The 72089-nt window shown below is 43.4% G+C and overlaps 1 protein-coding gene across 1 annotated transcript; it reads left to right on the top strand.

The window, feature by feature from the left end:
• Positions 1–23542: 23542 nt before the first annotated feature.
• IL13RA2 (interleukin 13 receptor subunit alpha 2) lies at positions 23543–40208 on the top strand. Its single transcript, XM_075260855.1, has 10 exons — positions 23543–23571; positions 26853–27014; positions 27345–27496; positions 32597–32750; positions 33229–33343; positions 35728–35912; positions 36610–36755; positions 37149–37293; positions 38804–38912; positions 39724–40208. Exons 2-10 carry the CDS (start codon positions 26891–26893, stop codon positions 39794–39796), a joined length of 1203 nt encoding a protein of 400 aa, XP_075116956.1. The 5' UTR covers positions 23543–23571; positions 26853–26890; the 3' UTR covers positions 39797–40208.
• The last annotated feature ends 31881 nt before the right edge of the window (positions 40209–72089 follow it).

The following is a 72089-nucleotide window of genomic DNA, read 5'->3' as shown; positions in this document are numbered from 1 at the left end:
GACAATTGGTAATTTGTCCACAACATGTTGTTTCTCAAAAACTTTTTGGAACTAAATCTGCAACAAATTATTCCACTGATGGAGTCTTTATATTAGTCCATGACCTTCGCACCTTCAGTTCATGCAAGTGCACTATTAACCATAAGTAAGATGCCTTGTTCTGCCCATGGCGGCTTCTCTGGTTATAAATGCCAAACCACAGCACTAGTTATAATAAGTTATAAGTTAGTTATAATAAGATGTAACTTTAGCATATAGTTCATTAACAGAATGATCTTTGTTATCTTCAGCAGCACAGATACATTTCAGCTACAGAGAGTAAAAATTCACACAGGGCCGGCGTCAGCGCACGGCATAGTCGGGCAAGTGCCAGGGCCCACAGAGCCTCTGGGGGCCCCCCTACACTTGCCCGCCCAGGCACTTGCCTGTCCCGATTTCAGCTCATCGGCGTCCGACGGACACCGATGAGCTGAATACATAGGCGATTAAAGCAGGAGCTGTGAGCTCAGCTCCTGCTTTAACGCTGCGGCCCGGCATCGCGCCTACAACTATGTGAATGGAGTGAGAGAGCGGAGAGAGGAGCGGCGGGGGAGCAATGGAAGGTGAGTGTAAGTGTTTGTTTTGTATTAAACAATAAGGTGGGACATAATGAAGGGGGCCCATGAAACTGGGGGGAAAATGAAGGGGAGGAGGGGGAGCAGCATGACACTGGGGCAGATTAGAGAGGGGGGTTGACACTGGGGCAGAGACGGGGGGACATGAAACTGTGGGCAGATAAAGGGGGGAGAACAGCATGAAACTGGGGAAAGAGATGGAGGGGGCCCAATGAAACTGGGGGACAAATGAAGGGGAGAGGGGGGGACGGTATGACACTGGGGCAGATGAAGGGGGGAGAACGGCATGACACTGGGGAAGATGAAGGGGGAGAAGAGCATGACACTGGGGCAGATGGGGGGTGGAACAGCATGACACTGGGGCAGATGGGGGGTGGAACAGCATGACACTGGGGCAGAGACGGGGGACTTGAAACTGGGCAGATGAAGGGGGAGAACGGCATGAAACTGGGGACAGAGATGGAGGGGGGGCATGAAACTGGGGGCAGAGGAAGGGTGTATATGAAACTGGGGGAGAGATGGAGGGGGGCATATAATTTATGGGGGAATGTAGGAGGATTATACTGTGTGGGAGCACATGAAAAAAGAAGTAAAGGAGAAGCTGTTACATTGCTGTGCAGGTGTTTTGCTATTACTGTTAAAGGGATTGCCCAGGATTAGATAACTTGGCAGCTTTCATCTTCTTAGGAAATGATCTCACATCCATTGGTCACTTGGCTCAGTCCCATTAAAATTAATGGATGCAAGATGCAGTTTGACCAGTGGACATGATGTCACTTCCCGAGAAACCGTAATCAGCCATAATCCTGCTCAACCCCTTTAATACTAGGGTTTCGAGCCAAGTTGTGCGGACCTTATGGAGACAATGTCCTTCTTCTAACTAGGCTAAAGTTACATCAGTGGTAAATGATCCGGGACTGAAAGTCAAATCAAAACTGGCTTAGTTTTCCATAGCAATCAATCACAGCACAACTTTCATTTTACAAGAACCAAATATGAACCGTGCTTACATAGAGGGACATAAGATGGCGACATCTTAGCAAGAAAAAGTCTTTTACGTGTTGGTATTTCCAATGATGGGGTCTGTTCCGAATAACTTCAATAAATGTGCTCCACCTAGAAACTGCAATTTGCTTTTGGTGAAATAATTCGACACCTCTGGGTGTTTATGTTATGGGAAATGTCAGATACTTAGGAAGAGATAGTGAACAGGATCTGAGTCGTGTGTGAGCATAGTCCTAGAAATTCAATAAGGCTGACTAATATGGAAGTGTGGGTGCCACAAACCGCGGTATGGTGTATCATATGAACATGTCTGCCTTACACAATACTTCTTCTTCAGGGGTTGAAGCCAAGCTCGGAAAACCACATGCCTTGAGGACATGAGTGACCCACCCAAAGTAAACGTGTTCTATAGAATGAGCTGATGCAAAGTCTACGGTTCCTTCTTTTTTGCTGGCCACTCCTGCCTGGACATTACACAGATAGATCTTCCTTTATCAACAAAATGGTGGACCTCTAAATTTCCATTGGGATGTTTGACGATACCTGAATGAAACTCTATCAAAACGTTAAATCAGCTTCATCGGAAACAATTCACCAATTGTATGCTGGCCTTCACAATCGCTCTACCCAACACCCCGTGACTTCTCAGAGGCTACTTCTAAAACTCAAGTGTATGTGCAACATGAAACAATGTATTACTGAAACAGGAGTCCATATCCCAGGCTATGCGGGCATGTGCCTGGACTACTGCTTAGACATCTCCAGTGCCCTAGCACCCCGAGAAAATTGACTCCCACCCTGACAAAGGCAGTACCATTACTTGCCCAAAGTAGCCCTAAATACACCCCCGACGCCTTTCGTATTTACTAAGAAAAGACTTATATTTGCTCAGATTGACTAATAAAGCTGCAATGTACAAATCAGGAGATGCACAGCCATCATACATTGGCTCTAACATGTGCATGAGTCCCTAAAATCCTTAGCACATGGAGAATAACTTCATACATACAGCTTTTGTTGTGCTGTTCGATTGCAAGGACCTCTGTATGAAGCCATAGACATATAATATGAGGTATAGAATATTAAGGCTATCATAGTCCTCTAAGACGGCTCTATCACAGCTCCATACTCTACAAAAGTCACCTTTGATAGGATTATGTGCCTGTAGAGCTCGTTGATGCCCATTATTGGTTTTAATGCAATATTGCAAAATGGAGGAAGGACAGCGACAACTTTTCTCAGTTCATTTCGATAGGGAGGTATTTGTCATTTCTAAGGTCCATAACCCTATGGACCTATTGAATAAGTCTAAGCAACTTCACCAGCAATGATGAATTTCACACGAATTTCACACAGAGGAGAGTAAAAAACCTGGAAAGGAAATTTATTTTTATGCCTGACTAGAATTGCTCTTTAGCTCGGCTTGTAATACAATATATCAGACTATTGCTTCACTTCAAGCTGAGTTTCTGTGAAATAATTTGGAAATCTTTGATGCACATCATCCTTTCAACACTTACAAAAACCCTAACTAATATATATATATATATATATATATATATATATATATATATATATATATATTTTTTTTTTTTTGTGGGGAATGGCTCAGGTAGATGCTCGGTAGCGGTGCGGGAAATCTTGTGCATAAACTGCCTTTGCAGAGGCAGAAAAAAAAAAAAAAAAACCTCGAATGAGAAATAACTAAACATAAGAAACTTTTCCCCTAACTATTCAGGAGCCTGGCTACCAGACTCCCGCCTTGGCAACAACAACGGGTGTCACAGTACCTGCTTTGTAGGTTCGGTCTGGACAGGTCAGCTCTGTCAGTGTGGTGCCACACTCCTAGTCTTCACGCACAGACTAATATCAGGCCTTGATTAGTCAGCTGACCTCCCTGGTGTGGGTCTTTACCAAACACCCTTTAGTTGCCTGGCTGGAACATACCCGTCTTCCCAGACCACACCCTTCACTCTCTTAAAATTTTTATATATATATATATATATATATATATATATATATATATATATTCCAGCATAGTTGGAATTTTCTTTCTAGATCCAACCATTCCCGAACAACAAGTGCAGTTAATTTTGATGTCTGATATATTATTTAGGCGTGATTCTGAGCTCTGACACTGACTGCCTCTGATTGGAGCTCTGAGTCACACCTCCTGCCAGACACTGCCTCCTGACAGTACAGAGCCTAAATGACATATCAGACACTTAACCTAATGGCACTTGTTGCTCGGAAATGGTGGGGTCTAGAGAAAAAATTCCAACTATGCTGGAATCAGAGGGGTTGCAAGTATAGCATTTCCAGTGACGCCTCCATCTTCAGCTGCAACCCCGCCTCTTCTGTCTTCTTCTGTTAGTCCAACTTCCGATGCCTGCGCAGTACGCTCCATTATTGAACTACAAGAGCAAGAGCGGTCGCCCAAAAATGGCCGCTGCTCTTGTAGTTTGATACAGGAGCGTACTATGCAGGCATCGGAAGTTGGACCGAGACGGAAGACAGAAGAGGTGGGGTTGCAGCTGAAGATGGAGAAGTCGCTGGAAAGAGCTCTCGGGCAGCAGTGGGGACGCAGTTTGAGCGCTGGGGCCCGCCCTCATTGCTGCGGAGAACTCATTTGCATACCGGTTAAAACCGTTATTTCTAAGGAACGGCGCCGTGGAGACCACGTCTAAAGGTAAGAGATGAATATCCTTTCTTATGGCTATTCCGACGTGGTAATTAGAAAAAAAATGTTGGTTTAGTGGTAGAATCCCTTTAAGTCAAATTTTTAGTTACATGCTTCCAAAGTTCCACTTACTAATCCTGGCATCATCAGATTCATTGTAATTTTTCTTGAAAGATTTTTTTCCCACTTAGAATTTCCATTTCTGCAGTATTGACTTTATTGTGTGCACGTAGTTTGGTTTTTAATCAATTTTCAGATTATGTTCCTGGAAAATGTTAAACTGTTTTTGTGTTACTGAAAACAACTCTTGTGAACAACTGGAAGAAAAAAAAGCCAGATCCAGAGCATGAAGTGTTTCGATGCCAGGAGATTAAAAATCCAAGAAATTTGCAAAAATGCAAATTAAAAAAATAAAAATAAATAAAAAATAAAAAAAATGATTTTATATATATACTAGCTGGTACCCGCGACTTTGTCTGCGGTGATTGTAGCAGTGGGTATATACAGGCGCGGGTAAGGTTTTCGTAGTGTGTATAAGGGATGGGATATGAAATGTAACTTTGTATCTTGTTGTTGCTGTAATTCAGAGAATACGTGAGACTTTTGTGTTGAAGTTAATTTGTATTTGAGCTGCTATATATACGGTGTCGTGAGAAACTTTACATAGTGACTTTGGGACAGAAGTATTTTAAGTTAACCCTTTCCCGCCGATGGCATTTTTTGATTTGACTCCCCTCCTTCCAAACCCCATAACTTTTTTATTTCTCCGCTCCCAGAGTCATATGAGGTCTTAATTTTTCCTGGGACAAATTTTTCTTTCTGATGCCGCCATTATTTATTCTATATCATGTACTGGGAAGCAGGGTAAAAATTCAGAATGGGGTGGATTTGAAGAAAAAATGCATTTCTGCGATTTTCTTACGGGCTTTGGTTTTACGGCGTTCATTGTGCAACCAAAATGACATGTCCCCTGTATTCTGTGTTTCGTTACGATTCCGGGGATACCAAATTTATATGGTTTCATTTACAGTAACTGTTAAAAAAAATGTTTTTTGAAAAGTCGCCATATTCCGACAGCCGTAACTTTTTTATACGTGCGTGTACGGGGATGTATAGGGCGTCTTTTTTTTGCGGGACCGGGTGTATTTTGTAGTTCTACCATTTTCGGGAAATGTTATTGCTTTGATCACTTTTTATTCAAATTTTTATCAGAATCAAAACAGTGAAAAAATGGCGGTTTGGCACTTTTGACCATTTTTCCCGCTACGGCGTTTACCGAACAGGAAAAATATTTGTATAGCTTTGTAGAGCGGGCGATTTCGGACGTGGGGATACCTAACATGTATGTGTTTCACGGTATTTAACTACTTTTATATGTGTTCTAGGGAAAGGGGAGTGATCTGAATTTTTAATCCTTTTTAATTTTTTTTTTTATCTTTTTTTACTTTTTTTAAACTTTTTTTTGCATGTATTAGACCGCCTAGGGGTATTGACATGGGTGGGCGGTGTCGCGGATTGTCAGAGCGGTGGGGGTTGGCAAACATGGCTGCTCCGGAGCGTTAAAGAGAGCCTCCTGGAGTATCGGTAAGGTGAGGGGCAAAGTGGTAAAGTATATGTATATGTGATTGTGTGGGGTTGCTGACCTCTGCTGTAGAGGGTAATAGGAATTTTGGGGCTTGCTATGGTCCAAAGTGTGTGAGATTGCAGAGATGGTGGTGTGAGTTTGGGTTTTGTGGGGTCCTGGCACAAACATATGTGCGCTATTGTGATGAAAAGTAGCCTATTGCGCAATCGGGTGTATTACCTATGCTTGTGGAAAATTTCAGCCAAATCGGTGGAGCGGGTTTTGCGTGATTGAGGAACAAACATCCGAACATCCAAAACTCACAAACCCACAAACTTTCACATTTATAATATTAATAGGATATATATATATATATATATATATATATATATATATATATATATATATATATATATATATATTTTTTTTTTTTTGTCACTACAACATTCACAATAACCTATGGAATTACTCGTAATATCTTTATACTGCATTTTTTTTTTTTTTTTATAGTAAAGATACTCCATGAAAGTGCCCAAAAAATCTTAGTTTGGAACCATCCTAATACCTGGCTCCTTCATTAACCCTTTAAGGACGCAGGGTATTTTGTACGCCACCGCTTGGGGACTTTTTGGTATTTTACTTCCCTGCTTTCTAAAATTCATAACTTTTTTTTTTAAAAAAAAATTTCTGTCAACATAGCTTTGGGAGGACTTATATTTTGCGTGTTGATTTGTACTTTCATTTTCCACCATTTTGGGATTTACATTATGTTTTGATTACATTTGATTAATGTTTTGTGCTTTGTGAACCTCCCCTCCCCCCCAATTCTATTATTATTTGCATTTTGTTTTTACAGCGTTCACTCTACATTTAAATAGACATGGCAGCTTTGTCCGGCGGGTCATTATGATTATATATGGAGTACCATACTGTGATGATAAGAAAACCCCAGTTACGTATTACATATACACATACTTTTACATTTCTGGTCAATTACCTTCAGTGGTTTTGTGTGTATACAAGAGGAGATTGCCCTTTCTGGCTACAGTCAGTTTTATTACCCACGGACAAACAGATGTCATAGGATGGAGAGAGGGGACAATGACCCTAAACTAAATCCAGACACAGCGTTCCTGCAGCCAGGAAAATATCCTTCTTTCTCAGGATCCTGCAGTGGGGAGAAGAGGAGAAGACCTTGACTCTTTGTCATATCTGTGGAGTCATTTAAGACCTGGTTCACATCTGCGTTCGGTATTCTGTTCGAGGAGTCCACATGGGGACCCCCCTAAATGTTAAACCGAACACATTAAAAAGTGGTGAGCAATGAAAGCACATGGACCACGTAGACTATAATGGAGCCCGTGTGTTTTTTGTGTGGTGTCCGCTTGAGTTGTGCGGAGAGAAAACTACTTTTCTCTCCGCATGATTCGTGCGGATGCCACATAGTTTATGGGGTCCATGTGCTTTCATTGCTCACCACTTTTTATTACGTTAAAGTATTCTTTTTGGGGGTCCGCAAGTGGACTCCCCGAATGGAATACCGAACGCAGATGTGAACCAGGCCTTAGAGAGCTGGGTCTGTCCATTCTCACTACAGAAGATCTCCAAGCTCCTGAAACTAAAGACTTTTACATATTCTGTTTTATTCCTTTTTATTTTTATAACTGTTTGTATTGTGTGTAATTTCTTATCTCTATCTGTAGCACTGAACAATCTTGGTATTAAAGTGTTAACATTACGGTTACTTTCCGTACGCTGTGTGAACCCATCACCTTTCTGAAGTATATATGTGAGTGAGGTCTCCATTGTCCAGTAAATCACTGGTGGTGGCAGCATGTGTAGACTGTGTTGGGGTGCAACTTACGCCCAATTTGCAATCCAAGTGAAGGGTGAGTGCAAGATTGAGTAACCGGAATTTTGGATGACCTCTGACAGCCGCACCCATGACACGTGTTAGGAAGGCCTGTACGTGACATAACTTAATATTGGTATCATGTTTTACCCCTTTTACTATAAAACGGCATTTTTCAATAAATGAAGGATTTTCACCATATTCTGACACCTTAAATTTTTTTTTTATTGTTTTGGTGACTATGGAAGGGCTCATTATTTGCAGGGCAAGTTGAATTTTTTATTGGTACCAAGGGTCGGTAGGTTAGACCTTTGTGTTTGCTTTTTAAGGTCACATAGCTGAAGAAGGTCATACCTACTGATACAAGGACAAGTCAGAACAACAAGCGATATGTGATGCAAGCGAGTCAGATATCACTATGCAGAATATAAGCCGCAGCTGTAGGGACAGAGAACATGATGTCACTTGGACTTCAGATGAATGAAAATATTTTCTTTGGAGGGATAAGTCATCCATCACCATCTGCGGAAACAGTCATGGTGGGTGCCAAGAGAACACTTCCTGCTCAATTACATAGAACTAACCAAAAGTTCTACTCAAAAAACCCCCCAATAATAGTGTGGGATCATGTGACACGAGTCTTTTAACCCCTTCCTGCATAGGATTGTACATGTACAACATACGGCATGGGCTGAAGAGCAGGGTCCATGCCATCAATAGTGGATACCATCTTGCTTCTAAAAAAAATTGCAATAAAATGACTATTACAGGACTATCACAGTATTTGGAAGCAAAGTATTTGGGGACGCAGCAGAATCCTTGTTAAGGTACCAGGATGGAGTGAATGATGGAAATGAAATAAATTGTAAGCTAAAAAATTAACTTTTATTGACTCCAACACTAAAAGCTAACTCATAAAAAGATACTCCAATATTTGGGTGCTTAATGTCATTGTGGGGGCATAGGGGATGGAGACGTACAATTTGTGTGTATCTAGGTAGTGGTTGTGTGATGATTGGTGAAGTGAACACCTATAATACATGAAAACCTATCCAGGTCCCACTTAGGACATCATTCACACTGCAATGCATACCACACCAGGATTTTGGCCTGCACACCAACACAGAAAGCTATCAGGAGTCAGTAAGAGGCCGACCTATATCCCTGACTAGCCACTAACTTAAGGGCCTACATTACACCCCCATAACTAATGTCTCACACATACACAGCGGAGGACGTGCCCAGGATCGGTGGTCTGGCCATGGGTGTGTCTTGACGTCATTGGTGGGAGGCACGCGTTGATTGGGTGCACCCTCTAGTGAGGGGCAGAGCCGGGGATATATTAACTCCTGTGTTTTGTGGCGCCACTCATGGCTGCAGGGCATGTTACACTCAAATACTGGCAGGAGTATATACCACCTGTATACCTTGGTACAGTCCAAATAGCCTCTGATGAACTGGTTCAGGTGAAACGCGTCAGTCTGAACGGGAGACTTAATTATGTGTGTGTGCGCGTCACTGTTGTGGCAATATGTGTGTATGTGATGGTCACAGACATTAGTTACTTGTACGGTCTTTGGAATGAGTGCAGCTGGGGTGCTTGGTTGCTACAGAGAATTTGTTACAGATGCATTTGGCTATGTCTCTTGTTTCAGGACTCTAGCAATACTCCATAGTATATGAGCATCCTGTACAGTTCATAGGAATAGATGGGGGGGGGGGGGGGACATTTCCACCCTGCTGTCTTTTATGTTGTATGTAAAGCACTGAGATGTTGTTACTATAAATGAGGACAATATGTATATATTTTTTTTGGCTAGGGAACAATTCAAATTTTTGTTCTAGAGGTCATTTAATATTGATGAACAAAGCTGCTTCCTGCTTCTGTACTGCACACTGGCCACATTGGGTTGGATTTTAGCCAAGTGTCCTGAGTCCCCCTGTTCATCTGTATAAATGCCCTCAGGTATAGATGAGAAGACATATAGTAGACATGTATCCTGGTATAGTAGTATTGTAACTGAACTGAACTGATATGGATGAAATTTGGCACATAGTTTGTAACCTCGATTAGCACATAGACTACTTTTTATCCCGGTAAATGACATGGCTTCATGAGTGTTATGAATTTATATACATATACTATATTACACTGCTCTTGCCAGCTAATTGCACTTTGCTGATAAAGCCAGGTCTGTTACCTCTATATGTAAACACACAGATAACACTGAGTCCATCATGTACAAGCATTTGCATATTATCTGATCTGCTCCAGTGCTGGGACACTGACATTGGAAAACTCCTTTAATCCAAATTGGCAGTTTGCCAATTTTAAACATGTCGGGAAAAACAAAATCTAATTTGTCACAAAATTATAAAAAAACGAGAGCTATGAAGGTAGACTGAAGTCCACAGGCTCCTCCTCAAGCGGAGCTCAGGGGGATCATTGATGCCAACAACACAGTCATTATATGGTGTCCCAGCGAGCTGCTGAAATGTCAGAACAATCACAGGCATGGCGAGAGGAATGAGTTCAGCAACAGGCCAGCTTGATAGCTGCTGAAATGCCGAATCATCAATGTGAACAACATGCTCATTATATGGTATCCCAGAGAGCTGCTGAGATGCCGGAGCAATCACAGGCACGGTGCGTGGAACAAGTTCAGCAGCAGGACAGCTTGAGAGCGGCTGAAACGCCGGAGCATCAACGGCAACAATTTGCTGAATATTGGCAGATCATCGACGCCAACAACACGCAGATGAAGTCGCCGGCAGAGGCTAGTTGTTTTTATAATTTAAAAGTGTTTTATTGTGCAAAAATAGTAAAAACTCAAGCAACGGTTTAGATTTGGATTGTCCTGTAGAATAAAGTTAAAACGTTATCATATTCCATGGAAAACGAAACCCAAAAAACAATAGTGAGAATGGTATTTCAACATGTAATTTTTACCCCAAAGTGGTACCCATGAGTAAAAGAAATCTCATTCCTTCATATGGCTACATTGACAGAAGACTTTTATAGGTTAGAAAGCAGTGATGTAAAAACCAAAAATAATCGCTGTGTCATTAAATCCCAAAATAGCCGGTTTCCTGTTTCTGCAGTGGTGAAAAGACATAAACGGCACGCAAAATATTTCGAGATATTTCTTCATATCCCTACAATAAAACCACATTAAGGTTACATTTTAACTTTTCAGGATCTTGTTTGCTTTGTTTTTGGCTTTTCTTGATGAAGGGGTAGCGGCCAATACCAAGTCATTGTGTTTAGTGTTCTGGAAATTATTGTCTAATTTATTATTCGCCAGCCATAAACAAATCCTCACAACCGATTCCTGATTCCTCCAAAATTCTTGGACTGTTTCTCATTATCTACTTACACAGAACAGATGAAAATAACTAAAAATGTTACACCCATTGCTCATATAATACCAGTGTATCGCCATTCACGTCAATCTCCGTCGATGGTATGGCTCAAAATGTCATTCTCCCATCATAGACATACAGAAGGGCCAATTTCATAGACAACGGGGGATTTTTGTGTGTCACTTTTTTGGAATAAAAAGTTATTTTGCTCTTCTATTTGTGACTAAGGTGGGGGCCCCACAGGATGGAAAAGCCACGATTTGCCCACGGTGGAAGTGCCGCAGGAAAAATCGTGGAGTTTTACAGTATGGGCAAAGTGGATGGGAATCTAGAGAATCTCATGTCCACTTTGCGGTAAAAGACGCCGTGTGAACATGTTGCGATTTCCAAAGTAGGCTCGTTTTTGGAAATCGCAGCATGTCAACACCAATGGTTTCCACCTAGGTATAATTGTAACAGAGTCCATGGAGGAAAACTCCATTCTTTATCTATGGATTGCGTCTGCTCAACTCAGTCTTGGTTTTATTTAACTTGCCAGTTTTCCATCTATGTTACACTTAAAAATAGCTTTTATTGCATCACTAAGGTGGGATCTTAGTCATTTTTAGCTGGAATACTCTGACTATAGAGAATTCTATGTACGGAATAGACCGCCTGCTTAGTTGTAACCTTGTATAGCTTAACTATTGGGTGGTTTGTGGTACTAACCCTATAGTCAACGTATTCCAGGCAAGGTTGTAATTAAAAACTAACATTCCCTGTTCCCCACTGACATGTTTAAGTCTTACTTCATAGAAATCCTTGTTATTTTGAGGTTGATAGTATTCTCATAAGCCAACAACCACAGCCCATTTTTGAAGGCATACTTAAGTTAGGTTCACATCTGCGTCGGAGTTTCCATAGGACTTCTCTCCACCAAGTATCAGTATAAAAACAGCAGAAACCTGACGGACATCCGGCAGACCCTATTACAGTCTATGAGGTCTGCAAGTGAATGTTATTTTAGCAAACGGGCCCTCAGTTGTTTAGGTCCCCCGGGCAGACCCAATGTACAGAGATCCCAGCAAAGTAGGAACCTAGCCTTATATTGTTTCTTTACTGCTCTGTTTTCCCAACCCAAGATGGAAGTCTCTGATAAGGCGTCCCATTATACATAAGGCTAGGTGCATTTTCAAGGCATTTTTTTTTTAAACTTTGCTATTGACCTTTGCTACCCCCCTCCTCAAAACACTATTGTATTATCCCTATGCAAAAATATGTGTATAAACCATGTGTATCTTATGGGTATCGAATGTGGCAGAGAACGGAATAGCCCTCCGATTTGACTTAGCTTGTACCATGAACTCTTCTACTTCTTTTTACCTACCCCCTGTTTACCATTGTGCCAGAATGCTGCCGGTGTCAGCCCTAAACTCGCCCTGTCTACTCCCCTCACCTCTTCCCACCTGACTACAATCTTCTGCTTGCTGAGTTTATGGCATGCCCTGGCATTGTGCTCATTTTCCCCAGCAGGGAACCAGGTTACCCCATGCTAGTATTAGAAAATAGGTGTACTGGAGGACAAAGACCAGACCAGCAAACCTACAGCAAAATGAAAAATATGAGCCTGGCCAAAACCAGGAGAGCGCAAGAGTATTGAAATCAGTAACTGTGGAGATTAAAGTATCCAAGCCAAGGGTTGAGTCCAGGAGTTCACAGACAAAGCCAAATCAGTAAGAAGTCGGATAACCAGGAAAGAAAGCCAAACTCAGAAAACAGGGAATCAGCAGATAACCAAATATAGGACACAAACCTAATTTTAATAGCAGGCACAACAGTAGCTTGACCCCACCTCAGCTCAGGATCGGAGAATGAGGCAACACTCTGGTTGGCTTTGCATCTCAAAACCAGCCAAAGTTTGACTTGTAGGCATAACCACTTTAAAGCAACAGCTGTGAGCAGCGCTACACTAAAATAAGATGGTTTCTCATATAGAAATTCCTAACACCTATATTGGGGTGAATTCTGAGCAATCCCTTAGGCTTCACTCTTGACTTCGCATAAAGCCAAATCTGTAGCAACCCAATGAATGCCGGTAAGGTGTGTGACACTGCATAATACTAATACTATTCTGGAGATTCAAATAAACGTTATGCTACTATGCCTGAAGACCAAACTCTTCAACCCTTGTTGGGTGAGTATATTGCAACAGGTTCTCGATGGATGAATGCAGTGCTATGCTATATTACCTAGAAATTACAATGATTGTATTAGTGATTTCCAGTTGGGAAAATTCAATATAAAAAATGTTGAGTAAATAAGTAATTTAGGAGGCTAAGGATCAATAACGGAATGAAATTTCCAGGAATCTTATACTTAAGCCTCATTGCCTAAGGAGTTAAGAAAATCAAATTGTGCATCTGACAAGTGTTTTCTGGTGTAATGGTTTACATGTGCCTCGGTGCTGTACACAGAGACTGATGTTGGCGGCATGCTGATAAAATTCACGTAAGTTTCTCAAGAAAAAGAGAGAACAATGGTCGGTTTTTATCACTGATAAGCATTGTTTCAGCAGTCAAGTAGAGGAACGGTAAATCATTCTCTAGTCATGAGGAACCAGCACTGGATACAGAGTATCAAGAATCTTTTTCCGTTCTCATTTACAAATGCCTTTCGGCTGAAGCAAATTTCCAAGAACACAGATTATAACAGTTTAGATTCCTCGATATGCTTGTACAGTCAACTCCGCTCATGTATAAACTGGGGAAGTTCTAGAACTTTCCATTGCTTTTTATTGTCTTACCTTTCCTTTTTTGTCTTTTATTTTCTAAATTGCAAAAGATACTGCGACAACTCGGGGGTTATTTTATCTCATGGGATCTCTTCATCAAGATGGTTGGCACATCAGAAGCAGACAAAAAATTCTTACTCTGACACAATGAATTTGTTCAGCCAGCTTTATTCTTCTGTTTCATAGCAAAACCGGGTACAACACAGTGCAAAATAAATCCTGATCCGTCTGACTACTGACAACACATTCAGTGTCCCTCACTAGGAGACCCAGTATCTCCACAAATGCAGCGGTTCTCACCAACTCATGTGGCTCTGGCCCCCACAGGCCCCTGGCACAGCCCAGACAGGGAGGATTATGGGAAGGGTTGACATTGTCCTTGTAGCACCTTCGCCTGGCTGCTAACTAACCTCATCAACAACCCACTTGTGTGCAAACCAAATGAAACATACAACTTTCCAAAAAAATTGTCTCTTCCATCCTGCTTTCCAAGGGTGAAATACATGCAGGACTTTGTGTCCGGTTGAAAAAAACGATTTCCTCGCGGACAGGCAGAAGACACACATGGGCGGTTACGTCTTCAAAACCCATTCAAGTGAATGGGTTTGAAAACTGACTGCCAGGTTTCTGTCTCCTGTCCAGTTTCACGGGGCAGAAGACAGAAACCGGCCGGACTGGCTAAACCGGAGACCAGGTCCAGATGTGAACCCGCCCTTATCCAGTTTATTAAACATATGGGCTAAATAGCAGGATGCATCAGTACAGATCACTTCCTAATATATCCTGTTTAAATTCATAACATGTATCTGATTTATTTTCAGGTCATTGACCTTAGCGGTTAGGTTTTGTTTGCAAGCTCACCATCACTTCCGGTGAGCAGTTCAGCCAGCAAACAAAACATCACAACATCATGTGACCTCAAATGTGGGAGTGATTTATTATCTGTGCTTTCATTGGAGAAGAGAGAGTGAGAGAAGGCAGAACAATCCTGGGACATGTAGTTTGTCCACAGATTCACTGCATGGAAATATCAGTGATACAAGGAGCAGCAAGTAAAATAAAGCCAATCAAAGGGTGTACAATGGAACAATGAGGATAAAGGACTGCTGTGGAAGTATTTGCAGATAATCTTTAGAAGCAGGATAACCCCCTTTAAATAAATACAATGAGACAGATAAACTACTAAATATGCACCAGAAATCTACATCATTGTACATGCTTTACACCTAATTTTCTATGTGTTTAAGGCACTTTATAACCATTTGTGTGCCTCATACAACATGTAGGCGAGGTTTAATGAAAAGATTGTGGTTTCATATGCTCAACTGTGAGCCAGATATTGCACCGAAATATCGGTCACTGCACCAAATTTTTGAGTCACAATTTTGTTGGAAATTAAGTCAACCAATACGTGGTGCAAAGCATAGACTAGACCGTGCCAAAGTCTGCCAGATTATCAAATAGCTTTAGATGGTTTGGACTGTCAGATTTAGCTATGTGATTTCATCACTGCAGGGCGATGTACAGAGCCACAACCCCCGATCATTACTCAAACCAGGCTTATAGGGGAAGTCCTCATGTCTACACCGCTGAGATCCCCAATGTGTAACTGGCATTACTGTTTACTTCTCAGGTCAAGCGTTTCTTATTACCAAATAGCAAATATTCTAATTCTAAGAAAGTTTTGGGTATTTCCCTCACCTGATCTACCACACTGTCCTCTTTCTAGCCTAGACTACTCAACAATGCTGCCCACTTTCACTATGTTCCCCATGACACTCTCTCAGACTGCTCGCTAGGCCCCCCTTTCCCTGAGACTTTCAGTGCATACACTTCTCATTATGGCTCTCTCTTTTTTCACAAACTGTGCCATATGGTACCCTCCTCCCCACACCCTACCTTCTCAAAGATTGCTCTCAATGATTCCGTTCTAACATACTCCTTCCCATGGTATTCTGTTTCGCAAACTACTCCCTGGCTCTCTCCTAACTCACAGACTGCTGTCCATATCCCCTTCTCCCTTGCAGACTACTCCTCATGTCCTTCTCTTCTCTCACAGACCATTCCCCATGCCCCCTTCCCTCTTGCAGACTGCTCCTCATGCCTTCCTCTCCTCTCACAGACCATTCCCCATGCCATCTTCCCTCTTGCAGATTGATCCTCATGCCCTCCTCTCCTCTTACAGACCATTCCCCATGCCCCCTTCTCCCTCGCAGACTACTCCTCATGCCCTCCTCTCCTTGTACAGACCATTCCCCATGCCCCCTTCTCTCTTGCAGACTGCTCATGTCCTCCACTTGTCTCACAGACCATTCCCCATGCCCCCTTCTCTCTTGCAGACTACTCCTCATGCCTTCCTCTCCTTGTACAGACCATTCCCCATGCCCCCTTCTCTCTTGCAGACTGCTCCTCATGTCTTTCTCTCCTCTTACAGACCATTCCCCATGCCCCCATCTCTCTTGCAGACTGCCCCTCATGCCCTCCTCTCCTCGCACAGACCATTGCCCATGCCCCCTTCTCTCTTGCAGACTGCTCCTCATGCCCTCCTCTTCTATCACAGACCGTTCCCCATGCCCCTTGCAGATTGCTCCTCATGCCCTCCTCTTCTCTCACAGACTATTCCCCATGCCCCATTCTCCCTTGCAGACTACTCCTCATGTCCTTCTCTTCTCTCACAGACCATTCCCCATGCCCCCTTCTCCCTTGCAGACTGCTCCTCATGCCTTCCTCTCCTTGTACAGACCATTCCCCATGCCCCCTTCCCTATTGCAGACTGCTCCTCATGCCTTCCTCTCCTCTCACAGACCATTCCCCATGCCATCTTCCCTCTTGCAGATTGATCCTCATGCCTTCCTCTCCTCTTACAGACCATTCCCCATGCCCCCTTCTCCCTCGCAGACTACTCCTCATGCCCTCCTCTCCTTGTACAGACCATTCCCCATGCCCCCTTCTCTCTTGCAGACTGCTCATGTCCTCCACTTGTCTCACAGACCATTCCCCATGCCCCCTTCTCTCTTGCAGACTACTCCTCATGCCTTCCTCTCCTTGTACAGACCATTCCCCATGCCCCCTTCTCTTTTGCAGACAGCTCCTCATGTCTTTCTCTCCTCTTACAGACCATTCCCCATGCCCCCATCTCTCTTGCAGACTGCTCCTCATGCCCTCCTCTCCTCTTACAGACCATTCCCCATGCCCCCATCTCTCTTGCAGACTGCTCCTCATGCCCTCCTCTCCTCGCACAGACCATTCCCCATGCCCCCTTCTCTCTTGCAGACTGCTCCTCATGCCCTCCTCTTCTATCACAGACCGTTCCCCATGCCCCTTGCAGATTGCTCCTCATGCCCTCCTCTTCTCTCACAGACCATTCCCCATGCCCCCTTCTCCCTTGCAGATTGCTCCTAATGTCCTCTTCTTCTCTCACAGACCATTCCCATGCCCCCTTCTCTCTTGCAGACTACTCCTCATGCCTTCCTCTCCTCTTACAGACCATTCCCCATGCCCCCTTCCCTCTTGCAGACTGCTCCTCATGTCCTCCTCTTGTCTCACAGACCATTCCCCATGCCCCCTTCTCTCTTGCATATTGCTCCGCATGCCCTCCTCCTCTGTCTGAGACTGTTCCCTATGCCCTCCTGTATCACTGATGGCTTTCCATTCCCTCTTCTCCCTCACAGACTTCTCTCTTCTTTTCTTCACAGCAGTATCTTACAATAATAGCAGTTCTTCCTCAGTACTTCTTTTTCCTCCATAGATACCTATAACGTGAATGCAGCTCTTCTAGTTGCACTATTGCAATGTTTTTTCACAGTCTGTTGTCCCTACTGTACTCTGGCTCCCAAAAATAAAATGTTCGGACATGACATGGCATGTCCTGATTCTACTACAGACTAGAGGTCAAAATTTTCACAAGACTTTAGAGCAGTGGAGAAATATTGTGTTTTCCAAAGTTAAGAAATCCACATGGTCTGCCCTGCTCCCTCCGTAAGTCAGAACAGGGTTCATCAAAATGGCCCGATAGTATAATACTGGATTTCCCCAGCAATGACATGTCTGCCTGGTTGCAGTTTTCCCTGACAATATCAGATGTTTGCCAGGGGTGCTGAAGGCGCCTCAAAAACTAAAAGGTGTGGTCCCTGTTGAGACAATCCTTCAACCACTTTAGGACTGGGCCATTTTCCTTGGTTTAGGACAAGACTCATTCTTGGATTTTTTGGGTACATGCGATATTGAGGGCTTAACCTTTTTTTTTTTTCTTCAGATGATTCAAATCATTTTGGGTGACACTATTTGGTGTTAATATAGTACAAAGTTTTAAAAACTAGTTTATTTTTTTGTGATGAATTTAATTTTTCTTAATTTTTTTTTTTACCTAGCACCCTCCATATGTTCATGATAAACCTTTAACATTATTAATAAACCTTTTTTTTTTTCGTTCCCCCGATTTCCCCTGTAACTGGGGTTGACCCATTAACTATAGTTACAGGAGGAATGGAGGAATGCAACCTCCTCAGCTACACTGAATAGTTGATTGGGGTCCGGGGTAGTTGGAATTTAATAGGGGGAGAAGAGTAAACTACGGTCAGTTACCATTAAGTTGTTGCTGATTTCCATCGAGAAAAGGATCAAGCATGCTAAAATCCAACAAACAAGCCAAACTGTTCTTTTCTATGATACCTGTCACGAGCTGAAAACTGGGTCCCTATCCATCACTGCAAACACAGGAGATGGTCAGCCAATAATGCCGAAACCAGCAGGTTAGGTAAATTAGGTGACGAGCTTTTGTCCAGTGAGTAGTACCACTCCCCACCCAAGACCTGTAGAAGGCAAGATACATGTATTCCTTCAGGCCGTCCTAGACTGACTGCCACATGATTATTACATCTTGCTGACTAAATAGTAGTCTAAAAGCTAAGCTACCAGTTGTATTGAGGCCATTAGTCTTAGGCCCGGTTCACATCTGCGTTCGGGTCATTCTGTTCCCCTCTCTGCATGAAAAATCCACAGAAACATGCAGAAATGGATTGGAAACAACCCCATTATAGTCTATGGGGACTGTGGGTTTCCTAAGGTAACCGCTTTTCTATGTGGATTAGGTTTCCATTTAGGGGTCCCCAAGCAGATTAACTGAGCGGAAACCTATGCGCAGATGTGGACCGGAGATTTCTTGTTGCCTGATCTTGCAGTATCCCCCCAAAAGGTCAATGCTAATGACTTTCGCCATTTCATGAATGTAGCATATTTTTTACATTGTTTTAGAAGGTCTTAACATGTCTTGGTATTGTTTGCGCCACTAACAACTGGCTATTTGCTCTTTCCAGCTTTACCTGGATATGTAAGTGTTAATTTGCCATTTCTATATTGCCCTCAAGCAGGGGTAGATTATGCTTGGTGTTTCCTTTAAGGTGAGAGTTCAGTGGTCGATAGAATTCCCCAATCTTTAGCTGTGGGGTAACTTCGTGTGACTTCAACATGAACAGGGGTGTAACTACCGGGGTAGCAGCGGTAGAGGCTGCCACAGGGCCCGAGACATTAGGGGGCCCAGTTGAAGCCGCTACCGCTGCGTTTTTTAATTTTTTTTTAAATAGGCTGTTACCTGCTGAAGTAAATCCAGCAATTAATGGGCCCTATTTAATTTCCGATCCTGGATTTCTGATCACGTCCACCTGTGCGTCTCCTTCTATGGAGGCGGCTGTGAGCAGGAGCCAGGATCAGTAAGTGAGACCCTGGGCCTCACAAACACTATTATTACACTCGGGGGGGGTCTTTTCATACCCCCAAGAATAATGATTGGAGACCCAGATGAAGTGCAGGAGCATAAAAAAATGCTGTTACTTACCTCTCCTGGCTCCAGGCAGGCTTCAGGCCTACTTGTGTGACATCCCTGACGTCACATGGCCGGGGCTTGTGTCCTTATGCGTCACGACACAAACCCTGGCTCAAGTGACATTGTGTACGTCATTGAAGATGGCTAACAACATAAGGGACTGCACCAGAGCCAGGGAGAGGTAAGTAACAGTGTTTTTTATGCATGTATCCTCCCCTGGGTCTCCGATTTTTATACTGTGGGGTCTCAAAAGATCCCAGAATATAATAATTATTCATGGGTGTCCACAATGGGGCATAATACTGTGTGCAGGGGCCACTATGGGAGATAATACTATGTGCAGGGGCCACTATGGGGACATAATACTGTGTGAAGGGGCCACTAGGGGAAATAAAACTGTGTACAGGGGCCACTATGGGGGATAATACTGTGTGAAGGGGCCACTAGGGGAAATAAAACTGTGTACAGGGGCCACTATGGGGACATAATACTGTGTGAAGGGGCCACTAGGGGAAATAATACTGTGTACAGGGGCCACTATGGGGGATAATACTGTGTGAAGGGTCCACTAGGGGAAATAATACTGTGTGCAGGGGCCACTATGGGGTATAATACTGTGTGCAGGGGTCACTATGGGGCATAATAGTGTGTACAGGAATGCGGGGGAGGGGGGGAGCTGGTTGGGGTCTTTAGCAGGGTCGAGGGGCCCCACCATTCCTAGCTACGCCACTGAACATGAAATTTAGCTTTTCACAGAGCACCTTCAGCTCTGCAGGTTAGTTAGCGGCAGATAGGACTAACAGGTAGCGCCATGTGATTGACCACAGGATTGCAGAACTAAGAATCCATAACATTATGAAACTTTGGTATCTACAGTGGAGATGTGCCCTACATTGGAAGGGAGGACTAGATCTCCCCAGATTTTCATGGTAGAAAGGAACAGAAGACTGATAAAGGGGTAAAGAGCAACAGCCACTAATGTTTGTGCATATGAAGTGCCACACATGTGGAATCTGTTGCTGTAAGTGAATTGTGCCTCCATATTGTCTTATACACTGAGCTCCAAGCTGCGTCTGTTTCAACTGCCATATTGACTCCTGTGCCTTTATTCATCCTAACATCAAGTGCGCCCTGAAAAGCCATCACACGAGAGACAAGTAGCAATGAGTGCTCCGAGGAACAAGATACCATCACCTCAGTGCAGCCTACTTATCACTGTGCCAGCCTAAGGCTTGGGAGAGGATTTAGCACCCAACGTGATAGCGAGGCTGCCATCTTGGGGCTGTTCTTACTTGTGCCATCTACACACTGTGCTTGGGGCGATGCAATCTTATTAGTACATTGTTGCTAGCCAACTAAGAAACACCTAATTCCCCCCAGATTTTACCAAAACTGTCAAAATTGTTGAAAGGGTTAACTCTTCTGTAGTTACTGGTAAAAACAACAATGGGAATTTTGGAGGATTAAGTCACCGAGAAAGAACTCCTTGACCTTGTGTACTGTAAAACTATACAAAATCTAAGACCAGGTGGTTTCATTGGATACATCTGTAATTTGTGCACGAACAATGGACTAATCTCTAAAGTCAATGAACCGGAGGGAACTATCTGTACTTTCATAGACTAATGGCTCCAAAGCTTGGAGGACAACATGGAAATGTTTCCACTTAATGTGTCAGAGACAAAGCTTAGGGCCATAGCGTGTCAACCCGTTCCATGAATGTCTGAGCTGGGATTATTATAACATGAGTAATGTGAATTGGCTGGGTACGTTCCAATATTTAGGCCTGCCACAGGTACGAAAGACATCTATGTAAAGATGTTAACCATGAAGTAATATAGCTTACTGATGCATTTCCCACAAAGTTTATTACCATGTACACCCCAGTCCCTTTGTGCCCCCTTTGTTACTGTTTTCAAATGAATGGAGCCATGGCCCGAGCCAAGGGGAGTCCATGTCACAGAACTAGGGGGGCATCAAAGTAATGCATGAGACGCATTTAGATCTTTGCCATTACAGCAGCCCACGTGGCCAACGATCACATGATTATACAAGTAATGACCTGTTTTATCATGCCATCATTGTTGGCCGCATGGAGGCAGGGTTTGGTCCTACTCCTGATGCGTGCAGTTGGCCCTGCTTTTGTTCTGAAGATTCAGTCATTGCATGATACTGCTCAGTTGATTCCACCATGGGGTGTCTTATTTCCATCACCCTATGCTAGTTATTGGCATCTCTGAACTCTTGTATGTTCTTACAACTTCAGCTTGACTTTAGTCTTCAGGGCTCAACAATCAGTTTAGCTCTTTTTACTGGACTCTACCAGTTGTTTAAGGCCACATTCATATCTTCACGAAGACTGTCAAAGAGTCCACCAAAAATTGGTGAGCCACTGAGCCATCGCGCTGGCCAATCATTATGAATAGGACATCCTTTGCACCTATTCAGGAGATGTCAGGCCAGCCGATTTGGCTGGTTTCCTATTAGAAAAGGGGTTATGGGTTGTGTGTGTGTAAACTTCATGAGCTTTACCCTGAGTGGTCATCACGTGTCTTGCTTATCTATAATGAATATTGGTACAGTTCAGTTGAGTGTTTGGAGTTTTTTTTCTTCTGACGCACCACCTGGTTTGTGTAGGGCAGGATGCCCTGATCAGTGGGCCAGTAGTTGGCTGGGATACTCGGGCTGTGAGAAAATATATTATGTGGGGAACACAAGTACATCAGGACTCAGAAGAGCTTTTTTAAGGGTGGATTGACGCTACCATATTTGATGTCCATTACTCTCGTCCATCAAAGGATGATAAAAATGGTCAATAAAAAACAGATGGAGATGGAGCCTCCTCCTTTGGGTGTCCGTCTACATTCCTCACTATGGAAACAGCATGATGGAACAAAGCATTGGTCACGTTTTTTACTTTCCTGACGGAAGAGAGTCCTCCTTGTATAATGAGGCGCAAGCATCCTCACAAATGTGCACCCCTCTCAGTGGGTTGTGCGTTGGTGGACATGTGCACCACTTGGTAAGTACCATACATTTCTCCTATCATTTATGCCAGATTTCCTTCTGCACCGTCTTTTCGGACACTTGGCAAAGGCACAGTTAGGGTCAGTTCACACGTGAACTGCCCGCGCGGGTTTTGACACGGAGAGAGACGCGGTGAGCCACGTCTCTCTCTTGTCAAAACCCGCCTGCCGCGACCATCGCTGTCGCGGCTTAACCCTCTGCTGTCGGCTCAAATGAATGAGCCGACATAGGAGGGAGCTGCCGGGGGCGGAAGCCGCGCGGCTGAGCCTGCGCGGCTTCCGCCTGAAGAAAGGACATGTCCTTTCTTTTCTCCGCTAGCGGCAGCCCGCCACTAGCGGAAAAAAAAAGCCCGGTGGTCTACATAGACCACCATTGTAAAGGGGCGGATTTTGAAGTGAAATCCGCTGTCAAAATCCGCCCCTTTGTTCACGTGTGAACTAGCCCTTAAAGTCACAATGTTTTTGTGCCAGTTAGCGTACAAGGCAATACGTTTTTATTTCCCCACGTAACACGCTATATACAAAATAGATATAGGCATAGATCAAGAAAGAGAAGATACACAAGAAAAAGCATCACTGTTGCAATCTCCTTTATTCCTACATTTTTGGTGAGATGGGTCATATTTGATCATAACCGTGACATCACTGCAGTAGGAAACGGAATATTAGTAGTGCATGACACATATTGTATGATCAACGCTTCTTTATACCGTTCCACCTTGCATGAATGAATGAATATAGAAAGTGAGAGTCCTCGGTGACTCAGGCGAGTGCTGCCCCCATCTGACCACACCTCCTTAGTCCAATATTTATTCTGCTCTCTACGATGTTGCAGCGAGATCTTCCAGCTGATGCGGCTTCAGAATAAACTATTAGGTAAGTGCTCAATGCAGAGAAGTGATTCTTTATATCTGGATTCTGTTTGCAGAAACTTTATTTTTTTCGTATGCAGAAAAATTCTTTCCTGCACAAAGACCTACTGAAACATTGTCGAGGGAATTTTTTTTTCTTTACTTTAAAATGCAAATTGTTAAACTGCTGGCATTGTATGTGTATTCATATATAGTGGAGATTGCCGTGTATGATATGGTTTTATGATAATGTAATGTATGACAAGTGATTTTCCATATATCAGTGTATTGCGGCTGTGTGCACCTTCACCTAGCGGGCACAGGCATCAGGATAACTCTACATGATAGACGCGTCATATTCGGGAATCATTTATGGAAATTTCTGAAACTTTAGCAAGCGTTTCAGGGTTTTTATATGGCCATGAGACTGCAACAATATTACTTGTATTGGTTACAAATGTCATACAGTTACAATGTAAGTAATATAGGACACTAACATTTATAGGGCACCCTATATGAGCTTGGGATTTCCTTCTCATTGACCCCTTTAATCCTTTTCTATTCTATAGAACCCAATTTATAATAAGTTTTTATCAGCCAGATGTTTTTTGTGGGGGCTCGGCAGCTAACCCCCTATTACAATACATGATCAGTCACTGGGTGAGATATTTTAGGTCTTATCCATTTTTCCTTCTCTCCTTAGAGAGAGTGTTCATAGAAAGCATGAAGCTCATATGCGTGCCAGGAGAGAGAAAACAACTGTTCAGACGAAAATTGGCACCATTTCAGCCCCCTTATTACAATGTACAATATAATATCAGGATGAGTGTTTTTTTTTTTTTTTTACATGACTGCAATTGCTTGAATGCATTGCTTGATGTCTATTGATTTTTGGACCAAATCCTAAAATTGGTGTCACTTTGTGGCCAAATTCCCAGCTACAGGACTGTGCTGTGTCATCTAAGCATGTATGTCCATTCAGCAAACCCTATGCACAGTATTTTTTAGGCATGCTTGTAACAGGTGCGAGCTTGTACACAAGAGTGACTACCAAGTTACTGATTTCAATATGGGCAAACAGTGAAACAATATGGCAGCAATACTCAGCAAACCAACTAAGTATTCAGTCTTCAGACGACTGGCCTGTATAAGGGGAGTCTCCCTCTCCATCACATAGAGCACTGCGGTTCTTCTCTGATGGTAGTCCCATGATGTGGCCACTGTCTGGGTGTTAGGATGGTTGCCTTTACCAGTAAAGGCCTCCATGACCTTCTGCTGTGGCTTTCTATGACTCCAACACCCATGCTGCTGCATCCAATCCTATTCCCCAGGTAAACCTCTGCCTCCTTTGTCCCTTTTTTTGGCAACTTGCACTAAGTCCAAATTCCACCTTGCTCCATGGCCGTCCAGCACGTCCTTGTCATTTGGGTGCCAACTTGGCACTTCTTGATTGGTCACATGGGATTCCTGTCAATATGTCCCTTATGGTAAGATTGCCTTGCTCTAGTTTACCAGGATGTGAGCTTTATGCCCTACATTCTTACAGGTTATGGGCATATAAACCGCACAATCCTTCGGCAGAGGTTATCGATATACATTGGGAAGTAAATACTGGGATCTCTTTTTGTAAGTTTTATAGCCTTATTAATGTGTATTATGTAGCTTTATAGATGCTGTTCTTATTAGACAGTGCTGAAATGGGTTTGGAGCGCTGCCTGACAAATAACTGGCACAGCAGGCGGCGGACACTGCCGAGTCACCGAGGACCTGACATAGGGTGGACTTACTCAGCAGATTATTGATAGAGTTATTACTAATGTGTTACTATCCTTTAGTCCCTTAAGGGTTTTTTTTTTTTTTCCGGAACTTTTAAATTGATGACTTATCCTTAGTGGATTAATTGGCAGCAATGGATCCTGAGTGTTGCTCCCACTTCTCAGGCCAAGGGCTGTCATGTTTGCTGGTCTCATGACCTAATCGCAGCTCAGTTCTATTCAGTGAATAGAATAATCTGCAATATGAAGCATTGCCAGTGTACAACACTATGCACTCAACAGGCTGCAGCACTCACGCTTATGCCCCTTCAAGTGGCTGATCGGTACGGGGCATCCAGGTGTTGGGGCCACTGCCAATCTTTAATTTATAACCTACCTTAGAACAGGTAGCCTTTAAAACTGCATCCATATTTTATTGTATTCCCATACAGTTATAATACACGCATTATGGACACTTATTAACCCATATCAGTGATTTTTAAAGCTTAGGTAGATAACTATTTCTATATGTTGAATAATATTATAGAAATTGCCTATATTTAAGGCAGCTTAATCTACATTCGGGGTTTTCATCCTCAAACCCGCTTAAAAAAAATTCAGCATACAAGACTCTTCTCTCTGCATTCAGGTGGAAACCTGGCAGACCCCCATTATAGTCTATGGAGTCAACTGCTTTTTAAGAGGGTTAGCTTTCCATTTTTCGGGTCACCAAGTGGACCCGAAGAGCACAAACCCGACTGCTAGTGTGAACCAAGCGCTAGTCTACACATCTGAATTGTCCAGTACTTACGTCTATGTAGTTCCTAGTAATGCGCTTGGTTTGGTTTTCTTAAGAAATTTCTTGTCACATACTTGTCATTTTTCCTTCTATGGTATGTGCGATCTATAATCTCTACTGCCAGATACTAAGAAACTGATAGACAACCGCGCATAGATCAGATCTCTGGCTTTTTATTATATAGGACGGGGTAATATCTTTCATATGCTACAAAAATTCCTTATGGAGTAACCTATTCCTAAAACAGCCCCCTATTGTGGTTTACATTCTATCATTGAGTTTAATGATTCTGAAATAAAAACAGATTTCAGTAAATGGAACGGATTAGGTTTCGCAACTCTGATCCTCAAGTATCCCTGACATGGGATCAGGATTTCCCTTGTATTACACACGTGATAGAACTATCGAAAGTGAATCTGGAATTTCCATAGGAGTTCACTTCATGGGATATCCTCAGGTCAAGACCTTTGAGGGTACTTGAGGTTACGATGGAGAAAACAAATTTATTGTTATCAGAAAAAGGACACGTAGACCTTGTAGTACGGCACAAAAGTAATCGAAATTCAGGGGTCAATTGGATTGAATCCAAGACTTTATATCTTATGTAACATGTCTCAGGGTAATCCCATAATCAGATAAGATCATAGGGATATACTGTGTACCGTAGAAACATAAGACAAGAAATCGCTCCAAGACGACATGTGTCATTTATTAACAATCACTTTGATGCATTTCAACTTTTTTTTCTTTCAGTTCTTTCCATTTTCATGTATTTGTTGTAACTTTTAAAAATGTGGAGCCTAAACCATCCGTCACTGTGTAAAGCGATGAGACAAGCAAGTCTTCAGTGGTTATCGAAGTTTGTGATCTACTCGACCCTTTATGTTCAGTGCTCATCGACGATACAAAGAACGGGTAAATATTATATTGTTATATGTGAATATTACATATTACTCAACATTGTATTCAGAGCCATAGGGTTCTGAACACCCAGGGGTATATTATTCCTTGAGTCGAAAACTTTGCCCCAGGCGGCACTTCTCCCTGGTGGACACCAATGTGGACCACATACAATAATGTCTCCATTTTGGAAACTGCAGAGCAGCATTCCATTTTTCACTTCGCTACTCTGTATTTACCCTTCAAAAATTTTGGAAAAAATAATGACCACTAACAATGACCATGTATAATGTAATATAGTATTAGGACAGACGTAATGATTGATAAGTATTTTCTTCCTTCTAGTTGACCCACCTTCTAATATACAAATTAAAGATCTTGGAACTTTGGGAATCTTAGAAATAACATGGCGGCCTCCGGCTTCTTTAAATAACACAAGCGACTGTTCACCATGGTATGAACTAACCCATCAAGTCATCAATGCAGAAAGGTGGAAGGTAAGGTGACAATTATGGATCAGCAAAATGCAGTATGGTGTTCCCTTAAGGAGAGAGCCCCTGCAGGCCATGTTTTGGTGTGTGGAATCTTACAGACCGTATGTGCTTTACTAAGGATTCTGGGAAAAAAAAAAAAAAAAAAAAAATGCAACTGAAAGAAAAAAAATACAAAAAAAACAACTTGCTTTAGCACTACTTTTTAGAAGGCAAGCCCCTATGGATCAATGCCAGTTTTTCAATAAAGCTAGTAATATTGTCTGGGATTAAGGCAAGCTAGAATATGTCCTGGGGGGAAACGACAAAAAAAACAAAACAAACTAAATTTCCTGCAATATGCAAATAAGTTGAGAAACTTACTCTAGTGCATCCTCTTTGAAGGTAGTTCCCTGTAGCTCAATGCCTGGTTTTTAAAGAGGACCTTTCATGGTTTGGAGCACAGGTAATTCTATATACTGCTGGAAAGCCGACAGTGCGCTATACATCACAGCCGACAAGTGGTTACACGCTATAATTCAATGCTATACAAATATCACTAGCATTACCAATGTGCATAAAAAAGCCTCTGATGAACTGACTTCAGTCAGGGAAATGGACCATTAGGCTGCAATACTATTTGGATGTATTTCATCTGAGTTGTGTGTGTGTGTGTGTGGGGAATAGGTTAAATCAATGGGTAAAATTTAACCCTTTAGATACTTTGGCTGTGTGGAACTGGTAATTACCAGATGTATGCTTGTGGTCTTCCCGAGCTAGTCAAATACTAGCAAACAATAGTACTAGCAAACATTAGAACTAGGGAGGGCTTATTGTTCTTAATCTCCGATTGACAATATAGGAGATGTTAGTGCCCCCTAGGTTCTGGTACTAGTCCTGCTGTCTCATACACGGAGGGTGGGAATTGAATTGAAGGGAATTGACTAAAAGACTGAGCTGCACCTCTCGGTTGAAAATACAGTATCCAATACAGCCATTAGAATACTACCCTACTCTACTGCTGTTTTAATATCCCCTTTATATGGATGGTAGTTTATTATGCCGTTCTGAACTTTTAAAATAAATCAATAAAAGTTGAGTTTTAGTGCACTTTATTATATTTTGTTAGTTGCCTATAGCTCAATGCCTGGTTTTTAAAGAGGACCTTTCATGGATTTGGGCACAGGCAGTTCTATATACAGCTGGAAAGCCGACAGTGCGCTGAATTCAGCACACTGTCGGCTTTCCCGATCTGTGCCCCGGGTAAAGAGCTTTTGGTCCTGGTACTGTAGCGCTTTACAGTCAGAAGGGTGTTCCTGACAGTCTGTCAGGTACGTCCTTCTCCACAGTAGCGCCTATAGCACTGTACAGTGTGAGCGGGGAGAAACGCCCCCTCCCTCTGCTCACAGTGCTCGTCCATAGACGAGTATTATCAGGAGGGGATGAGGCGTTCCTCCCCGCTCACACTGTACAGCGCGATAGGTGCTGCTGTGGAGAAGGACGTACCTGACAGACTGTCAGGAACACCCTTCTGACTGTAAAGCGCTACGGTACCGATAGCGCTTTACCTGGGGCACAGATTGGGAAAGCCGACAATGCTCTGAATTCAGCGCACTGTCGGCTTTCCAGCTGTATATAGAACTGCCTGTGCCCAAATCCATGAAAGGTCCTCTTTAAAAACCAGGCATTGAGCTATAGGGTCTTACTATGCAGAGTAGAGTCACAGCTTCGCATTAATGCATAAAATAATAGATAGCTTATTATCTTACTTTTATCCGACGGAATGAGACCCAAAGAAGTATCCTGGAGATGCACGGAGAACCTTCCGGTAGGTAAGGAGAGAATGGCAATAAATGGATGTCTAGCACTCCGTAACATTACGGAGTGCTGGACATCCATTTATTGCCATTGAGCTATAGGGAACTACCTTCAAAGAGGATGCACTAGAGTAAGTTTCTCAACTTATTTGCATATGGTGGAATTCAATAAATGTGGTCATCGCTAAACACATCTGGCTCTCCTTAGGGCCAAGTTGTTCTGTTTTTATGCTGTGTTCCAACCACACATTTTTATTTCATCATTGGTATAGCTGTATTATGGCATACTAGCTTTTACCCGCGACTTCGTCTGCGGTGATTTGAGAATTGGGCGGACACAGACGTGTGAAACTGTAAAAGTGCTTTAAAAAGTTTGGTGGGCTAGCAAATGTGATGTGATATATTGTGTATGTAGTGATACAATGTGATGTATTGTGTATGTAGTGATACAGACAATGTGATGTGTTGTATTGTGCATGTAGTGATACAGACAATGTGATGTGATGTGTTGTATTGTGTATGTAGTGATACAGACAATGTGATCTGTTGGGACAATGTGATCTGTTGTATTGTGTATGTAGTGATACAAATATAGACAATGTGATGTGTTATATAGTGGAAAGCTATATGTAAATGTGAGTGAGTAGAGTGAGGGCTACTCCTGAGGTGACAGTAAGGAGTGTGCAGGCAGGTTGAGGCAGGAAATGCCAGGCAGTGTGTGTGTCTTAGCTGGGGCTAGGAGTCCTGCTTTTGTGAGTCTCCTGCTAGGAAGCCATGTTGTTTAGTGGCACCAAAAGTAGCCTGTGACTCAATCCTAAGGGAAAACTATGTTTGTGGAAAATTGCACGCAAATCCGTCCAGGCGTTTTAGCGTGATTGAGGAACAAACATCCAAACTCACAAACATCCAAACATCCAAACTTTCACATTTATAATATTAGTAGGATTTTATTTGCAGGATGAGCTTTAGTTTTTCTTGGCAGGCATTTGTGTTATACACACACACTGTCATTTATTGTTTACGTTTTTATTCTCCTCTTATTCCATCTATTACAGTGGTAATGTTTCTTATGACATAACAGCAGATATTTTCAGCTAGAAGAAAACATAGAAGATTCTTAGCCTATGACATCAAGTAACTTTCCACTATACTTCCAAAAGGAATTTATAACGTAAAAAATAAAAAATAAAAATGGAAATTTGTAAACCAATATTGTTATAGAATTTAAATCAGGAGACATTGTAGTAAGACGACAGTAAGGACCAAAAGAATTATTTAAGATTACATTACTATGTGTTTTTAATAGGTCAAGATGTCTTAAGTATCCAAATTTCTGTAATTGTATAGTAAGAAAGCAGCTAGCCCATGTTACAGAAAGCATGGACTCCTAGCAGTCATTTGCTTATTGACTGCTGAAGTGGCCATCTTTAAAGTTGAAATGGATTTGTGTGAATCGGTGTATGTAAGAGGAGAGGGGAGGAATGGCAGATATGATGTAACAGGCTTGTAGTGACCTGTGATTACAGCAGCCTTGGCGCTCATTCAATAAACAGTGTACTAACAGAGGAGTGGTTGCATGTGCCAATTGCATTAGTGAGGTGGCAAGTTTGTAGAGTGAGTATGCCAGGGATCATCAACCTCTGGCACCCGTGCCAAGGTCAGCACTTGAGGCATATTTACTCAGCACAGGGATCCCTCTAATGTTTAAAATGATGCCGCTCCAGGCACTCTCCCTTTCTGATGGAGCATGTCGACACAGTCAGAGGGGAGGAGGCATTAAGGGGTATATCAGGAGGCATGGCGCCCTACTGTCTGGGCTGGGAAACAGTCAGGTCAGGGCAGCAATTGCCTGCAAAACCTTGAAGCAAGGACAAAAGTAAAGTATAATATGGCAGCTGAATACGCTATCGAAAGGATTTGTTCATTTCAACAAGGTTGAACAGGTTTGTATAACTTTATGCAACAAAAAAAGACTGGGCTATGTGAGGGGCAATCTCTAGGTTACTGGAGATCACTGAGTACTATGTTCAGCCAAAAGTCACATCCACTATAGAAGAGTCATCTTTGTAAAAAAAAAAAAAGTCCCTCTTTAAAGAGGTTTTCCCCATCTCCGTGTCTCAGCAGTCTGCCTGCAGTGAACAGACACTTATACAGGTCAGATAATATGCAAATGTTTGTACGTAATGAACTCAGTGTTATCTGTGTGTTTACATAGAGAGATAACAGACTATCAGCAAACTGCAATTAGCTGAACGATTGTCCTGCCAGCAAGAGCAGTAACTAAGTAATGTCACTTGTCCTATAGGTCCGTAGTTATAGCAACGCTGTGTAAACAATGGGAGGAATAAGGTCACATAGCAGGCAAACAAAGCAGAATTTTAAAGCAATATATTTAGAAAAAAACTTAAATTTACATAAGCTACCAATATAGATAGGATGCTTGAGATGAGACAACCCCTTCAACCAGTGAATTGCTTCATCCTCACAATTATTGCACAGCACAGACTACTACAACTTTGACTTAACCCTCCCCCCAAAATGACGCACAATACAAAAAAGGTTGCCGACGCCTGGACTATGCTATACTATTAGAGATGAGCGAACAGTAAAATGTTCGAGATTCGATATTCGTTTCGAGTAGCCCCTCAATGTTCGACTACTCGAATCGAATATCGAACCCTATTATAGTCTATGAGGGGAAAATGCTGGTTTCAAGGGTAGGCAACGTTCGATCAAATTATACTTACCAAGTCCACGAATGAGGGTCGGGCTGGATCCTCCGAGAAGTCTTCTCCTTGCAGTGTCCCCGCGGCGTCTTCCGGCTCTGAATTCACTCTGCCAGGCATCGGGCCCGGGCACTACAAGCGGACATGCGCAGTCGGCTCTGCCCAGGCCCGATGCCTGGCAGAGTGAATTCAGAGCCGGAAGACGCCGCGGGGAAGCTGCACGGAGAAGACTTCTAAAGGTAGGAGAAGAATCAACGTTGATTGGCCGACTGTATAGCATTCGGCCAATCAATGCTGGTTCTGCATCAAACTTTTACATTCGAATAGTGAGTGGTACTCAATCGAGTATGAGTATTTCGAATACCGTAGTATTCGATTGAATACTACTCGCTCATCTCTATATACTATGTATAGATATGTGCTAGGCAGAACTAGGCTGTGGGGAAAGTCTTCTCAGATTCACGGAGCACTGTAGAGATTTTATTATTCACTGGAGAGACTTCAACTAATAGAAAAGTTCTCCTATTGGTGTTTGTAGGAAGTTTTAATACCATTTTCTTTTATTTATTCTCCTTTTTACAAAGTCAGTCAGGACGAAGCAACAAACATACAGAGACGGCTTTGATCTGGGGAAAAACGTGGTCGTAAAAATGCGAACGTATTTGAAGGGCCCATGCACAGAACAAAATGAAGTATGGAGCGAATGGGCAGAAATAAATTACCCAGCGCAGCTACAAGGTAAGAGGATAAAGATAAATAGACAATCCCATCCCCAAACCCAAGAGGATTTATCTAGCTCTAGTAATAAATCCAGTTAAGTTCCAATTACTGATGGTAGCACGGAGGGCGCCATTGTAACACAAGTGAGACTGTTATTAAGGGAGTATAGTGGGACTATGATCCTTAGGATCTTTGGGGCTCTAACTCCTAGTACACGTCCGATCAACTGTTTGAAGTATGTATAGTATAGTAGTACGTTGTATTATACCATTGTTCCCGTAAAGATGGCGCATGACAGCTGTGATAAGTGATTGACTGGCGTATTCATGTGCTCACATCTAAACAGAGACCAGCAGGGGGTCACGAGATGGATTGCGCTGGCATGGCAAGAATCTAATAGGAGATTATTTTGTTATTTATGACCTATACTGTAGCCAATTCCCTTCATTATATAGGTTCAGACTCTTAAAATTGACATATTCATTATTAACTGCAGGAACTCCGGAATCAAAAGTGAAAGACTTTAAGTGTATCAATGATCAATTTGAGACCCTGACGTGTGAATGGAGGACAGGAATACTTGGCAATGGCAACTACGAGCTACAGTTCTGGTAAGCTTACTGTGTCTACATTGAAGGGGTATTCCGGTTTCAGCAACCAGAGGTCATTCTTTGCATGTCGAATATTTATACAATTTTCCAATATACTTTGGGAATCAATTCTTCGCGATTTTTGAGATCTGTTATTCAATTGAATCCTTTAAACTTAAGACATTTAGGACATAAAAGATAAGACATTTCTGGCACTCTAAGTTGACTTCCAAACATTATAGATTTATTGTGTCCACAAAAACGTTTCAGTCTCCTCAGTACATCGGATGGAAGGAGGTAAAGAGGAATAGAGTGGAAGCCATGTGGTATGGTTAGAGGATAGAACAGACCATACCACATGGCTTCCAATCTATTCCTTTTCGGAACTGTTTGGAAGTCAACATATGACCTTCTATATTGGTGACTACCCTACCTATAATGTATTTGATGCTATAGCTGTATTGGCTACCGCATCATAATAAATTGGGAACTAGAATAGATTTCCCGTGGAACCTGTACCAGAAAACTACTATCCCTGCCCAAATTTGTGAAAGATGACAATCTTTGGTACAGGAAAGGACCTTGCACCAAAGATGCACCACATTATAACACATCTAAACCAGAAAACTGTCTTGGTGCATTGATAAATTCTCCCAGTACGTCCCCGACCCCGAACAACCTCAGTAAGGTGGAGTCCCTGGATTATTCTCCTGTGCAAGGGTCAAGGTATTGGTGGACCCAGGCCATGGAATGTATTACTGCAGCTTGACATGAAAGTCTAGGGAGGAGACGGACACCCAGTTCCTCTTTTTGGGTAGGCCGGGGTAATGGTCAGCACAATGTCAGCACCTGGTGCCATTACATGATAATAAATAAATAATGATATAAATATTAACGATGACAGAACCGCTAGACTGCAGAACACTGCAGTGAGGTCCACAAGCCCCAGAGGGGGCAGCCGTCTGCCTGAATACGCAGTACCAGTTAAACTGCACTGGCAGTGGTGTTTGTGTGGTTCTAAATGTGAACAGGCTGCAACCAAACCTCACCAGTTGGCTTCACTGGAAAGGAGCACCTGTGTATGGCTGATACAGCAAGGCTGCCACCCTGGTCAGCAACTGAACATGCTCCGCAACAGCTAGGAGTTACAAAGTGAGTAGACAGTTAAATGGGCTACTGATTCCCACTGGCAGAGCCCAGGAATCCTACCTAGATCCCTAGAGACTGCTCCTGCCTTTAAGTGGAACCTGGCCCTAACCTCCTGTCTTAAGGTACTTAGTCAAAGTGTGAGCACCAGGCAGGCGTCGGCTCACACCATATAAAGGCTAGTCCCCGCCCAACAGGGCGGTGGCCATGATGTCACCAATCATACTTAGTATGGGCAAAATCGGACTTAGCCTCTGAGTGGCTCCAAAATGTCTGAGCATGCTCAGTAGGGAAAAAATTGCGCAGCCTCTGAGCGGCTCCAAAATGTCTGAGCATGCTTAGTGGGCCAAAAGCTGGACTTAGACTCCAGACACTTCACTGTTCGACACCGAGGGCAAGGGTTGGATTGACCAGCAGCTGGCGCTGTGCGCTGGACGGGAAGCCTACGGGACCCCATCCTAACAGTACGACTCTGGGGAGGTGTCAGATAACCAATGTATACTACACCAATTTGGAAAAGTTAGCTGTTACGACTTCGGAAGTCACAGCCAGCCTAGGCTAGTTTGCAAATGTCTCATTAGTATTACGCCCATAAATCTTAGCCATAAGATTATTTCAGCTGTCACTGTAGGCAATGTAATCCGCTCTATAAAGCATCTCTATGACAGCAGTATAAACAGAACTTTTATAAAGCTGATAAAAAGCCAATGACTATATATGCAAATTTCATTTATTAAACTGTCTCTATAACAAGAAGCACCCAGGGGTAGAAAGGCTTACACAACCATCTTGCTCAACCAGACGAGAGCCTTTCAATCGCTAGTCTAATAAGCACTAAAACCAGTCACGCTGAAACGTCCAGTGAGGATTCCAAAAAGAGGGGACCTCCTGGGGTTCTGGAAGAGGGGGGAAATCTCTGAGTTCAAGGGTTCTCTATCATTTGACATGTTGGTCACATCCTCATAGAGGGGCTTAGTTGACACCTTTGACTGTCTGCGAGTAATGCGGGCAGACAGCTGATCATGGAACCACCGTGCCACCAAATTAGTTTGTCTTGGGGCCACCAGGTTTGGGATCCAAAGCTAAAAACTGTTGTGGGAACTGCCCCAAGATCAGACCAGATATGTATCAATAAAGGACCAAAGGTTGGCTGCTACATTGGCAAAAACAAAACCCTGCACCAATGCTCGCCATATCGATGACTTATCACGCCAATTACTCAGAATTTACCAAGTTTTCTGTACCCTTTTCTTTTGAAGGCAAGAAGGAATGTCCCAGAAGAAGACCTGTACAAACTACATGACAGTGAATGGAATAAACACCGGATGTGATTTTGGAAGTGAAAAATTGGAAGTTTTCTCCGATCTGTTCATTTGTGTCACTGGGATGCCAGACATGGACCCAATAAGACCGTCATACTTTATCTTCCAGCTGCAGAATATAGGTAAGATACAAATAAGCAATAAAAGGTTTTTATACAATGGGACGTCCATTCATAGCAAGAATAACCATCACGGGACCAACTTCCAGGAACATCCATGATTGGGGTCAAGTACTGTCCCACCTAGGAGGTTAACGTAATGTGCTGATGGAAAGGGTAGTAAGAATTCATTCGTATTCCATCCTTAGACAACTTGACCTTTTTAGGGTGATATAAAGGGGATGTCCAAGCCTGGACCCCTTTAATGATTATGAACAGCTCTGTAAGCCATTCCCTGCAATGGCGGATCCAGTCATAAATCAACGTTAAACCACATGACAACACACAAGCAAATATAACGTGATACTGATCATATTGTTATCTTGGGCCACACATAGGATATAAATATATATATATATATATATATATATATATATATATTTAGATTGGAAAAACAAACAAACATCTGAGTAAGTTCTCTATTTCTAATATGATAGTTAGCAGACCCTACGTGAGTCATTACCAGGCAGCTTTCCAAGGAAGTTCCCAGCAGTATTACATCATAAGAGGAATTTAGAGTATTTAGGCAGGTGGTTTAAGGTTATGGCCGATCTCTGTTCTTACACACATTACAGACACGGCAGTGGGAAATTTGTATATTCAGATCTGTACCAGATCTATAAAATGCTACAAGACTCTAATGTGTGATATTTTTTAACAGCTAAACCCGGTATCCCAGAAAACCTGACCATGACTATGGTGGAAGCTGATGATTTTATCCTGGAGTGGAAGGGACCCAAGGGCAGAATCCCGGCACATTGTTTGCAATATGAGATCCAGTCAAAAGACAATATGGATATATGGCAGGTTAGTATTGTATGTCATGCCTGATAGTTGCTTATTCACCCCGGTGTGCAGTCTATACCAGCCCCTCCCCTTTGACTATGAACTGACAATGATATATTACCATTTCTAGTACCAGTACCCTCTAGTCTGGATCTCAGGAGACAGTATAGAGCAGTATTCATAAGTCTTACCTTGGATACACCCATCCAGAGAAGTATCTTAAAGCTCCTTTGGGGTCCAGTACCCAGTAGTGACTGCACTCCCTATAACTGCGCCCCTGCGTCCATAATTAACCCATAATTATCTAATTTTCACTTATTCCAGTAGACTCCAGGTTACCTTTGCATCAGTTTATTCTAACTCATGTCAGAGATTGTATAATCTTCACATCGTGCTCTCTTTCTCTCCATCTAGACTGTTGTTATAGAGAGGGAGTACATATATAATTTTAAGAAATCTGAGACATCTAAACCTTGTGTACGTGTCCGAGGGAAAATAAACAAGTATTGTGCTGATGATGGATATTGGAGCGACTGGACCCCAGAAGTGTGTTGGCCAGGTAATATATGGAGAGTAATTTAAAGGGAGTCTATCACTTCCCCAAATCATAATCCACTGTTACAATAGCAATATATATCACATGACAGTGATAAACAACATATCTTGGCTATGTACAGTATGTCACTTTTGTAAATTTGGAGAAAAACTACTTTTAGCTCCTACGTGCATGTGGCAGTTGGTGCACTGGGGGCGGGCTTATAGCCCTGAGAGCACAAGTAGGATGGGTGATAATGACCAACTTCCACCGCACAGGCAGGAGATGAGGTGCGTTTGAGTGGCAACAATAGTCCTCTGGGAGATGAAGGCCCCGCCCCCAGTGCACCAACTACCTCATTTGCATAAGACAACTTGTTTTTCTCCAAATATACAAAAACATTTTAGGAAGTAAAGCCAATTCCTTCAGAACTGTGCTCTATAACCAAACCCCATCATAACTAGCCTACCTAATTCAGATATATTATTTCCTCCCCTCTTTCTCATGATTGGTAGGGGTCCTGGCACTCCGAACCCCACCAATCTATTATTAAACCCCCTTAACCTCAACACTAGGGTGTCATGATACCTAACATAAAAAAAAAGAAAAAAAAAAAAAAAAAGAGAAGCAAAAGCCTATCCGGTACCTGTACAACTAGAGAGGAGTGAATACTATTCGAAACTCCAGTTTCGAACAGCACGCACCCATAGGAATGAATGGACCATAGCCAGCATGCAGGGGGTTAAGCAGCCAGCCACCAACAAAGTCTGCGTGCCGGCCGCTTCCATTCATTCCTATGGGTGCGTGCTATTCGAAACGGCCGCTTCGAATAGCACTTGCTCATCTCTAATTACAACATCATCCAACAAGAGATTAATTTAATCATCAATACATTTTATTATCACAAAATATCAAAGAAAAGCAAAACACATTAATAATAAAAACAATGTCGCATTGATATCTGAGTGGAGGTCGCAAGATCTCGCAGCCTATAGGAACCATATAAACAAAGAGTATAAAGGAGTGCGCGACGCTTTAATTAGGTGTGATGGGATACTTGAGCATATAAGGGGTTAAATATCACAAATGGTTTATAAATAGGCAACATCCCTAAGATTGCGGAGTAATGTCATCTGTTATATCATTATTATAGCTGTATATACCCCAAAAGATAAGCATAGAAATGTGCAGAGTAAAGCATCACATCCCATGAAATACAACAAACCAAAAGGGATTTGGAATAAAGATATGAACAGTGTTACAAGTATCAGGAACAAGCAAATGGCATCACAAGTCAAGGAACGAGTGTCTATAGGTTATGTTTACCACTGCGACCTCCACCCAGAGCCCCAACGCGCTTTTCGCACCCACCAATCTATAACTCTTTTGGTATCCTGTGGATAGGAGATACATTGATGAGATTGCATACAGAATTATCATTACATGTCTATGTTGTATCATTTTGCTGAATTATTATAGAACTCCTTATAATGTAGCAGACTTACTGAAAGGTTTTGGTTTTTTCTCTCTTCAGAGCCCCCTGTTTTATCTGAACTTAAGTGGCTATACTGTGTTGTAGCTGCGGTGATAATACTGACCGGTCTATGTGTAGCTGCCGCTATGTACACGGTGATAAAGAGAAGGTAAGTTCATAAATAGCATTATTACACATATTCGATAAACATATATAGAGGGTTGAGCCGATCTTGAGATTTCAAGATCGATTTTAAAACCCGATTTCCGATTATTTTCCACCCGATTTCGATCTCAATTGTGAAGTTTGCTCGATCGCCGATCAGAATCCGATCTTTTCTGATCCCGATTCTCAACCCTAGTCAATGCTTCTCTATGGGAAAAGTCACTTTTAGGGTTGAGCCGATCTTGAGATAGCCTCCGATCTCGATCCTGATCCTGTGCTGTCCTGTACTGTATATAGTAAGGACAGTGGATCTGCGATGAGGCAGGGACTCCTAGCAACATAGATCACTATGATGGAATGGGTTTCAGTATCCTAACTGGAACTCCAACCAATGTACAGACCAGATTGTCCAGCCTGGATTCTTTGATGTGCTTAGGACCTTACGTGTTTCTGGTATTGCAGCTCAGTCCCATTCACTTGAATAAGACTAAGCTGCGGAAGGATAGCAAAGATGTGGAAAAGCAGTGATTGCCAGGATCATAGATCACTGGGTCTGGGAAATCCAGCTGATGTGTGGCCTGGATTTACCGGCCAAGGTTCCCCCATGTTCATAGGGCCTAAGGTGGCTGCAGTGCTGGTCTGGGCACCTCAGCTCCTCCAGCTAATTGGTGGGTGCTGAGGGCGTCTGATATCGGTGATCTATCCTAAGGATAGGCTATAAAAGTCCCAGAATATCCTATTTAGGTATTTTATTTTATGACAATCAAAAACAAATGTCTTTCTAAAATACTTTATTTTTTCCTTTTTCCTTTCAGAAAATGGTCAAAGAAATTACAGAACAAGGCAAAAGAGCTGGTGTATGACCCTGCATATAACCCGAAATGCTGATCCCAACATACCTGCATTGCTGCTCCGAAACATGTATCATGTACCTCTGCCCAAAACCACATTACGCAGTTACAGCATGAATGCCGCCTCCTAACCTCAACTACAGAGCTGATCTGGGTCCTCCAGGACGCCGCAGCCCTTGCAGTTCCTTCTAGCGGTCATGTGACAGTGATTGGGAAGGCTCCCCTGTTGTGCTGCGGAATAAGATACCACTTGTGTATTTCCTTCAAGCTCATAGAAGGGTGAACAGAGAATATATGTGGAGAGTACAGTACTGGTTAGGCTTCAATGCTTTGTGGCAAGGGGTGACGTATCCGCGTATTTTGGTGGCAGAGCTCCTTGGACAGTCGGATCTTGTTGTAAAATAGTGATTTTAATAAATACTGTATTCATATGTATATACACAATGAGAATGTACTACTAATATTGTATTGCTTATGTTTTATACATCTTTTACATGTGTTATATTTTTAAATAAAAAAAAATGTTAAAACCTACCTAGTAACCATCTTATGGAGCTCTGCTTAGATGTGTGCGCTGTGATATGGTGACATTCAGATAATATGCAATATATCTCTAGTACAATGGAGGATGGTCTCCTTACAATGATTCCCTTAGGGTAAGTTCACAGAGTTTTTTGGAGCTATTGATAGATCTGTGATAGATAGATAGATAGATAGATAGATAGATAGATAGATAGATAGATAGATAGATAGATCAATACATGAGAAAGATGGATAGATATTAGAGATGAGCGAGTAGTATTCCATCGAGTAGGTATTCGATCGAATACTACGGTATTCAAAATACTCGTACTCGATCAAGTACCACTTGCTATTCGAATGGGAAAATTCGATGCAGAAACAGCGTTGATCGGCCGAATGCTATACAGTCGGCCAATCAACGCTGGTTCTTCTCCTACCTTTAGAAGTCTTCTCCTCGCTGCGTCCCCGCGGCATCTTCCGGCTCTGAATTCACTCTGCCAGGCATCGGGTATGGGCAGAGCCAACTGCGCATGCCTGCGCTACAAGAAAATGGCCGCTTTGACTGTAAGCGGCCATTTTCTTGTAGTGCAGGCATGCACAGTCGTCTCTGCTCAGGCCCGATGCCTAGCAGAGTGAATTCATTGCCGAATGACGACGCGGGGACGCAGCGAGGAGAAGACTTCTCGGAGGATCCAGCCCGACCCTCACTCATGGACTTGGTAAGTTCAGTTTGATCGAATGTTACCTACCCCTAAAAAAAGCATTTTTCCCCCATAGAGTATAATAGGATTCGATATTCAATTTGAGTAGTCGAATATTGAGGGGCTACTCGAAACGAATATCGAGTATTTAACTACTTGCTCATCTCTAATAGATATAACGTATATTCCAACACCAAGATGCACAAGCTTTAAGGTTATGCAAGTCAAGGAAGTGACCTTGGTCCCTAAAATCTGTACATTGTCAAATTTTCAAGCCGTTAACCCCAATCTGTGGCATGTGGGAAGAGTTTAAAAGCCAGAATGAACACAAAATTTTAGCCCCATGGAACCTGAAAAGTTGGATCAAATGGTGCGGGATGATTGTACGATGTGTTCAGTTCATCGCTGCCACAAATTGAACAGGACAGAATCCTTGAACTGAGAGACCTTGGTTTATCACTATGTGCCTGGGGCAAAATGTCAGCTCTGTTCAATGCTACATGTCCCCGGGTACCTGGAATGACAGCAAGTGGTGAGCAGAGGTAAACCTCTATACAGACCAAATGCCTGACCGGAAGAATGCCACGTAGTGATCCATTCTGTAATGCAAATGAAATTGGATGTCACATCCTATGTCTAGGTTGGCAAATAGTGTTGACACAATCAGAAGGCGTTTGAGCAACATTGGGCTACAAGTTAGGCTGGGTTCACACGGGGTTTTTTGGTCTGGAACCTGTTCCGGTCCAAAATACGGGTAGCTGCAACTGGATGCCGATGCAGTGCACTGGCATCTAGTTGTGCACTCTGCTCCGGATTAGGCCCAAATGAATGGGCCTAGTCGGGAGTGTCTTCAGGCGGATTCGAGAGAAAAATTAGCATGTCCGGCTCCGGCTCAATGAGAACCGTATTTTTTGGTCAGGATTTTTAGGCCATATTCGCCATGTGAACTCAGCCTTAGATGTCCAGCAACAGATGTTCCATTGGCCTTATGCCACCACTCTCAAAGGCCATCATGGTACACAGCATGATGATAATAGAGGCAGGAATGGAGGTCTATTTTGTGATGAATCCTACTTTTGTCTCGGATATAATTATATAAAATATGTCTGGAGTCCATGTGGTCAACACCATGAAGAGACCTTCATAAGGGAACATCAAACTAGTCCTATTCCTGGGATTATAGTGTGGTGTGGATAATGTACCCTTACTTCAATTCCCAAAAAGCTTGGCATTACATTGATTTGATTATGGAACCAGTGGTACGGCCATTTCTCCAAAGTCTTCCAGGAGCAATTTTTCAACAGGATAACCCAAAGCCGTATGTGGCTCATGCTATTGTGCTGCCATAACCGGCAGCATCTCTGGATTTGTCTCCCATTAAGCACATCTGGAATGTTATTAGTTGGCAATTGCAAAGGGAGCTGCCAGCCGTCAGTCTTGATGATTTGTGCGCCCAGCGTAGTGTAGCATTCCTCTGCCAATCATTAATAATCCCAGGGATAATCTGCCAAGGTGTGTAAGTAGGGCAATGCAATTAATCAAATTAATTCACCGTTTCAAAAAAAAAACAAAAAACAGTGATTATGATTTTCACCAGAATTGTGAAATCCCTCTTTGATCTGCCATTTGCCGATACAATTCATGCAGGCTTTGACGTGCCTACTGTAAACTATGATTAGTTGGGTGGCAGAATGAGAAGGAATCTATCACATATATCTGACAATTTCTCCCAGTGCCAGCTCACTGAACAGTTTAAATTTCCTTAAGAAAAAACATGAAAATTGAGATTTTCCAAGGGTTTTCCGAGGGGTTTTGTCCTACTCTTTTGCAGAAGTGTGTGATCAACACAATCTCTTTTGCGATCACTTCCTTACTGGTCTAGATCATATGGTGTTCATGGCGCACATGACTTCACAAGCTATTCATACCCACCGTGAGCCGGAGATCAGGAAAGAAGCATTTGTCTAAACTTAATGACTGCCAGAGCAGCCAGGAGGGGGTGGGGATTGCCCTGATCACCAAACAAGCCAGCACCTGGTTTATAGGCGGACTTTGTTTCAATTACACCTATGGGGAAACTGCTTGCATTTCAGTAGGTATAATTGACATGCTGCCGTTTCCAAAACTGTGCCGGTTTTGGAAATTGCAGCATGTCTGCAACACGGTTTTTACCTCAAAGTGGGCATCCATTTTACCCTGACTGGCGTTTACACCACGTAGGGCCCTGGACTAAAGGGGCTTCTGGAGATGGTACGTCACTAATACTAATTCCCCCTCCACCCCATCCTACTTTCTTGCCTTCCTGTCTGGATCTTCTGGGCACCGAAGATCACTTCTGTGTGTGGGGCTCTATTGTGCCAGCGCCTGCACAATAGAGCCAGAGTGCAGGAATTGCACTGTAGTCAGCACTCTGGATCTATTGCACTGGCTCTTCCTCTTTTTGACATCTGCTGGTCTCCCACACTTACCGCTTCAGCACAATGTCGGCACCCTGGCGCTATTGCGCACGCGCTGGCACATGTCAAGAGGAAGAAGAATCGGCTAGTGGTCAGTGTGAGTCAGACCTGAGTGAAATGCAATGTCCGGCATGAACCTACAATGAACGGTTCTTTCAGGGAGTGTAAACCAGTAAAGCAAAATTTAACTTGACATTGATAACTTGCTGCGTAGTAACACAACAAAAGCCATTGAAATACTGAGCTAAAGTTCTGTGCTATAATGTAGATAACCCAGTAGGTCTTTGGTTAAAATCTGTCCATCAGGGCCAGCTCCAGGTTTTTATGGGCCCTTGGGCGACAGAGCCTCAGTGGGCCCCCTTGTAAAGGAGGTGGGGGAGTCGAGACACTGTGCGTTGCAGATGAAGCGAGTGACGTCATGCAGGAGTGTGGCGTCACCAACACCATACCTCCCAATCTTTTAAAGATTAGAAAGAGGGGCAAAATGTGCTCTGCGCGCCGCTGCAAATTTGGCTCCACCCACCTTTATGTTGATTCCGCCCATTCTCATTCATTTATCATGTGCTCCCACACACAGTATAATCCTCCTACAGTCACCTGTAAATTATATGTCCCCCCTCTATCTCTCTACCAGTTTCATATACACCCTTCCTCTGCCCCCAGTTTCATGTCCCCCCCTCCATCTCTGTCCCCAGTTTCATCACGTTCTCTCCCTTCATCTGCCCACAGTTTCATGTCCCCCGTCTCTGCCCCAGTGTCATGCTGTTCCACCCCTCCCCTTCATTTGCCCCCTCAGTTTCATTGGGCCCCCTCCATCTCTGTCCCCAGTTTCATGCCGTTCTCTCCCCACCCCCTTCATCTTCCCCAGTGTCATGCCGTTCCCCCCCTCCCCTTCATTTGCCCCCCAGTTTCATGGGCCCCCTTCATTATGTTTCACCTTAATATGTAATACAAAACAAACACTTACACTCACCTTCTATCACTCACCTTCCATCGTTCCCCCGACGCTCCTCTCTCTCTCACTCCAGTCACATACGCGATGCAGGAGCTGTGAGATCAGCTCCTGCTTAGCTACGGCCCGGCTTGCGTGTGTAAGCGTGATGTGATGACGTCATCGCGCCTACACACGCAAGCCAGGCCGGAGCTTTAAAGCAGGAGCTGATCTCACAGCTCCTGCATCGCGTATGTATTCCAGCTCATCGGCGGACGGACGCCGATCAGCTGAAATTGTGACAGGCAAGTGCCGGGGGGCCCCCAGAGGCTCTGTGGGCCCCGGCACTTGCCCGACTATGCCGTCCGCTGACGCCGGCCCTGCTGTCCATACAGAGATAACATTAGACCATGAGAAGTGCCAAACCCCAAAAATGATAAAACACATTTAAAATCAATTCCAGGAGCTTTGCACTCGGATTTTAATACATTTTTCGGTGCACAATACTTGTCTTCTAAAACCCCTAGCTGGCATTACTTGCTACTCGCATGGCCCTGGTTAGAATAGGCTCATTAGATATACTTTGCTATGGGCCTGGAAATACAATCCTACAGGTCGCCTTGTCCCGTCTATTGGCAGTGATCCATTCAATTACCCAGTTAGTAGAGAAGTATAATCCTGTTTTACGCTGTAAAGACAAAGTACATTACATGATAAATCCAATTACTCAGCAATTTCCCTGGATTGTAAGATCAACCAGCAGCAAATGTAAAGGATGGGATAGGGCACTTCAGGCCACATGTGCACGACTATGCGCCTTGTCAGTGTGTTAGGATAATATATTGCTCCAGTCTTTTCTACTGCGCCATATATATGGCAGTATAATCACAGGTCCATATGGGGAATTGTGAACCCGAAGACTCAGGACGTGCACTATTTCTTTCAGTTACTTGGTCCAGACACATACATTGAAATGTAGGAGTCTGTATATGGTATAGACAGCACATGAATATCATCCATGTCCTGACTGTATAAGTCCCTGCAAAAATGGCACATTCACATGCATGTATTCTTAAAGGGAATGTGTCAGCAGAAAATAATTAAGTACAATAGACAGTGTAAGTGCCATCAATATTTGGTGTGAACTTTGCACTTTGGAGAAGGAATCCTGATAGTGATGATACGGCCCCCGCAGAGCCCTGATCTCAACATCATCCAGTCTGTCTGGGACTACATGAAGAGACAGAAGGATTTGGAGAGAAAAGTTCAGCTTGTAGGACTTTTCTCTCTACATATTTCATGCAGATAGGGGAACGCAATGGCCCGAACACAGATGTGAACTGGGCCTTAGTTCTCCAAGATGTATGAAACAACGTGCCTGTCCAGTTCCTTCTTTCCTGTCTGTAAGTGTATCTAGAAGAACTGATGGAAGTCAAAGGGTAAAGGTCACAGCAAATATTGATGGGATTTCTCTTTTCTTCATTCACGTCATTTTGTTGCAACTGTCTTATTAGATTTAATATTTTTCAACATGAAAAACAGAAAAAAAAAAGTAGAAAAGTACAATCTTATTGATAAAACAGACAAATATGTCCTGATTATTTTGTATACATATGAAGCAAGATCACCTTCAATACTTCATGTGAAAATCCTTTCCCCAACCATCCCTCCCAAAAGAGTATGTTCATATGTAGGTAGGGGGTTGCCCTTTAAAAGGTCACAAATGTCAATAACAAGGCCCTTAAAGAAGACTCATGGAGAGGGATGTATAGCTGTATAACGGTAGGATGTAGAGGGAGATAAAAATAACTTCTATTTTTGGAAGCTTTATGACTTGCAACATTTTTTCACCCGCCTAGAACTTATGCACAGTACTGTATTTTATACATTTATGGGTGTATGTTATCTATTCATTGATGTAACACTTGAAGATACTTCATTAGAGACTTTATCATGGTTACAGTCACCTATGCCTTGTGTAGCCTGTATGTTTCTACTTTATTTTTCATCCCTCAAAAGTTCTAATTGATGTGTCTTGCGAGTGGAAGAGGATATTCTAGATATCATACATCATTTGCTCTCTATGATCCTGATCATTTTGCCTATATTTAATCCATCCACCCACTTGTTCAATAAGTAGCAGCCACCTCTTGTTTCTACCATCATGAAGGATAAGAGATAATTCACATATAACTTTTTTTTCTAAGCAGAATGCCAACTGAAGTTCATCATTCAGAACTTTGTACTTGGTGACAAATCCACTTTAACTGCTTGACATCTAGCCATGTGATGCTGCAGCTCTTGTACTTTCACTCCTTGCACAATGACCTTCGCACAGGTCACGTCTAAATAACTTCCCAGGAACTAGTTTAACATCATTATACAATTGTGTTTATGGGTTATTTGGACCTTTCACTTGACACAGTCCTGCCTGTAAATATCAGTCTGGGTATGAGCTGTATTTCCCAGACTGAACTGGGCCGTGTGTATAAGAGATACAGCGACATAGGCATAGGTTACAGAGAGATCCCGAACAGCCCAGTTGTTTTAATGGACTGATAGCTTTATGTCACTTCATTTCTGTATTGCTCACTGTATTATAACTATGACGCCGAGACTGCTTGCTATTCACACGGCTGAGTTCAGTCCGGGAAACACAGCCCATATGCAAGGTCCGTTTTCCACAGACGCTCCAAGTCCTGGAATACCCTTTTAAGACGGGGGTTCACATACAGTATATGTTCATGATTGCAACCTGCCTATTTTCTGCCATGTGACATTTGGATGCCATGTGAGCAGTTATTTTACACCATGAGGTTGCAGTGGCGGATCCAGGGTTTGCGGGGCCCTGGGCAATTGACTTTGGCGGGGCCCTACTTACCGGGGGTCTCGCACTTCTAACCTGTACCTCCCGACTGTTGAACACTAGAAAGAGGGAATAAAACGTGCAGCGCGCGCCGCGGCAAATTAGGCCCGCCCATTTTTATGTTGACTCCGCCCATTCTCATTCATTTTTCATGTGATTCCACACAGTATAATCCTCCTACAGTCACCCGTAAGTTATGTCCCCCCTCCATCTCTCCCCCATTTTCATATACACCCTTCATCTACCCCTAGTTTCATGCCCCCCCTCTATCTCTGTCCCCAGTTTCATGCCATTCTCCCCCTTTATCTGCCCACAGTTTCATGTCCCCCCATCTCTGCCCCAGTGTCATGCCATTCTCCCCCTTCATCTGCCCCAGTGTCATGCCGTTCTCCCCCCCTTCATCTGCTCCAATGTCATGCCATTCTCCCCCCCTTCATCTGCCCCAGTGTCATGCCATTCTCCCCCCCTTCATCTGCCCCAGTATCATGCCGTTCTCCCCCCCTTCATCTGCCTCAGTGTCATGCCATTCTCCCCCCTTCATCTGCCTCAGTGTCATGCCATTCTCCCCCCTTCATCTGCCTCAGTGTCATGCCATCCATAGGACGCCGATGAGTTGAAATCGGGACATGCCGACCAGGACCATTTTGTTAGGTTCGGGCCACACCGCTGGATCCACCCATGAGGTTGGATAAGTCTGGAATGTCATATCGTTAGGACCATCTTGCTGAAGATAACACAATCTGATACGTCACATACTTATCCACTTTCTTGAATTTGCATTTAAAACTAACAAATTCATGCACGCTTGCCCACAATGGACAAGGCCTCAAAGTAAGAGCGCCTGCACAAATCCAGTTTTGGACAGAACTTAATCATCCCTATCCCTTGTCATAATAAAGTCATGGAAACCCATGGAAATAAGGAAGTTCCAGAGGATTCACCTCAAGGATCCGGGTTTAGAAGATATTTTATCTTGATGTTGGATGATCTATGCAAATTAAAAATGACTGGAATTTATCTTTTACTGTGGGTGATACATTTCTGCTTCATAGATTAGGGATTGATCCATTTCCTCTGAAGATAGAAACAGGTTTTCCTAGTTACTCGAGTCTAGACAATGTAACTGAATCAGAGATACATGTGATGTTTGGCGAATGTCAGGAATGGATTAAAACATAGGCCCAACTCTGGGTTAAGAAGAAGACCTGACTATGCCCATGAGTTCTCATGTTTTTGTGGAACAGTCACCATAGTGTTCCCTACCACTCACAGCATTTGGGTTCCTTTTCCAGTACCATGTTGGCTGGACATGGTTGAATGAAACGCACTGGAGAACCACCATAACCTTACACAATTACCCTAGTATTATGCAGCACTCGGAGTCGGGTCATTCACATAGCCGTGTTCCATCTGATACATGGTCCATGCTTCAACCATATTTACAAAACTTATCATGGGCGTTATGATGCAATGAGCCAATCTCGTAGCTTTAGGTCAGTTCAGTATAGCGGCGATCCGAGCGTTTTAGAGTTCATCACATGGCCGTGTTTACTACAGGAACTGCAGTCAGTACATGGACTGTGTCACAGACAATACAGTCATGTGAATGACCCATCATGGTTGATTCAGTGACTGAGAGTTGGGACATATTGGTAAAAATTTTTTCCGGAATTTTCACTTTGTTAATTTAGTAAAGCACAACAGATAAAAAAACTATTTGCAAGCCATACAAACAGTGTTGGACTGGGATGTCTAGGGCCCACCAGTGGAATTGTTTCTAGGGGCCCACTGCCAGGACCCCTGCTGTATCTAGACAGCGCGACTACAGGTAATACAATGTACATCACCGCACTACCTAAACCCAACTCTACACCCTGTATGACAAGTGAACAGCAGGGCTCCTGGAAATGTTACCAGTACCTGTAACCACACTGTCCTAAAAAAGCTGTTCTGGCTGTTGTACCTCTCAGATGTAACGGTCTGACCATCACTATTAGAAGCATGGATAAATCTATTAGAGAGCTTGTCCAGGAATTGGAGCAACTCATGTGGCGAGCAGGAGGTGTAAACTAAAAAAAAAAAAAAAAAAAATAAGCATGCAAGCTCACCTGTACCCGTAGCTCTTCACTGTCAGAGGGTCGTTTGTAACAGTCTGTGAGGAGCGCCCCTCCTGACCATAGAGTCCATAGCGCTGTACTATGAGAGGGGGTATTCCTTACCACCCAGCCATGATGCTGAATGGTGAGGAACACCCCCCCTCAGTACTAGTCTATGGATGCGTACTATCAGGAGGCAGCGGGGGGGACCCTCCAAATGGGGGGGGGGGGCAGCATAGGTTCCTGTCAGCAATGTACACAACCAGGGATCAGAAGACCCTGCATCTACTATTAAGGTAATTCGCTCCTGATGATTGCTACAGAGGCCCATTTGGGAAGGTCAGGAGCCCAATCAGGCCCCTGACCAATGCAGTTGCATTGTCAAAATGAGGATTAATAGTCAGGCTCGGGGCCCACCGGGAGATACACCAGTTCCCCAGTGGGACAGTCCGACCCTGCATACAAGATAAGAACAAGATACTTTACATAACATTTTATAATACTCATAGTAAGTCGGAAGTCGGAATATCCAGGTGTTATAAGGCATACTAGGAAGGATGGAAGGGGATGGTGGGTGTGGGATGCCCAAGACGAATACCCCAATAGATCTTATCAAATGGAGAAAGTAGATAAATTCATCAAGATGAATTTCCATTCAAGAACTCACACCAGGGGGTTAATATCTTCAAGTATGGCTACCCTAATAAGCTAATTCTTCAATTCTAGCCATTTATGAGACTTGGTCGGTGCTCTGGATCAAGCCGGGAGGATGAGGAAGTTTCCTAGTCAGGGGAATTAGTGAATTTGCTGCATGAATGAGATGTGTTGGTAGATTATTCCTGTTCAGATGGAAACATGGCTATGGCATCCGTAGGTCCAGGGTGAGGCGAACGTTGTGGAACATTTTTTGTTGATAGTGTCCTCTAGTTGTTGCCATAAGGCTTGATAAGGTGGCCATCATACCAAAAATAAGAAAGTGACAACTTCACGTAGACATCTCCAGCAATTGTTTAGGTTTGAGTGATCTATGTGGTGTAGCGGAGAAGGCAATTTGTACCAGCTAGAAAAACATTTAAAGTTTTTTTGTATTCTAGTACAATGGAAAAAATCATGTGGATGTGAGGATCAAGGAATCCTATTAATATTATAAATGTGAAAGTTTGAGTTTGGATGTTTGTGGGTTTGTGTGTTCGGATGTTTGTTAGTCAATCACGCAAAACCCGCTTGACCGATTTGGCTGAAATTTTCCACAAACATAGTTAATACACCCCATTGCGCAATAGGCTACTTTTTGTCACAATAGCGCACATACGTTTTTCCCAGGACCCCCACAAACCCCAAACTCACATCACTATCTCTGCAATCTCACACACTTTGGACCCCGATTTGGCTGAAATTTTCCACAAACATAGTCCCTACACTCAATTGCGCAATAGGCTACTTTTCGTCACAATAGCGCACATACGTTTTTCCCAGGACCCTTTGGATGTTCGGATGTTTGGCGGTCAATCACGCAAAAACCGCTCCACCGATTTGGCTGAAATTTTCCACAAACATAGTCCCTACACTCGATTGCGCAATAGGCTACTTTTCGTCACAATAACGCACATACGTTTTTCCCAGGACCCTTTAGATGTTTGGATCTTTGGCGGTCAATCACGCAAAAACCGCTCCACCGATTTGGCTGAAATTTTCCACAAACATAGTCCCTACACTCGATTGCGCAATAGGCTACTTTTCGTCACAATAGCGCACATACGTTTTTCCCAGGACCCCCACAAAACCCAAACTCACATCACTATCTCTGCAATCTCACACACTTTGGACCATAGCAAGCCACAAAATTCATATTACCCCCTACAGCAGAGGTCAGCAACCCCTGGCACACATGCCAAGAGTGGCACTCCTGCTATATTTCACTGGCATGCCAGCAGCACAGGACCTGCAAGAGTTAAATGAAGTCTCTGCTAGAGCTGAGGCATAAGGACACTCCCCTTTGAGAGGGGTGCAGGAAACCCAGGGGGTGGAGCTTAATCGCTCAAGTCTCTGCCTGCTATAGTGATAGCTCCTGCCGAAGCTGCTAGCAAACTGAAAGTAAGAAACACACAGCTCCCTTCCTTTACTTCCTATTCTCATTAATGTCAGGCATGGGGTTATTAGTTTAGTGTTAGTAACTCCATGTACCTCACATTAATAGGAATAACCCCCATCATGTCCCTCATATTAACCCCTGTGTGCCCCATATAAAGGTTACTAATATGTGAGACATGGAGGGACTAATAAAAGACCTCAGTAATGAAGATACTTAATTATTACCTCCAAGTCTCTCACATATCAGTAACTAGAGATGAGCGAGTACTGTTGGGATCAGCCGATCTGACCAGCACGCTCCATAGAAATGAATGGATGCACCTGGTACTTCCGCTTGGACGTAGCCAGCGCGCTTAACCCCCCGCGTGCCAGCTACATCCATTCATTTCTATGCGAGCGTGCTGTTCGGATCGGCTGATCCCAACAGTACTCGCTCATCTCTATCAGTAACTCTTACACTGGGTTTAATGTCAGGGACATGATGGGGTTAATTGCTATTAATAAGAGGCGCATGGAGTTACTAAACTGTCATGCACAGGGCCAGACTTTATGTGGCTTACTCAAGAGTATCCTGTGCCCAAAACTTACATGTACTGGCGGAAAATAACAAATCATACAATGTCGTATATCGAAGTATATTAACCTGAAATACCTCTGTCCCAAAGTCACTATGTACAGTTTATACCAACACCGTATAGCGGCTGAAATACAAATTACATTCAACACAAAAGTCTCATGTGCTCTCAGAATTACAGCAACAACAAGATACACAGTTACATTTTATATCCCATACCTTATACACAGTACGAAAACCTTACCCGCGCCTGTATATACCCACTTCTACAATCACCGCAGACGAAGTCGCGGGTACCAGCTAGTGTTCTTTATTAGAGATGAGCGAACAGTGTTCTATCGAACACATGTTCGATCGGATATCAGGGTGTTCGCCATGTTCGAATCGAATCGAACACCACGTGGTAAAGTGCGCCAAAATTCGATTCCCCTCCCACCTTCCCTGGCGCCTTTTTTGCACCAATAACAGCGCAGGGGAGGTGGGACAGGAACTACGACACTGGGGGCATTGAAAAAAATTGGAAAAAGTCATTGGCTGCCGAAATCAGGTGACCTCCATTTTAGACGAATAGTGGATTTCAAATCCGGGTCATATGAGAATGTGAACTTTGTGACTATGAGACAGGGATAGCTGTACAGGCAGGGATAGCTAGGGATAACCTTTATTTAGGGGGGAATGTTATTAAAAATAACTTTTTGGGGCTCTATCGGGTGTGTAATTGTGATTTTTGTGAGATAAACTTTTTCCCATAGGGATGCATTGGCCAGCGCTGATTGGCCGAATTCCGTACTCTGGCCAATCAGTGCTGGCCAATGCATTCTATTAGCTTGATGAAGCAGAGTGCGCACAAGGGTTCAAGCGCACCCTCGGCTCTGATGTAGCAGAGCCGAGGCTGCACAAGGGTTCAAGCGCACCCTCGGCTCTGATGTAGGAGAGCCGAGGGTGCACTTGAACCCTTGTGCACCCTCAGCTCTGCTACATCAGAGCCGAGGGTGCGCTTGAACCCTTGTGCACACTCTGCTTCATCAAGCTAATAGAATGCATTGGCCAGCGCTGATTGGCCAATGTATTCTATTAGCCTGATGAAGTAGAGCTGAATGTGTGTGCTAAGCACACACATTCAGCTCTACTTCATCGGGCTAATAGAATGCATTGGCCAGCGCTGATTGGCCAGAGTACGGAACTCGACCAATCAGCGCTGGCTCTGCTGGAGGAGGCGGAGTCTAAGATCGCTCCACACCAGTCTTCATTCAGGTCCGACCTTAGACTCCGCCTCCTCCGGCAGAGCCAGCGCTGATTGGCCGAAGGCTGGCCAATGCATTCCTATGCGAATGCAGAGACTTAGCAGTGCTGAGTCAGTTTTGCTCAACTACACATCTGATGCACACTCGGCACTGCTACATCAGATGTAGCAATCTGATGTAGCAGAGCCGAGGGTGCACTAGAACCCCTGTGCAAACTCAGTTCACGCTAATAGAATGCATTGGCCAGCGCTGATTGGCCAATGCATTCTATTAGCCCGATGAAGTAGAGCTGAATGTGTGTGCTAAGCACACACATTCAGCACTGCTTCATCACGCCAATACAATGCATTAGCCAGTGCTGATTGGCCAGAGTACGGAATTCGGCCAATCAGCGCTGGCTCTGCTGGAGGAGGCGGAGTCTAAGATCGCTCCACACCAGTCTCCATTCAGGTCCGACCTTAGACTCCGCCTCCTCCAGCAGAGCCAGCGCTGATTGGCCGAATTCCGTACTCTGGCCAATCAGCACTGGCTAATGCATTGTATTGGCTTGATGAAGCAGTGCTGAATGTGTGTGCTTAGCACACACATTCAGCTCTACTTCATCGGGCTAATAGAATGCATTGGCCAATCAGCGCTGGCCAATGCATTCTATTAGCGTGAACTGAGTTTGCACAGGGGTTCTAGTGCACCCTCGGCTCTGCTACATCAGATTGCTACATCTGATGTAGCAGTGCCGAGTGTGCATCAGATGTGTAGTTGAGCAAAACTGACTCAGCACTGCTAAGTCTGCATTCGCATAGGAATGCATTGGCCAGCCTTCGGCCAATCAGCGCTGGCTCTGCCGGAGGAGGCGGAGTCTAAGGTCGGACCTGAATGGAGACTGGTGTGGAGCGATCTTAGACTCCGCCTCCTCCAGCAGAGCCAGCGCTGATTGGCCGAGTTCCGTACTCTGGCCAATCAGCACTGGCTAATGCATTGTATTGGCTTGATGAAGCAGTGCTGAATGTGTGTGCTTAGCACACACATTCAGCTCTACTTCATCGGGCTAATAGAATGCATTGGCCAGCGCTGATTGGCCGAATTCCGTACTCTGGCCAATCAGCACTGGCTAATGCATTGTATTGGCTTGATGAAGCAGTGCTGAATGTGTGTGCTTAGCACACACATTCAGCTCTACTTCATCGGGCTAATAGAATGCATTGGCCAATCAGCGCTGGCCAATGCATTCTATTAGCGTGAACTGAGTTTGCACAGGGGTTCTAGTGCACCCTCGGCTCTGCTACATCAGATTGCTACATCTGATGTAGCAGTGCCGAGTGTGCATCAGATGTGTAGTTGAGCAAAACTGACTCAGCACTGCTAAGTCTGCATTCGCATAGGAATGCATTGGCCAGCCTTCGGCCAATCAGCGCTGGCTCTGCCGGAGGAGGCGGAGTCTAAGGTCGGACCTGAATGGAGACTGGTGTGGAGCTATCTTAGACTCCGCCTCCTCCAGCAGAGCCAGCGCTGATTGGTCGAGTTCCGTACTCTGGCCAATCAGCACTGGCCAATGCATTTCTATGGGGAAAAGTTAGCTTGCGAAAATCGCAAACTGACAGGGATTTCCATGAAATAAAGTGACTTTTATGCCCCCAGACATGCTTCCCCTGCTGTCCCAGTGTCATTCCAGGGTGTTGGTATCATTTCCTGGGGTGTCATAGTGGACTTGGTGACCCTCCAGACACGAATTTGGGTTTCCCCCTTAACGAGTTTATGTTCCCCATAGACTATAATGGGGTTCGAAACCCATTCGAACACTCGAACAGTGAGCGGCTGTTCGAATCGAATTTCGAACCTCGAACATTTTAGTGTTCGCTCATCTCTATTCTTTATATTTATGAACAAAATGTGAGCCATTTCCATCATTGCACACCAGTTGTCTGTCGTAAATTCAGGGTTGTTTTTTTAGTTTTACATCGTCCTTATCACTTTCCTGAAATTGTGCAGGGCCTCTCCTGGTTGGATTTATGATCAGTTTTCTGGCTTAAATGATGTCTGAAATCTGTGCCAGCTGGAGTGAATGTAAGAATACATGGAACTTAATACACATGTGTAAATGGCAGGGATAGCACAGGCAGGTTAGGGGGCTTCACACTTGCACCAGCTGCCCACTCTGCCATGCCATTCCTCTGGGTTTCCATCCTCAGCCACGAGAAACTGGACGGAGGACGGTTTCCCGGCGGTCAGCTCTAAACCCAAGCCGTCCTCTGTCCAGTTTCTCGGGGCTGAGGATGGAAATTCGGGGGGAATGGCAAAGAGTGGACACTGGGCGCAAGTGTGAACGCCCCATTATAGAGCCTGCCTCTGCATGTAATGCTAACTGACCTCAGCCTGTATAGTGTATGCAAAATAGACTGTATATGGATTTCCCTTAACAACAGTCAGTTACAGTTTTGCCAAGAAGAAAAAACAAAACCCTTAATAACCAAGATAACGGCTACTATTTAAGAATTGACCAATCCCTATTTTACGGCCAAGATGGAGGTCTGCTTCTGTTTCAGCCAGATGCCATAGGCATGAACTCTGTATTGGGAAGGTCACACATATAAACAAGGTAATGGCACTTGGTCTTGATGTCTGGGTAGAGGATCCCAATAACAGTATGGAACAGAACCTGCCCTATTGATTATGAATTACTCAATCAGATGGTTGCCTTCCTTATAGGACCTGATGAAGGAAGCAACACAAAGCTAACAAAGCAAATTTTACTTCCATACTGCAATATTTGGATTCCCTATACACAGACAACACAACCATGCCTTGTTTCCATTTATGATTTCCATATGACACTGGGTTCACACTAGTGTACGGCAATCCGTTCCAGCCGTGAGCGTTTTATGCTCTCCGCGGCGAAACCGTTTTTTTTAAATCGGACACAGAATACGGCATGTCCGACTCGGTGTCTGTTTAAAAAACCCGGTTTAGCCGCGGAGAGCATAAAACGCTCACTGGCGCTCACGTCCGGACACCTTTCAAACCCATTCAAATGAATGGGATTGAAAGAGTCCTGCAGCTTTCCGTCTCCTGCTCTATTTGCAGAAAACGGAAACCTGCAGAACAGAGACCGGGCGCAGATGTGAACGAGCCCTGACCTGAATTCCTTGAATTCTCAACGTTAAAGCGGTGACACAGTAGCTTCCAATTTATGATTAAAGCTCTCAGTAGAGTTGTGTGTATTATTTGTACAAATCTAACAGATACATTGTAACAAAACTGTTCCTCATTTATATTTTGCATATTTCATGTATGTGTAAGGCCTAAGGGAATACAATGTTGCAAAGTCATTACTCATTTATATTTTGCATATCTGGTAAAATACATGAGAACACAGACAAGAATTGGTTGGAAGAATTCCTTTAGAAATTATAATATAATAAATCACGTTTATGTTATATGTGATATAAGAAGGAAATATAATATATGCTACAAGCATGGTGTTGTGGTTTTCCCTTGGACTTGACTTAAAGGGAAATTTTTTATTGTTTACACATTGTATACAATAAAAGACTTTATATAAACCTACATGGAATGACAAAATACCCATATCTACTGTAAGTAAATACAAGACACAAAATTATAAAAAAAAAAAAAAATAATTCATAAATAATACCCACAAACAAGGACACATAAAACACAATTAAAAATAGGAAGGTGCTTCAATTGGACATCAATCACAGGTACAGGTATTGTAAGCGGTCATTTTCTTGTGGCCAGTGGGCATGCACAGTCGGCTTTGCCCTAGAAGTTTGAAGCCAGCGCCGGAGGAAGACGTGTGAAGAGGACGTTCCTGAAGAAGATGGAAGCAGCGCTCAAGAGTTCTCTTGCAGCATTGGGGACGCCCCCAGTGCTGTTTGAGCACTGGAGCCCGCACCCAGTGCTGCGAGAGAACTCATTTGCATACCGACAAACACCGGGATTGATACCGAATGGCGGCAAGGAGAAGACATCTAACGGTAGGAGAAGAATAGCCTTTCTTAAGGCTATTCCTACGTGTTAGTGAGAAAAAAAAATTGAGTTTTAACCACATGAGGACCGCCGTACGTAAATTTACGGCCTCATGTGCTGGTACCTAAAGACCGGACTATTGCCGAAATACGTCCGGCCTTTAGGTACCTTTCTGGCGGGGGGAGGGGTGCGGGGGGGACAGGGGTTAGGTGTTACTAACACCTAACCCCTTCCTCCATAACGTCCAGTTGGAACTGAGTCCGACTGGACGTGTTAACCCTTTCGATCGCGCCGTCAAACATCACGGCGCGATCGAAAGGGATCCGCCGACAATTGAAAGGGATCGGCACCCCCCGCGGCGAGATCGGGGGGTGCCGATGTCAGTAAAAGGTAGTCTGGGGTCTGGCCAGTGACCCCAGACTACCGGAGCCCCCACATACCTGGTGATCCTGCCAGGCGATGGAGGAAGTGAGCGATGCAGCTCACTTCCTCTGTAGCTTACAGGACACGAGCAGGCTCATGTCCTGCTCGTGTCCTGTCTGCTACTGTGCTGAATCAGTTGGTGCTTTCATCAAAGCATCAACTGATTCAAGTGTCCTAAAGGGACAGATGAAAAAGTTAAAAAAAAAGTTAAAAAAAAAAAATAAAGTGTATGAAAAAAGTAATAAAGTTCTAAAGTCCAAAAATCCCTTTTTTCTATACAAAATGAATTATATAAAAAAAAGCACTAAAAATTAAAAAAAGCAATGCATATTTGGTATCGCCGCATCCGTAACAACCTGTACAATAAAACTGAAATAATATTTAATGTACACGGTGAACGTCGGAAAAAAAAAACGGAAAAAACTCGCCGGAAGTAATGATTTTTTGTCATCTCATCCTACAAAATATGCTATAAAAAGTGATCAAAAAGTCATATTCACCCCACAACAGTGCCAATAAAAAGCGCACATTTTCCCGCAAAAAATAAGCCCTCAACCAACACTGTCAACCGAAAAATAAAAATGTTACGCCTCTCAGAAGATGGCGATGCAAAAAACATTGATTTATGTCCCCATATGTGTTTTTGTTCAGCAGACTTAGTATTGCATAAAAAAATAACATAAATGAGGTATCGCCGTAACCGTACTGACCCGCAGAATAAAGGACACATGTCACTTATACTGTACGCTGCATGGTGAAAAATTTAAAATGTAAAACTCAATGCAGGATTGATTTTTTTTTTTTTAATCCAGCAAGAAAGAGTTAATAAAATGTATTCTATAAGTTGTAGGCACCCAAAAATGGTGTCATTACAAAATGCATTTCATCCCGCAAACAACAAGCCCTTATATGGCTGCGTCACCAGAAAAATAAAGAAATTATAGCATCTAGCAATGTCAAGGCAAAACCCCCCAAAAATCGCCAAATTATTAGAACACAACTGGCTGCGGCAGGTAGGGAATATATAAGCTGTGCGAGCGAATATCAGGGGACACCCCAGATTTACAGCTTATGAGGGAGAAGACACCAGAAGTGACCCCCAGAGTGACTCCCCCAATCATAGGAGCTACTGGGACATAGTAGGGAATTTGGTGTTTGCAATGTTCTCCGCACAGCTTATATATTCCCTCTTCTTCATCCGCTGTGCAGTCACGCCTGCAATACTAATACTCACTACACCCCCTGATAAATTCTTTGAGGGGTGCAGTTTTCAAACTGCGGTCACTCCTTTGGGGAATCCGCTTTCCTGGTACCTTACAGGCTCTACAAACATGACATGGCGTCTAGATACCAAACATCTGAATCTGTGCTCCAAAAGCCGCATAGCGCTCCTTCGCTTCTGCGCCCTGCTGTGCGCCCAAACTGCAGTTTATGCCACATGTATGACACATGTATGACACTGGTGTACCCAGGATAACGGACGTAATGTCATATGTGGGTATAAACTGATATTAGGGCACAGCTGGACGCAAAAGGGAAGAAGGGTTATTGGGTTTTTGGAGCACAGACGGTTTGGTTTTTGGATGCCATGACACTTTTGCAGAGCTGAAACGCCAGTAAAGTGGAATCCCCTGATATGAGACCTTATTTTGGAAACTACACCCCTGAAGGATTTATCCAGGGGTACAGAGAGCATTTTTAACCCCCAAGTGTTGCTATAACTTATTATCCATAAATGAATACGAAGCTGATTGTGAGAGGTGAAAAATGACAATTTTTCCAGGAATCCGTCATTTCAGTGCGTAACATGTTGTGCCCATCTTGTATCAGAGATGAACGCTCTGAAAGCTGTTGTGCCCGGGATACCCACTTAACAGTTTTTGGAGTGTCTCTGCTGACATAAGTTGGGCACAACATATCGGGCACTAAAATGGCGAATCTCTGGAAAATTTTCATTTTTAACTTCTCATTATCAGCTGTGATTTCATTTCTGGAAACTAAATAAATGCAACACACGGGTTAAAAGTGCTCGCTACACCACTTGATAAATCCCATGAGTGGGCTAGTGTCCAAAATGGGGTGACATGTCTGCAGATTCCACTTTATTGGCAATTCAGGGGCTTTGCAAAAGTGGCATGACGTCCAAAAACCAAACTATGCTCCAAAAACCAAAAGCGCTCCTTCCCTTCTGTGCCCGGCTGTGCCCAAACAGCCATTTATACCCACATATGGCATTAAGTACGTTATCCGGGGTACACCAGTGTCATACATGTGGGTATACACCGCTATTTGGGTACCCAGCAGGACGGAGATGTGAAGGAGCGATATGTGCTTTTGGAGTGCAGATTTAGATTCTTTGTTTTTGGACACCACGTCACATTTGCAGAGGCCCTAAAATTGTCCCTACAAAATGGGGTCACTTCTTGGTGAATTCCAGTTTACTGTCACCTGTGTAGTTTCTAAAATGGGGTCACAATGGGGGGTTTCCATTGTATTGATACTTTAGGGGCTCAGCTAATGCGACATGGCACCTGAGAACTATTCCAGCCACATCTGCTTTCTAAAAGCCAAATAGCGCTCTTTCCATTCTGAGCCCCACCATGTTCCCATACAGCAGATTATGGCCACATATGGGCCGTGTTAAGAAGAAATTGTGTAACAAACTCTGTTTTTTTTTTTAATTCTTCAGCTACTTGCAAAATTAAAAATATGGCGCTAAATGGACGATTAATTGGAAAAAAAAGTAATTTTTCATTTTTACGTCCCATTGTTAATAAAATCTGTGAATCAGCTGTGAGGCCAAAATGCTCACCAAACCCCTAGATAAATTCTATGAGGGGTGTAGTTTCCAAAATGGGGTCACTTTTAGGGGGTTTCCACTTTATTGGTACACTAGGGGCTCTGCAAATGCGACATGGCACCTGAAAAATATTCCAGCAAAATCTGCCCTTCAAAAGCCGAACAGCGCTCTTTCCATTCTGAGCCCCGCCATGTTCCCATACAGCAGATTATGGCCACATATGGGGCATTTCTGTGTTCAGGAGAAATTGTGTAACGAACTGTAGTGAGCTTTTTCTCCTTTATCCTCTTGTGAAAATGAAAAATTTGGGGCTAAATTGACAGTTTGTTGGAAAAAAAGTAAATTTTCATTTTCATGTCCCAATGTTAATAAAATCTGTGAAACAGCTGTAGGGTCGAAATGCTCACTCTACCCTTTGATATGTTCTGTGGGGGGTGTAGTTTCCAAAATGGGGTCACTTTTAGGGGGTTTCCACTGTATTGGTTCTCTAGGGGCTCTGCTAATGCGACATGGCACCTAAAAATTATTCCAGCAAAATCTGCCATCCAAAAGCAAAATAGCGCTCCTTCCATTCTGAGCCCCGCCATGTACCCATACAGCAGATTATGGCCACATATGGGGTATTGCCGTATTCAGGATAAATTGTTTAACAAACTTTGGGGGGCTTTTACTCCTTTAACCCCTTGTGAAAATGAAAACTTTGGGGATAAAGTGACATTTTAGTAATTTTTCTTTTACACATCCCAATGTTAGTAAAATCTGTGAAACAACTGTAGGGTCTAAATACTCACTATACTCCTTGATGAATTCTGTGAGGGGTGTAGATTCTAAAATGGGGTCACTTTTGGGGGGTTTCCATTGTTTTGGTACGCTAAGGGCTCTGCAAATGCGACATGGTGCCTGAAAATTATTCCAGCAAAATATGCTGTTCAAACACCCAGTGTCGCTCCTTCCCTTTCGTGCACTGCCGTGTGCCCAAAAATCAGTTTACACCCACATGTGGGGTATTTCTGTGCACGGGAGAAATTGCATAACAAAATGTGAGATGCATTTTCTCCTTTAACCCTTTGTGAATGTGTTAATTTTAGGTCTAAATGAATGTATTAGTGAAAAAAAATGAAATGTCTAAATTTGACCTCCATATTATTTTTATTCTTATGAAATGCTTAAAGGGTTAACAAACATCCCAAATGCTGTTTTGAATAATTTGAGGGGTGCAGTTTTGAAAATGGGGTGATTTATGGGGGTTTCTATTATATAGGCCTTTATAATTCCTTTCAGAACTGAAGTGTTCCCTAAAAAATTAGTTTGAGGAATTTTCTTGTAAATCTGAAAAATCGCTGTTACACTTGTAAGCCTTGTAACATCCAAAATGAATTAAAAGACAATCAAAAGATGATGCCAATATAAAGCAGAGATATGGGAGATAATATTTATTCATGTATTTGAATGGTATGACTATCTGCCTGAAAAGCAGAGAATTTCACATTTTGAAAATTGCAATTTTTTCCAAATTTCCATCAAATTTGCTAGTTTTTTTTATAAATAAATACAAAAATATTGATTAGTGTTTACCACTAACATGAAGTATAATGTGTTACGAAAAAACAATCTCAAAATCACTTGTGTAAGTTAAAGCGTCTCAAAGTTATTGCCATTTAAAGTGACACATGTCAGTTTTGAAAAAAGAGGCCCGGTCCTTAATGTACTTCTAGGCCTGGTCCTTAACCGGTTAATGATAGAATTCCTTTAAAAAGTACAAACAATAGTAAATCCCTATGTATATCAATACAAAGGAAGTGAAAGTGTTGTCAGACCTAACATCACACAATAAGGAATGGAATCATGGCCAAACACTATACAGATGGTACAAAATGAAAGGACAACTCGTCACATGAAGAAGACGCCCTCACATAGCTATGTCGATTTAAAAAGAAAAAAAAAAAAAAGTTAGGAATTTTGGAAGGTGGGGGAAGGAAAATATGAAAAATAAATAAATAAATAAAAAAAATCACCGAACATTAATGTACAAGCTATCCTGTGTCTTTATGGGATTAAATGGGATAGAGCCAAAGGGTTAAGTGATCATGAAAGTGAAATAACAGACCATATAAGAGTCTACAGCACTCACAACTATTCCATTGTCCCTATACTTAGCTGATCGGCAAGGTGCAATGAAGTGATCCCCCATCGATCTAACATCAATATCTACCATCAATGCATTTGTGCTGTACACATTATTCTGTAATATGTGGATAGGAGTCCACACATTATTCCACTATGCAGTGACTGTAAAATACCGCGGTTTCTTCCGGCCCAATACTACATAAGTGACATCATCATCATGAGTCAATGGCCCCTCCTTTACTAGGGATTACATCAGCTACTCAATATTTTGGAGTTTCTCACAGCTTCTCCGTGCCAAAACACTAATCTAAACTTCTAATAGGAAACATATGTGAAAGTTGGAAGCAGATCATCCGAATCTGAAATATTTCAGATAACTCCATTTGACCAACACCATTTCGGACTGTAGCCAGAGATTGAGATTGCGCCAGGCTCAGCTATACGGTGATGATTTATACTTTGCAATATAACATATCTTCTCAATGAAGTAATACACGTTGCACAGCTATGAGCACATAGTAATGTAATAAGGTCGAAAAGTTCAGTTAGTTCACAAGATAAAATAATCCGTCTTCCAATCTACAATATGGGGCTCACATGAAATCTGTGGATCAATTAAACACCCACAACATCTACTATAGAAAACTTATACGGTGTCTGGTGTGATACGTGCGATATTCCTTATTAGAGATGAGTGAGTACTGTTCGGATCAGCCGATCCGAAATGCACGCTCCATAGAAATGAATGGATGCACCTGGTACTTCCGCTTTGACGGCGGCCGGCCCCTTAACCCCCCGCGTGCCGGCTACATCCATTCATTTCTATGAATGCTGCTTGGATTGGCTGATCCGAACAGTACTCGCTCATCTCTATTCCTTATTTCTCTAGACATAGTGGATGTCCATAACCCACTTTAATGATATTGCCACCTGTCTTTACTAAGGCTTCTTCCATGAGCGTCTTGTTCCTCGCCGCGGCAAAACCGGTTTTTAACCGGACACAAAGTCAGACATGTAGGACTTTGTGTCTGGTTAAAAAAAAGAACGGTTTCGCCGCGGAGAGGCACAATACGCTCATGGGCGGACACTGACTGCCAGGTTTCTGTCTCCTGTTCAGTTTCTCAGGCATAAGACAGAAACCCACAAAGCGGAGACTGAGCGCAGGTGTGAACCTGCCCTAAATGAAGTGTAACTATACACTGGAAGGGGCCTGAGCCAGGTATGTAATAAACAAGAGTGAGGAAGAAAATACAGTAATTGGAGTCAGAGTCAAAATAGATAAGTACAAGTCCCTTCTCATCATCCTAAAGTAAGTACCAGTGTCACCAGTGTAGTTGGATTGCTATAGGACCTAGTGTTTGGCTGAGAATATCAGTTTTATTAACACGACAGCTTTGTAGTAAGTCCATTTCCTCCCAACTTTGCTGTTGTCCATCCACAACCCCCTATTTGCTAATGTTTCTTCCTTCCCCCTTCCCTGTGGCTACTGTCCAAGTGATTTATAGTACTTCTGTAATTGACCTGCACTGACACTGGATAAGTGTAATGTGAATGGCCACAGATAATCAGTGAAAGTGGTAACTATGTTCATGTTCTAAAGTTTATGAATCGATACTCAATACCTTCCTGCTTTGGGACTTGCAGTACCTCACTCTTATCACACAGCTGTCTAATGTAAGTGTGTATATATCAGTAGTGTACCAGTGGCGTAACTAGGAATGGCGGGGCCCCGTGGCGAACCTTTGACATGGGGCCCCCCCCGAACGACGCTGAAGACCCCGACCAAACCCCCCCCCCGCATTCCTGCACACATTATTATGCCCCATAATTGCCCCTGCACACAGCATTATACCCCTGTTAGAGTTAAAGGGGTATTCCCACCTCACATACTCAGCAGTCTTCACTCTTGTAAAATCTTCTTTCTTCCTGGTTTCTTGCATCATTTGGTGGGCGAGGTTTCACAGGCATCCTGCCGTTTAGCTCCGCCCACCCACATTGGACTATGAAGTACAGGCAGCAGCAACTCCATTCTGTGTTACATACAGAGACTGCCTGTCTCTGCCATAATGAACACAATTGAATTAGCTAGCCTGATAACTGGGAGAACAGAAGAAATGAAAGCAGCTCCTCTCCTCTATCTGAGTGCAGGAAGCAAGGTCACATGGTGTAGACACAGGAATAGCTAGATACACAGGCTCGCTCCCTGCACTTAGCCCCTCCTCCCTCCCCCCTGAGAGCAGTAGATACATCACTGGACTCATGAGCAGCTAGGTCAGGGCTGTGGCTACAAAGAAATGAATAAAGTAAGATAGTGGACAAACAAAGCAGTTTTGCTGAAGCAATGTATTTAGGAAAAGTCTTACATCCACATTAACAAGCAGTATAGATAGGATCCTTGTGATGGGACAACCCCTTTAAGTCCTCCATCTTTGTATTCTGGCAGCCATCTTGTACTCTTTCACATATAAACTGTATAAGTATGTATTTTTCTACTTAAGTCAAGGAGGCCCCTTGTTAGACTTTAAGGAATGTGATAATGAACGTTAATGCATAGGTTGCTAATCCTTATCTCTCAAGGGCCTCATTTTGAGAAGATGCAGCTGACTTTGTATATCTCTTACCTCCTTTACATGATGTATGGACACATAACCAACAAAAGTATTAATCTTATGGTATCTGGGCACTCTGTCATATTTTATGGTATATGAAGGTCACTTAGAGTGTGTATAGACACAGAGTCTATGTAACGTGTCATCTTATCTCTTTTGCCATGATATATACATATAGACATAGTCTGGGATGTTAGCTCACACATAAGTATTTTGAATCCTTCTTTGTTTCATGGGAAAGTCCATCCCAGTGTGGAAAGCTATAATGAGATGCAGATTATAATGAGCCTCAGCCAATAGTCATGTGCCAGGCTTGTCTTATATCTCTATAACCAATCATGTTGTACTGATTAGAATAGCCAAGCCAGCTCTTTGTCTGTAATGTATTTAAACTACCTTTTTTCTTACAATAAAATTAGAACTCTTTTGATACACCACCATCTTGTGTCTTAATCAGTTCTCCAGGCCTAAAGAAGAAGATGGCTGCAGTCCATCTAGGCCTGTTAACTAATTATCTAATTAGGACTTCTACAACATACGGAGGGATCCATATGTCCTTATCACCCCATAGTGGCCCCTTCACCCAGTATTATGCCCCATAGTTGCCCCTGCACACAGCATTATACCCCATAGTGGCCCCTTCACCCAGTATTATGCCCCATAGTGGCCCCTGCACACAGAATTATATCCCATAGTGTCCCCAACACCCAGTATTATGCCCCATAGGGGCTCCATCACCCAGTGTTATGCCCCATAGTGACTCCATCACCCAGTATTATGCTCCATTGTGGACATCCATTAATAATTATTATACTCTGGGGTCTTTTCAGACCCCAGAGTATAATAATCGGAGACCGAGAGGCGGATACAGACATAAACACTGTTACTTACCTATGCATGCGCTCCCCGCTGTTAGCTATCTTCAATGACGTCAGGGACGTCATGTGACCAGGGGCCTGCGTCGCAACGCATAAGGACGCAGGCCCCGGTCATGTGACGTCTGAGACGTCACACAAGTAGGCCCCGAAGCCTTCGTGGAGCATGGAGAGATAAGTAATACTGTTTGTTATGTTCGCTTACCTCTCCCAGGCCTCTGATCATTATACTCGGGGGTCTGAAAAGACCCCTGAGTATAATAATGATGTTTGCGGGGCCCGCGGTGTCACTTACCGATCCCGGCCCCTTACCCTCAACATCAGGATTTGAGGGTAAGGACAAACACTTGGAACAAGTAATTGATAGATTTAATACACACACAAAGGAATACCAGCGTGATCTACAAGTATTCCGTGAGAAGATCGCTTATTCAGTCATCTACCACAGAGTTAGTCAGAGGGTCTGAGCCTTCATCATCCAAGGAAGAAACAACTGACTCAGAACAACTGGGTGGTGGGGTTCAGGATGAGGTGTATGGTCCTAGGTTGTGGAACAGGACCAATGTACGAACTAGATGAGGAAGCGTGAGAGCTAGACGAGGAGGAGGATGAGGATGGGGGTGAAGGGTGATTATTTTTTTTCTTTAGGTCAGAACTCTACAACTAAAAATCTCTTCTCAGAGGCTGGAGGGAGGTATAAGGCTCCCTGATAGGAGTCAATAAGGTCATCAGTGTCCGAGCGGGATGAGTGTGGGATGACTTAGAGGTGATGGATCTGTCATCACATAACTTAACTGAGGCAGAGCGATCCCGTCTTTGAAATGGACTATCGTATGTCTTATGATGCATTCACCTGGACTTGAAACTGAAATGGTTTAGGTGTCACAAGACAACAAACAGATAGAGATGTCAAAGTCACGGTTAGAAGAAACTCGCTTGGAGCGGCTGCAGGCCTTAGAGGAACTCTTGACAGAATCCATGAGAGACCCGGGCCAGAGCCCTTTCACAAACATGGAGACAATAATTAGGAGACAACCCCTGACTGGTGATTTTATCTAGATTGACCTATTTATACAGTTTGTGACTAATGAACAGATGGGCTAACAATTTGAAAACAAGGAGCCATTACCATGGAAAGGGAACACAACATTGTCCTAAAACCTTCAGACAAAGGAGATAACCTTGTGGCTCAGGACAGTCCCCAATATATTAAGATCTGTCTTTGGATTCTGAACGATGATCGGTGTTATAAGATTATCCCAAGGGGTATCACTGGTCAGTTTAATGTTGGACCAAGGGATATCCTTATCAAAGCCAAATCAGAAGGGCAGATAGACAGGAGATTGACATGTTACTACCAGCACATCTGCTTATGGCGCTCTACATATTACCAAAAGTTCACAAGGGGTTATTCCCTCTGATGGGATGTCTAATAGTGTCCTAAATCATCAGCTTAACCCAGACCGTGAACATATATCTTGATAATGGTGAGACCTTTTGTTCTGGGTTTATCGTCATATGCTAGGGACACTATGGATAATTTAAACAAGTTAGAGGGGAAAACCCTAAAGCAAGAAGTCCTAGAAATAGAGGCGAGTAATTCATCCATCCTACATAATAGAGCAGGGGTAGGAACGTACGGCTCTCCAGCTGTTGCTGTTATCCCGGTAAATGAGTTCATGACTGTTATGAATTTATGTTCACATACTATATTACACTGCCCTTGCAGCAGCCTTATCTCAGAGAGATACAGACCTGGCTTTATCAGAAGCTATGTAAACACTCAGCTAACCCTCAGTGGATTCTGTTCATGTATTGCATATTATCTGATCTGCTCCAGTGCTCACACACTGACATGGGAAAACACCTTTAATCAAAATTGTCAGTTTGCTACTTTTAAACATGCCAGGAAAAAGAAAATCTAATTTGTTAAAAGAAATTCTAAAACGATGAAAGCTATGAAGCAGCCAGAAGTCATAGAAATCTGCTCAAGCAGAGCTGATGAGGATCATCAGCGCCAAAAACATGCTCATTATATGGTGTCCCAGAGAGCTACTGAGATGCCGGGACAATCACAGGCATGGCGTGAGGAACAAGTTCAGCAGCAGAACAGCTTAAGAGCTGCTGAAACACCAGAGCAGGCAAACCATCGACGGCAGCAATTTGCTGAATATAGGCAGATCATCGACGCCAACAACATGCAGACGAAATTGCGGGCAGAGACACACATTGCTGCAGTCTACAACATAGAAGTTTCTGGGTTCAAATCCATACATCTTCGATCAGTGAGAAAACTGCTCATGAATGTTACCACTGGGCTTTGCTTCTGAGTGGCTGCCATGTTATATAATAATAATAAATTTTATTTATATAGCGCCAACATATTCCGCAGCGCTGTACAATTTGTAGGATACAAATACAGACAGAAAGATTCATTACAAAGAAAGTCATTTCACATAATGGGACTGAGGGCCCTGCTCGCAAGAGCTTACAATCTATGAGGTGGAGGGGGACACAAGAGGTAGCAGAGGTAGTATTGCTTATACAGAGGTCAGACAATGTTGTAATAGAGGTGACTGTCATTACACAAACATAAAACTTTATGAGCCATCACCAGTCGTGTTCTTTAACATGTGGATGGAGCTTGGACATATAGAGTTAGCCTGAAGTGACATCATATCATGTGGGGAAATGTGGGAGTGGGGACAGAAGAGGGTTAGATTTTGGGGATTCTAATTATAGTACGGAAGGGTTTACGTTAGAGATTGTGATAGGCCTGTCTGAATCTTTATAACCATGAATATATTACACGTCATGTCATTCTAATCTGTTTATCTGGAGTTACTCCTTATGTTACAGTCCACAGAGGCTTTGCCAATTTAACAGGCTTCAGCTGCTATTTTCCTGCATCCAGCGCAGAGTTTTCCAGAAGTCATGGAGCCCTCAATACATTAGGCTTCTTTGATCTCCCTTGTGTTTAGTTGATGCCTGAGTATGTGTGATATGTCTGTTGTCTGTTTCAGTATCAGTAGAGTCTGTGTTTCACAATTTATTACCCCTGTCCTCCGGTGCAGCAGAGCGGACAATTTATGATGCACAGCCTTCCACTGTCAGAAACAAAAATAATTGACCTGTTAGTGGCAAAAAAACCCTAAAAAATTCCAGTTGAACAGCATTATATAGTCAAGCAGGAATTCTGTGGGGAAGGCTGTGGCGCAAGACAGGGCACAATGACTGTGTGGTGGGCATGGTAGGAAGCTTGTCAGTATGTCGTCATGATGGTCTTGGCACAGAAAGAGAAGGAAAGGGAATGTAAATGACCTTTAATGCCACTTCAGCAGTGACTCAATTCAGCAGCCAGACAGACAATGGAGCTGTCTGCTTCCTGCTCTATTCTCTGTGTATCACCTTCTGAGAACAGCTAATTTATGGGGTGATGGGAGCTGGGACCCATAAATCGGATACTGATGACTTCTCCTTAAGAAAGCCCCTTTAAGCATTTAAATCCTATGAAAGTGATACCTGCACATGGCATTTTACCAGGACAATGCAATTAGCCATTCTCCCACTAGATGGCAGTAAATGATTATGCCAATAATAATGAAGTCTCTAGCCATGAAAGCTTTTAGGAAAATTCCTATTTACAGGTAACTGGAAATCTGCACAGAAATATGCAAAAATAATAATGATTTTCTACAACCTTTTGTGGAGAGGACAAAACCCCTCATCAATTCTGTGGGTTAAATTTTGATTATATATCACATTTTTTTTCTATGCAATTATGAAATTAATTATTACAATTTGTCACTGGTTTTCATTTTAGGCTAAGAATCGTACAGTTAATTTAAATGCAAGCCTGGTAATTTGGAGAAATTAGATTTTTTTTCACTTACTTTCTAAAACATCACATCACGGAGGCTTTATGTACTCCTAATTTACAGGGCTAAGAAGCCAAGATGTGCACAGACCAATCATCAAGTGTTAATTGATGTAAGCAGACGTGGTCCAACTCCTTCCAAGACTGGTGAGTAGTTCTGGCCGTAACCTCAAAAAGAGAATTATAGAAGGTCTGTATGTGCATAGTTTAATAGAAATGAGCGAACAGTAAAATGTTCGATATTCGTTTCGAATAGCTGCTCAATATTCAACTATTCGAACGAATATCAAGCTCCATTATAGTCTATGGGGAAAAATGCTTCGTTTCAGGGGATCCCACCATTCGACTCAGGAGGGTCACCAAGTCCACTATGACACCCCAGGAAATGATGCCAACACCCTGGAATGCAACTGGGACAGCAGGGGAAGCATGTCTGGGGGCATCTAACATGCCCAAGTACCTGTATTATGTCGGGATCCCTGTCAGCTTGCGATATGCAGGAGCTGACTTTTTCCCATAGGAATGCATTGACCAGCGTTGATTGGCCGAATGCCATACAGAGTACGGCATTTGGCCAATCAACCCTGGTTCTACCGGAGGCTTGTCTGTGAGGAGGCAGAGTCTAAGATCAGACCAGAATGGAGACTTCTGTGGACCGCTCTTATACTCCGCCTCCACCAGCAGAACCAGCGTTGATTGGCCGAATGCTATAGCATTCGACCAATCAACGCTGGTCAATGCATTCCTATGCCGAGATGTAGCAGTGCTGGCACTGCTACACTGGAAATGAAGAAGAACTGAGTATGCGCTGAATCCTGCTGCACACTCAGCTCTGCTGCATCAGACTGTTACATCAGACACTGCTACATTGGCCAGCACTGCTACATCGGGCCGTGCGCTTAGCTCGACTACTCCGGAGTAGCCAAGCTCAGCAAATGGCCAGCTCTGCTTCATCTCTGCTGTAGCAGTGCTGGGCGTGCGCTCTGCTTGGCTGCATCTGCAGAGTAGTCGAGCTGAGCACACGGCCCAATGTAGAAGTGCTGGCCAATGTAGCAGTGTCCGATGTAGCAGTCCGATTCAAAAGAGCTGAGTGTGTAGCAGGTTCAGCTGAACCTGCTGCACACTCAGCTCTGCTGCATTGGACTGCTACATCGGACACTGCTACATCGGCCAGCACTGCTACATCGGAGATGAAGCAGAGCTGGCCGTTCGCTGAGCTCAGCTACTCCGGAGTAGCCGAGCTGAGCGCACGGCCCAATGCAGCAGTGCTGGCCGATGTAGCAATGTAGCAGTGTCCAATGTAGCAGTCTGATTCAGCAAAGCTGAGTGTGTAGCAGGTTCAGCTGAACCTGCTGCACACTCAGCTCTCCTGCATCTGATGTAGCAGTGCTGAGTGTGCATTGAACCATGCTGGACACTCAGCTTTGCTGCATCTCTGTGTGTGCTGAGCTCTGCTGCTTCTCTGTGTAGCAGTGCTGTGTCAGCACTGCTACATCTGAGATCGGACCACAATGGAAACTGCTGTGGACGGATCTAAGACTCCGCCTCCTCCAGCAGAACCAGCGTTGATTGGCCGAATGCTGTACACTGCCAATCAACGCTGGTCAATGCATTCTTATGGGAAAAAGTCAGCTCGCGCATATCACAAGCTGACAGGGATCCCGACCAGATAGAGCCCCAAAGAGCTGGGTGAGTAACATTCCCCCCTAAATAAAGGTAATCCCTAGCTAACCCTGCCAGTACAGCTATCCCTGTCTCACAGTCACATAGTTCACAGTCTCAAATTAATCGAATGTTAAACTCACCATTCGTCTAAAGTGGAGGTCACCTGATTTCGGCCGTCAATTACTTTTTCCGATTTTTTTTTCGATGCCTCCGTTGTCGTAGTTCCTGTCCCACCTCCCCTGCGCAGTTATTGGTGCAAAATACGCGCCAAGGAAGGTGGGAGGGGTATACGAATTTTTACTGCATTTGCCTCGTGGTATTTGATTGGAATCGAATACCTCGAATGGCCTGATATTCAATCGAATATGTATTCGATCGAACGGTGTTCGCTCATCTCTACAGTTTGATATGAGGGCTGCAGGGGTGTACGCAGGATTCCATGGAAAGCAGTGTATCATAAGGGGGTATATTGAATACTGTGTTGAGGGA

This window comes from Leptodactylus fuscus, chromosome 11 (assembly GCF_031893055.1).
Source record: "Leptodactylus fuscus isolate aLepFus1 chromosome 11, aLepFus1.hap2, whole genome shotgun sequence".
NCBI lineage: Eukaryota > Metazoa > Chordata > Amphibia > Anura > Leptodactylidae > Leptodactylus > Leptodactylus fuscus.
Note: the sequence above shows the minus strand (reverse complement) of the source record. Positions and strands in the feature narration are given on the sequence as shown.

Bases quoted from the DNA above. Each gene is read 5' to 3' on its own strand.
- IL13RA2 (XM_075260855.1), top strand. From the start codon at position 26,891: ATGTGGAGCCTAAACCATCCGTCACTGTGTAAAGCGATGAGACAAGCA. The intron at 36,756-37,148 runs GTTAGTATTGTA...CTCTCCATCTAG, and splicing joins ACAATATGGATATATGGCAG to ACTGTTGTTATAGAGAGGGA. The intron at 37,294-38,803 runs GTAATATATGGA...TTCTCTCTTCAG, and splicing joins CCCAGAAGTGTGTTGGCCAG to AGCCCCCTGTTTTATCTGAA.